This window comes from Leuciscus leuciscus, assembly GCF_965113295.1.
Source record: "Leuciscus leuciscus genome assembly, chromosome: 3".
NCBI lineage: Eukaryota > Metazoa > Chordata > Actinopteri > Cypriniformes > Leuciscidae > Leuciscus > Leuciscus leuciscus.
The window spans coordinates 7,914,062-7,986,150 of NC_138727.1; the positions used below are offsets into that span (position 1 = coordinate 7,914,062).

Here is a 72,089-nt window from a genome sequence, read left to right on the forward strand (position 1 = left end):
AAGCGCCAGGGGCCCCGGCCGAAGCTCACGCTCGACCATGAGCCCAAAAAGCCGTCCTAGCCGACAGAAAGAGGGGTCTATGTCCCGCCGCGGCCGGACCTGCCCCGAAGACCGCTCGAGTGCTGCTCACAGCCCCCTCTTCAGCTCAGGCGGCTGGAGCAGTTTTAAATGCAGAACATGGGCCCGTCATCTGTCACGCACCCCTGCACCCAAACGCTGTTTTAACAGCGACCCACAAAGAGCACAAATCGAGCAAAATTTCTCTCTTAAGTTCATGTCAGGTCGAACCCCCGACTCTGGGCCTTCCGTCATCAGATATGATCATACCGCTGGCTCATCGGGCTCTGGCTTGGCAGGCCATCCCCGGAGTTTCAGAATGGGTGATGAACATTATAAAGCGCGGTTACTCGCTTCAGTTCGCCCGCAGACCTCCGCGCTTTCGCGCTGTTATCCAAACCTCGGTAAAGAGCACGTTGACTCACGTCCTCCGCACCGAAGTGTTATGTCTGCTGGCGAAAGGGGCTATCGAGACAGTCCCCGCGTCACAAAGCGAGTCAGGGTTTTACAGCCATTATTTTCTCGTTCCAAAGAAAGACGGCGGCCTGAGACCCATTCTAGATCTCAGACATCTTAACAAGGCCCTCATGTCACGGCCATTCAGAATGCTTACGACCAGACACATCCTGGCGCAGATTCGCCCAGGGGACTGGTTCTTTTCAGTAGATCTAAAAGACGCGTATTTTCACATCCAAGTGAACCCCCACCACAGGCCATTATTGAGATTCGCCTTCGAGGGGCAGACATACCAGTACACAATTCTACCATTTGGACTGGCACTGGCGCCTTGTACATTCACGAAGTGCATGGATGCAGCTCTCTCCCCCCTAAGACAGCGGGGAATGCGCATTCTGAACTACCTCGACGACTGGCTCATACTGACTCAGTCAGAGGCGGAGTCCCATACTCACAAAGCCTGGCTCCTCAGCCATCTGGAATGCCTAGGGCTCAGGGTGAATTTTTCCAAGAGTATTCTGTTGCCCAGCCAACGTATCACGTTCCTGGGAACAGTTCTCGACTCCGTACTTATGAGAGCATGGCCCACCTCGGCCCGTGCTCTATCGATTCAGCAGTTCGCCGCGTCGTTCGTAGAGGGCTCCTATGTACCCCTCCGAACATTTCAGAGGATCTTGGGCCTGATGGCCTCAGCATCATCAGTACTCCAACTAGGCCTACTGCGTATGCGTCCTCTTCAGCTGTGGCTAGCACCTCAGGTACCACCCCACGCCTGGCGCTCAGGCCTCTTGAATATCAGGGTGGACCAGCGCTGTATTCGAGCTCTGGCCCCCTGGAAAGATGCCAGCTGGTACCAGCAGGGCGTAAGCATGGGGGTGGTCTCAGAGAGGAGGGTCATTTCGACAGATGCTTCCAACTCCGGTTGGGGAGCCCTGTACGAGGGCAGGCCTGCCTCCGGCCTCTGGTCGAGCTCGGAGAAACGCCTACACATCAACTGCCTCGAGATGAGAGCGGTTTTTCTAGCCCTAAAAACCTTCCTTCCATACCTGGCAGGACACCACGTCTTGGTCCGGACGGACAATATGTCAGTGGTCTCTTACATAAATCGCCAGGGCGGCCTCAGGTCCCGCAACCTGTTTGCCATAGCCACACAACTTCTGCTATGGGCTCACACCAACCTGCGCTCGCTCAGGGCAGCTCACGTGCCGGGCACGATGAACACAGGAGCAGACATGCTTTCTCGGGGCAACGTTCCCCCAGAAGAATGGTCACTCCACCCCCAGACGGTTCTCCTACTATGGGAGGTCTTCGGGAAGGCAGAGGTAGACCTCTTCGCCTCAGAAGACAACTGTCACTGCCCATTCTTCTTTTCAAAGAACAGGGATGCGTTGGCCCACGAGTGGCCCAACCTTCCCCTTTATGCGTTTCCTCCGGTCTCGATGCTCCCTCAGGTCATCGAACGGATCAGGAACACGAAGTGCGCAGTCCTCTTGGTAGCCCCCCTCTGGCGAACCCAGACTTGGTTCCCAGAGCTGATGCAACTGTCTGTAATAGACCCGTGGCCTATTCCACTGAGGAGCGACCTCCTGGCTCAGGCGAACAGGACTATCTGGCACCCCCGTCCCGACTTGTGGGCCCTACATGTGTGGCCGCTCAACGGGTACCCCAGGACCTCCCAGAGGGTGTCCTAAATACTATTATGGAGGCTAGAGCTCCGTCTACTAGACATCTCTACCACCTTAAATGGTCAGTGTTCTCCAGCTGGTGTCTAGCTCGGAACCTCGACCCACACACTTGTGAAGTACCTATGGTACTATCCTTTCTCCAGGAGATGCTGGACGCGGGACGCTCCCCCGCCACGCTCAAGGTGTACGTGGCAGCCATTGCGGCATTTCACGTACTGGTAGCCGGATCTTCTTTAGGTAAAAGCGACCTTATAGTTCGCTTCCTTAAAGGTGCTAGAAGGCTTAACCCGCCTCGGCCACCTTCAGTGCCGGCCTGGGACCTTTCCCTGGTTCTACGGGCTCTTAAGGGACCCCCCTTTGAACCACTTCAGTCGGCTGATCTAAAACCCCTCTCCCTGAAAACCGCTCTGCTGTTGGCACTGGCGTCAGTTAAAAGAGTAGGGGACTTACAAGCGCTTTCCACGAGCGCTTCCTGTCTTGAGTTTGGCCCTAACGACTCTAAAGTCTTCCTTAGACCAAGACATGGATATGTACCTAAGGTGCTCTCAACTCCGTTAAGAGCCCAGGTTATTTCTCTGTCAGCTCTCCCAGTCTCGGGAGAAGACAGTGATGCTCACACGCTCTGCGCCGTCAGAGCTCTGAGAATATATCTGGAGCGTTCTGCCTCTTTCAGACAGTCTGAACAGCTTTTTATCTGTTTCGGGGGCCGGACCAAGGGTCTTCCGGTCATGAAACTCACGCTATCCAGATGGATAGTCGACGCCATTACTCTGGCATACACCTCACTGGGCCTCCCTTGTCCCATAGGTGTTAGAGCTCACTCCACAAGAGGCATGGCCTCCTCGTGGGCTTGGTCCAGTGGCATCCCTATCAAAGACATTTGTGCGGCGGCCGGCTGGTCCTCTCCGTCCACATTTGCAAGGTTTTATAACTTAGAGGTCCCTGCTCTGCAAGCACGAGTTATCTCCATCTAGGCCCTGGCTCTGTGGACCCAGGCTAGTGTTGACTCAGACACATGGTTGTTACCTCGAGTTATGTGGGTTTTATACTTAGGTGACTGGCCCTTTCAGTCCAGCTCTATGTACACATTATGAATATCTCTTTAGGCCCGACGTTCTGGTCTGTGGTATTCGGGCCACTCTGTCATAGTCCCGGGGCTCCCTGGACTCTCAGAGTAGCCACAAGACTAATAGCACAGCGTTTTAAAAAGGGTTCCCACAGTGTTTGCAACGCAGTACGAGAGAACGTTCTCGTAAGGGAACGTACTTGGTTACTTACGTAACCTTGGTTCCCTTAGAGATAAGGGAATGAGTACTGCATTGCCTTGCCGTGCTATTTCTCTCACATCAGGTGTTTTCGCTTCAGTCGATTAGACCTGTCATATGGTGAGTTTTCTCTGTATTTATACTCTTCTGTCACGCCCTGTTTGGCGCGCTCGAGTCTGGCAGGGCGCCAAGCGCTCTGATTGGTTCGCGCGCCTCTGCCTTCTCGCCATTGGTTCGTGCAGTTGCCTCAGCACAGCCTATTTCCCACAGCGTTTGCAACGCAGTACTCGTTCCCTTATCTCTAAGGCAGGGCTCTACAGTGCGCCCATTTCACTCGCACATGCGAGTAAATATTTCGGTGTGTGAACGTGAAAAAATATTTGGGCGCACTTGTGCGAGTGACACAGCATTTTTCTATAGAAACAGCTGCAAATACATCATCATGAGGAGGGGCAGAGTAGGACACTATATTACCGGGAGATCAGTTATTTAGGCCTAAATCTTAGAGCATATGAGCGGAGTGGAGCGGTGAGAATCTCCGCTCATCGCTCAGGGAACTGTTCACCCCTCCGCTCCCCTGCTCAAAGCTACATCAGGCCGCTCCGCTCATTTTCGCTCAGCACTCAATGCAGTTTGCTTCGCGCTCCACTCAAATCGCCCCCCGCTCGCTCCAAAAAAGGAAAAAAATCTACATGTATATCACTTGTAGCGGTCCCCAACCTTTTTTGCCTCACGGACCGGTTTAATATCAGACAATATTTTCACGGACCGGCCAAGGTGTGGCGGATAAATACAACAAAATAAAATGATACGAACGGCATAAAAAATGGGGTATTTAAAAAAAATAGCCTATAATAATAAACGTGAATCCAATATGTGTAGGCCATACTAGCAACTTTATTAGCAGCGTCCTCTAACATCGCGCCTAAAGACAACTGAGAAAGTCTGAACACAAACAAAATGCCCCCAAAAGAAAAAAATCTCCATGTTTTCGGTGCTGATGCGTTCATGTAACATGTAGGCCTAAAGGCCCGTAAACACCGGGACGAATTTCGCTCGCGATATTCGCCGACGTTTAACGCCTCGTGACTAAACAAAGGGCGCCAATGTGAGTGTGCACACCGACGCGAAAAATGCCACGCGTAAAAGCGTAATTTTTTTTTAAACGCCTAGGGTTCGTTGTTTTGGTTTGACGCGCCGCGTCAAAAACTATCCGACCAATGAGATTGGCGCTTTTGCTCACGTGTCTGGAGCTTCTGAAGTTACAGTAAAACACAACTTGGGGGCGCTCAAACACAAAACGGTCTTGCCGAGCACACATACGTAACAGCGAAGAAGATATACGCCAAGTAGCGTCTACACTGCCCATAGACAGACACTGCCAGGAAGAAATGACGAGGAAGATGCAAGGCAAGATGAATGTAGAGCTGCTGGTCTCGTTGGTGTCGGAATAAAGAACTATTATGACAAACGCGACAGCGACTACAAAAATCTTGTTAAAAGAGAACTGTTATGGAGTGGTATTGCAGAGTATAGACTGTTATGGAGTGCTATTGTATTTCTGTTTTACATTAAGCGCTATCTAATGTCAGGGAATGAATTTGCATGTTCACTCGGCTCATCGTCAGCGAAAAACGCTTGGGTGTGAACACAAAAAACGCGTTGAAAAACGCTGGCGAATAACGCGCGCCGATATTCGTCCCGGTGTGTACGGGCCTTAAGGGTGGCGCTGCCAATAACGCACCTAAAAGCTGTCATAACGAACCGGCAAAATTAATGATTATGAATATGTAAAATATAGCAGGAGACATTTTAATTGTTTACTAATAAACAATTTTTTTTTATGTCTGTGTCGGCTGGAAAGATGCTGACTCGCGATCTTCGCAGTATTGAACGCCCCAGAGAGAAATGCACATTTCACGGATTACATAAGAGAGCAGTCTGTTTTCTTTAGTTTTGAATTGTTCTGTTTAAAAGTAGACATTTCAAGCTTTATATATATGTCTCAGGTCTGTCAGGCAAGTAGGCTATACGCTGAATTTCGGTTCATTTATGAGACAAACTCCAGGTTCACCCGCCGGCGCCTTCGTGTCGTGATTATCTATTTTCTAATATATTTACTTATTTATTAAATCCAGACAATTGGTTGATGAAACACTGATCAAAATTAAGATACAATTAATACAAAACGAAATTAAATTTAAAGACAGGCTTTGTGCTTTCTGTTTGAGGTCTCAGTTAAAGTTTTAAAGCAGTCTTTTAGTGCCGCTGTCAGAGCGCTCACGTCCGTAACGGAGAACTGTCCCATCTGTAACATTGTTTGTTTTGTTTTTTTGTGAAATACATTTCTAAATAAATGCGACTTATAGTCCAGTGCGACTTAGGCTATGCCTATATATGTTTTTTCTTCTTCATGGCGCATTTTTTGACTGATGCGTGGCGTGAGCGGAGCGGAATTGGAGCGGGAAATAGGGCGACGCTCCGTCCTTTTGAAATTGGCGCTCTGCGCTCTGTCCAAGATCCGCCCACTCGCGCTCCCCGCTCGCTCCCGCTCCACTCCGCTCACATGCTCTATAATGATAAACTTCTACAACAAAAATGACTGTGCCCCCAAATATTTGTCTGTGCTCCTAATTTTTTTTATTTAGGTGCACCAGTGCTCCTTGTTCAAAAAGTAAGTGTAGAGCCCTGCTCTAAGGGAACCGAGGTTACGTAAGTAACCAAGTACGTTCACTCAAGTCAGCACAGCTTCAGCTCAGTTAGCAAACAATTACCCAAGTGGAAACTCTAAGAGTCAAAATTGAACATGCATCAATCAGATCCTTCAGAAGGGCCGAAATCAGTTTACTGAGTTTTGGAACAATGGATCCAGAAAGACATGAAGAAGAGGGATAAGAAGGAGGAGGAGGAAGGGCAAGGGCAAGAAGACAAGCAGTCGCAAAAAAAATAAAATAAATAAATAAATAGAGGAGAGAGTAAAAAAATTAATTAAAAAAAGTAGGTTTTTTTGTACATGAATGAATAAAAATGTGCCAATGTATCCATTGGTTGTGTCTTTTGTGTTCATCATGTGAAAAGGTTTGTGAGGGGAGGAACCACAAGCAACATAACTTACCAGTTTTGGAAATGTTGTTTTGAATTTATTGCACCAGTGTGTTAGACTATGTTGTAGTGTGTGTGATTTTGAGGGCTTGTGTGCTGTCTGAGGGCAAAGTTTGGTTTTTCAGCAAGAGTAAATGGTTTTGAGTGTAGACCTTCATTTTGACATGAAAATAGGGTGTTTGGGGAATTGGGTGAGACATTATGGATTTGTGTTCAGTTTTGAGAATACGAGGCATAGTTTCAAAAAATGTGTTTAAGCAATCGAGAAAAACGTCTCGGGTTACGACTGTAACCCTTGTTCCCCGAGAAGGGAACGAGACACTGCGTCGTCGTCGTGACGACACTTTGGGGAACGCCCTCAGCGTAACGCATCTGAAGCATGAATGAAATCTGTCCAATCCTGATTGGTGCTGCGTCATGACGTAGTAGATGACGGCATAACCGGAAGATACAAAGGGACGCTGGCACAAACACACGTTAGCTCCTTTGCGATGAAGCAAGCGCTCTGCCCGTGATAGGTGTGGCGACGAGACGCAGTGTCTCCTTCCCTTCTCGGGGAACAAGGGTTACAGTCGTAACCCGAGACGTTCCCCTTCGAGGGAACTCGCACTGCGTCGTCGTCGTGACGACACTTTGGGGAACGTAATGCCCACTATGCCACACCGCAATCACGCCCGCCCTAGTGTGAAGCTGGGAACCAGGCACACTTAGGACGCGAGCACTCTGGCGCCAGGCGTCGCAGACTGTAGAAACGTATGAAGCTGTGCGGGGTGGCCCACCCGGCCGCCTCGCAGATCTCCTGAAGCGAGACGCCAGAAAGGAGGGCCACCGAGGAGGCCATACCCCAGGTGGAATGTGCCCTCACGGCCATAGGTGAAGGCAAATTGCGCACCTGATAAGCCGTGGCTATAGCCTGGACAATCCAATTGCTGATTGTCTGTTTAGATGCAGGCAGCCCTTTCTTGGGTGAACCAAAGCACACCAACAACTGGTCTGACTTCCTCCATTGAGAAGACTTCTCCAAATAAACCCTAAGGGCTCTGACTGGGCAGAGCAGGTGAAGTCGTCTCCCCTCTTCCGCCGTCACGTGAGGTGGAGGATGGAAGGCCTGAAGAACCACTGACCGTGCCACATTAGATGGCACCTTGGGCACATAGCCCGGTCTAGGATGTAAGATGGCCTTAACTCCGCCAGGGGCAAACTCCAGGCAAGTTGGCGATATCGCCATGGCCTGGAGATCCCCCACTCTCCTCAGAGAAGTGATAGCAAGGAGAAAGGCCACCTTAAGGGTCAGGTTCTTTGCCTCAGCCGACTCCAGTGGCTCGAAGGGGGCCTCAGCCAACCCCTCAAGTACCACCGCCAGGTCCCAGGTTGGGACTCTGGAGCGAGCCGCAGGCCTCATCCTCCGAGCCCCACGGAGGAAACGTACAACCAGATGGTGCCTCCCCAAGGGCCCATCACCTATAGGCGAGTGGAAAGCCGCAATGGCAGCCACATACACCTTAAGTGTGGACGGGGTAAGACCGGTGGAGAAGCGATCTTGGAGGAACTCCAGCACTGAAGCCACTGGGCAGTTAACTGGGTCCACCTCACGCTCTCTACACCAGGTGGAAAACACATTCCACTTCAGGCTGTACAGTCTCCTGGTAGAAGGAGCCCTGGAGCTGAGTAGGGTCTCGACAACATCTGCTGACAGGCCAGCCTCTAGGTACCGAGCCCCCTCAGGGGCCAGACCCAGAGGTTCCACAGCTCTGGCCGGGGGTGAAATATTGTGCCCCCTGCCTGCGACAGCAGATCCCTCCTCAGAGGGACCTGCCACGGAAGGCCGTCCAGCAGTGCTACAATGTCCGAGAACCATACTCGGGTCGGCCAGCGGGGTGCTACTAAAAGTAGACTGATCCCCTCCCGGCGGACCCGCTCCAGGACTCCCGGGAGCAGAGCGATCGGGGGAAATGAGTACAGACGCAGCCTCGGCCACGTCTGCATCATGGCGTCCAGCCCCAGCGGAGCTGGATGCCTGAGAGAGAACCACAGGGGGACGTCTCTTGAGACGCGAACAGATCCACTTCCACTGGGCCGAATCTCACGCACATGGCTTCCACCACCTCTGGGTGGAGTCGCCACTCCCCGGGCCTCAGCCCCTGCCTCGACAGGACGTCTGCTCCCTGATTTTGGTCCCCGGGGACGTACATCGCTCTGAGAGACGACAGTTTCCCCTGGGACCACAGAAGGATCTGGTGTGCCAGTCTGCATAGAGGGCGCGACCTCAGACCCCCCTGATGATTCAGATACGCGACTACAGAAGTGTTGTCCGAGCGTATCAGGACATGGTGGCCGCGGAGATCTGGGAAAAAGCTCCTCAGAGCTTTGTAGACCGCCAGCATTTCCAGGCAGTTGATGTGCCAGGAAGAATGCCGGGTCTCCCACAGACCTCTCGCAAAGCGGCCGTCTATGACCGCGCCCCAACCAGTGAGGGAGGCATCTGTTGAAACGGTTTTCCGGCAACATGATGCTCCCAGCACCGGTCCCTGGCACAGGAACCAAGGTTTCCTCCATATGACGAGAGAACGAAGGCATTTGCGCGTTACCCTGATCATACGGAACGGATTTCCCCTCAGGGAAAACCCCTTGGCTCTCAACCACCACTGTAGGGGTCTCATGTGTAGCAGGCCAAAAGGAATAACGTTGGACGCTGCTGCCATGAGCCCCAGCAGTCTCTGAAACTGCTTCACAGTGAGGTTGTGGCCTAGCTTTGCTCTGGAGACCATCGCCCGTATGGATTCCACGCGTGCGGGAGACATTTGTGCCCGCATCGTCGTGGAGTCCCATACAATTCCCAGGAACGTAGTCCTCTGGGAGGGCGTCAACACACTCTTTTTTGTGTTGAGTCTCAACCCCAGGCACCTGATATGGGCCAGAACGACATCTCGATGTCGAACTGCCATCTCGCACGACCTGGCTAATATTAGCCAGTCGTCGATGTAATTTAGTACACGGATGCCCTGGAGTCTCAGCGGAGCCAGCACTGCATCCATGCACTTGGTGAAGGTGCGAGGGGAGAGAGCTAGGCCAAAGGGAAGAACCCGATATTGGTACGCTTCGCCCCCGAAAGTGAACCTCAGGAACTTCCTGTGACATGGAAGGATGGAAATATGGAAGTATGCGTCCTTCAGATCTATCGTGACGAACCAGTCCTCGAACTGGATCTGACTCACGATGGCTGGAATTGTCAGCATCTTGAACCTGAATCTCCTCAGAGAACGATTCAAGTGCCTGAGATCTATTATTGGACGCAACCCCCCCATCCTTCTTGGGAACTATGAAGTACCGGCTGTAGAACCCGGACTCCCTGTCTGGCAGAGGAACACGTTCTATGGCCTCTTTGACCAACAGAGGCCATAGAACGGATGCCAAGATGGCGCCAGTGTGTGTGGCTCGCCGTCTGTTTCTGCTTGCGCTCTGTGTGTTTGTGCTGTATGTATCACTTGTCGCTCTGAATGTCAACTCCCTGCTGGTGTATAACCACCAAACATTGTTGGATCTACGACTTTACGCTGAAGTTTTAGTAAAGTCGGATCATTCTGGACGTGGGAATTTACCCCCGTTCCTGGCGAGGATCCCTGCTCACCTATGCCGCCTCCCGCACCCACTTCCTCGGCGTAAGCGCACACGTCGTCGGGGTAGACGTAGCGGTCGGCTGGTGAGGCTGAAGGCTTCTGTGGTGGACCTTTCTTCTGCTCCTTGGACCGAGTTTGGAGGTGTGCGTGGCGGCCTTATTTCCCGGCGCTTACTGGAACCTGACGACCCCTGGCTGGTACCTGTTGTTGGCCCGGATGATGGGTTTCAGGCCCGCGGTCCCTGCTCTCCTCGCCCCCGCTGGCGCGGGGTCAATCACTGCAATCTGCGGCCTCTGTGTCGGACTCCCCGGACAGCTGATACCGCAGATCCACCGGTTCCTGCCAGACTCGATCTGGTGAACGCTAGATCACTAGCGAACAAGACTTTTATCCTAAAGGATCTCTTCACTTCCAGAGAATTGGATTTCCTCTTCGTGACTGAGACGTGGATGACTGTTGGTGAGTCCAGCGCCTTCACTGAACTATTACCACATGATTGCTGTTATTTAAACTCACCTCGGATGTCTGGTCGAGGAGGAGGAACAGCCACTGTTTTTAAGAGTTTTTATAAGTGTAAGCTGCAATCTCCGTCATCCTCTTTTACCAGCTTTGAACTCACTTTATTTTTGCTGGGTCACCCTCACATCGTACTGTGTGCCGTGGTCTATCGACCTCAGAAGTACAACAAGGACTTCATAAATGAATTTTCTGTTTTTCTGGCTGAAATCATGCCTAAGCATGACCGTGTCCTTATTGTCGGTGATTTTAATATTCATGTATGTTGTCCTGATAAGCCAATGGCAACGGACTTTCTAAACCTTATTGATTCTTTTAATCTTGTGCAGTCTGTGTCTGGACCTACACAAGAACGCGGACACACACTTGATCTTGTTTTATCTTATGGTCTGCCTGTTCTTAATCTTGAGATATGTGATGCAACTTTCTCTGATCATATGCCCGTTCTGTTTGAGGTTGCTCTTGCCTGTAATACTACAGTTAGATCTGCTGCTGCTGTTCGGCGCTGTCGTATTATTAACCCTTCCACTGCCGCTCAGTTCTCCACTGTCTTCAATCTTAGCTGCGTCTTTCCTGAGACTGTGTCCTCTACTGAGGAGCTCAGTTCATGGTTTCACTCCACCTGTAAGGATGTAATAGACACTGTGGCTCCATTAAAAACCAGGCAGCCTAAAATCAGATCTGAGCCCTGGTTGAATGACGCAACTCGGGCTATTAGACGTGAGTGTCGCAGAGCTGAGCGCAGGTGGAAGAGGGATAAACTGCAGGTGTTTTTTGAAATGCTTAGGGACTGTTGGCGACGCTATCAAACAACTGTGAAAGCTGCTAAAAGAAAATATTTGTCGGACATCATCGTGTCAAACTGCCACAAGCCTCGCATCTTGTTCAAGACTATTGACTCTGTCCTGAATGACCCTCAATCTGTCAGTATGGAGACCTCCCCTGTTGTTTGTGAAATTTTTCTTCATTTTTTTATCAACAAGGTTTGTTCTACTAGGGCTTTAATTTCCCCCTCTGCGTATGACCCTTCAATCTCTGTCACCTGCTCTGCTATTTTTAACCAGTTTGAGCCTGTGACGCTGTCGTTTGTACAGGAGATTGTTGGTCATATGAGGCCCTCAGGTTCTCCTAATGATGCTGTCCCTGCGCGATTTTTTAAGGAGATCTTCCCTACTGTAGGTCCTTATGTTACTTCAGTTATTAACAGTAGTCTGTTCTCAGGTGTGGTCCCTTTGAATTTTAAACATGCAGTGGTGCAGCCACTGATTAAAAAACCAGGGCTAGATCCTGCTGTTCTTGCCAATTATAGGCCCATTTCTAAACTCCCTTTTTTTTCAAAAATCATTGAGAAAGTAGTTTATGGTCAATTAATGGCCTTTTTGGAACACCAAAATATTCTCGAGATTTTCCAATCCGGTTTTAAATCCCTGCATAGCACTGAATCAGCACTTTTAAGAGTTTTTAATGATATCTTGTTAGCTACAGACTCTGGTGATTCTGTGATTCTGGTGCTTTTAGATTTAACTGCTGCCTTCGACACAGTGGACCACAAGATCCTAATTTCTCGCCTGGACCAGTGGGTGGGCATTAGAGGCGTGGCATTGGATTGGTTCAGGTCGTACTTGGCTGATAGAACGTTTTGTGTTAGCCTCGGCGACTCTGTGTCATCCTCTGCTCCCCTCTCATGTGGGGTCCCACAGGGCTCAGTGCTTGGCCCTCTCCTCTTCTCTCTTTACCTACTCCCGCTTGGCTCCATAATTAGGAAGCATGGGATTCTATTCCACTGTTATGCGGACGACAGCCAAATTTATGTACCTCTTAAGAAAAATGATACCAGCTCTGTTATTGCATTAATGAAATGTCTGGATGACATCAAGGCCTGGATGTCTTTAAACTTTTTAAATTTTAATCATGACAAAACAGAGGTGATGGTTTTTAGTGGATCCACTGGAACCCCCCTGTCAGATCTTGGTTCCCTAACCCAGTACATGAAACCCACCATTACAAACCTGGGGGTGAAGATGGACCCCGATTTTAAACTTGAGAGCCAGATTAGGTCTGTCGTGAAATCAAGTTTCTTTCACCTGAGGCAGCTGGCCAAAATAAAACCGATTCTTTCCAGACAGCATTTTGAGACAGTAGTCCACGCTTTCATAACCACTCGGCTGGATTACTGCAACGCACTGTATGTGGGGGTCAGTGCGTCGACCATCTCTCGGCTCCAGATGGTACAGAACGCTGCAGCTCGACTTTTAACTGGTACAAGAAAGCATGAGCATATTACCCCCATTTTAGCCTCACTCCACTGGTTGCCCATTCATTTTAGAATTAATTTCAAAATTCTTCTATTTGTTTTTAAATCCTGCAATGGTCTTGCCCCGCTATACCTCTCTGAGCTTGTACAATTTTATACTCCTTCCCGGTCTCTCCGGTCAGCAGATCAGCTGCTCCTGAGAGAGCCTAAAACAAAGCGGAAGCTCAGAGGGGATCGTGCCTTCGCAGTGGCAGCTCCAAAACTTTGGAATAGTCTGCCTCTGCACATCAGACAGGCCTCCTCTCTGTCTGTTTTTAAATCCCACCTAAAGACCCACCTCTTTTCCTTGGCTTTTAACACCTAGTAGGAAGTTGACTTCATTTATTTTATTTTAAGGATTTTATATTGATTTGTTGTAAAATTTAAAATTTTGTTACTTTATCTATTTGAGTCTATTGTACTATTAAGCTTCTGTTTGTTATTTATTATTATTGTATTATTATTTTTGTGTGCAGCACTTTGGAAACCGTGTGTTTATTTAAATTGTGCTATATAAATACAATTGGATTGGATTGGATTGAACAGGGATTGAACTTCCTGTTCCATAACCCGAACCTGCTCTGGGCCGACCACAGTCCAGACCACCCCGTTGAACTTCGGAGGAGGGGAGCTGAACTGCAGTCTGTAACCCAGCTCTACAGTACGCAGGGCCCATGCAGATATATTCGGAAGGCATGACCATGCGCCGAGATAATCTACTAAGGGAACCAGCCTCTCGAGGCTGGCCTCGGGTGTCAACCGAGCCTCGTTCCCGACCCCCTGAAGCGGCTGACCGGCAGGGAGCAGTCGAGAATGATTTTCGGTGGGCGGACGCGTTCGCTGCCCAGCCACAGGTCTTTCTAGAGGTGGCTGGAGCGGCGTGCGTACGCGGGAAATCAGTGTGGCCCGAAGCGTGCTGGACGGCGGGAACACAGCATTGATTTCCCGAGAGCTCCGAGAAGGAGGCGACCTCAATCGCTCCACCCCGGGGGGGACAGCTCTCAGCGGTCCGGCCGCAACTAGGACCGCTTAGAGGAAGCCTTCTTTGTCTGAAGGACGGTCCTCAGATCGACCTTAGGCTCAGAAGGCTTGCCTCGAGAGCGCCGCCTCCTTTGCCAGGCTCCCTCAGGAGGGGCGCGGGAAGCAACACTCTCTTTTTGCACCTGTCGGTGCGAGGAGCTGGTAGACGGCCGAGGCTGCCCCTTTGAGGCAACCTTCCCCGAGGAGCCAGAGCGGCGAGGGAGGTACTGTTGGAAAGCCGCCGACTGCTTTTTCACCTCCTGAAACCTCTCAACGACGGTACTAACCGCGCCGCCGAAGAGGCCAGAAGGTGAAATCGGGGAGTCTACGAGAAAGTGTTTCTCTCTCTCCTTCATCCCCGATAAATTCAACCAGAGATGTCTCTCCACACACACCAGACCAGCCATGGAGCGGCTGATGGCACGGGCCGTCTCCTTGGTGATGCGGAGAGACAAGTCGGTGGCTTTCCTCAACTCCAAGATGTCACTGGGAGAGGGACCCTCACCCTCATCAAGCTCCTTGAGGAGGTCGGCCTGATAGGCCTGCAATACCGCCATAGTATGCAGGCAGCTACCAGCCCGCCCAGCCGCCATATAAGCTCTGCCCACCAGCGAAGATGTATCGCGGCATGGCTTGGTGGGCAGTACCGGGGCCTTAAGGGACGATGCGGCCTCGGGAGAAAGATAGCTCGCGAGAGCTTCCTCCACCCGAGGCATTTTCCCATAGCCACGCTCAGCCGCCCCCAGCACATTAGAAAATTCAAGCACTGGGGGGTTGGAGAGCCTGGCTGAATATGGTTTTTCCCACGACTTGCACAACTCATTGTGCAAGTCAGGGAAAAACGGAAGGCCCCGGCGTGGAGGTTGAGACCGGCGCTTATAAAATCTTTCATCCAGCCTACTGGGCGGCTGGATTTCTGGTTCTTCTTGTGGCCAATCAATTCTTAATTTGGCCACAGCGCGGGTCAAAACCTCCACCAGCTCCTCTTGAGCGGGTGCGTGAAGAGGTTGAACAAGCTCCACATCACCCGCCTCGATGCTTAAAGTATCTGACTCCTCAGAGCCAGATAACTGAAGCATCGGTTCCACCTCGCGGGAAGAAGCCGCATCGTGGGCTTCCGCGCGAGGCGGGAGAGCATCCGAATCTTCAGACGAGGACCGGGAAGATGCCGAAGCAGTCCCGTGTCCCGCTGAAAGATCCATCTGTGAGCCCCACGATCTGCGGCGCCGCGCTGCCTCGGCAACGGCGGGCCCAGAACCGCGGGGCTCGCGAGCTTGGCTGGCTTCATCGAACACGGCCAGCCGCGAGCGCAACACACTCCCTCGAGAGCCGCCCTAGCGTGCTGCACACCCAGGCAATGCACACACAGCTGGTGTGTGTCCGTGCCCGAAATATAGCACGGACACGGGTGCACACACCGTCTAAACTGCTCACTAGACATATTGTGCTTTGTAACTGATATATAGCAGACAAACAACACTAAATAGGACGTACAATTCACACAGAGCGCTTTAGCTGAAGAGCAAAAAGCTAACGTGTGTTTGTGCCAGCGTCCCTTTGTATCTTCCGGTTATGCCGTCATCTACTACGTCATGACGCAGCACCAATCAGGATTGGACAGATTTCATTCATGCTTCAGATGCGTTACGCTGAGGGCGTTCCCCAAAGTGTCGTCACGACGACGACGCAGTGCGAGTTCCCTCGAAGGGGAACTGTAATAGAAGTACACGGTCAATGGAATTGCAAAATGTAACAAAAATACTATAGCAAAACAAAAATAATTATCTAATAATTTGAAATGTTTGAGTTTTCCTATTGTTGTTCCTCTAAAATCTAACTTGATTTTGCACTTTCCTGCAGTTCATGAGATTATCTCTCAAAACACCAAAGAAAAATACATTAACATTAGTTATCAAATGAGTATTTATTTATTCAAAGTGATGCAGTAATGGCTTAATGAGATAATGTAAATGAAGCTAGCGCAAGTTCTGCCAGGAAGACTCAATCGTTCGCGTCATTAATTACCTCCTCATCTATCCAATTATATCACTTACTGTAGCTTAAAAGGGCAGCGCTTACACATGTCTGAGTTCGCAGATGCTGTCACTCCAGTACCTCCATCCTCCCCGCCTCCACCAAGATGGGATCTTTCCTCCAACTCCTCTACTCAACCAAGCTGGGTCCTCCCTCTATCAACCCCAACACCATCAGTCAGGCTATCCCTTCCATCCTGAAGACTTCAGATGTCTTTTCCTCCATCCACCCCACCACCACCAGATGGCCCCTTTCCTTACTCCGCCGGGGGGTGAGCGGCGCCCCCGCCTTCGTCTTCAGGCGGGACTCGCAGATTCAGTACCCTCTGAATGCGAGTTATGAACGGGGCCTACGCCAAAGAACCTGATTGCTTGCTGAGCTCCTAAATAAATGTTATTGTTACAGTATTAATTCTCCCGAGTCTTTCTGGTAGAAATGTATTCATCCTCACCTAAATTAAAGTTTTGGGTCATCTACCCCTTTAATTTAATCTGTTTGGGTGTACCGGTGGTGAAGGTGTAAAATCAGTAAAAAAATTAAATAAAATAAAAAGAATATACTCATAGTATATGCAGTGATGTGCATGCAGATAATACATTTCAACATGAATTTAAAGAAAGGTAGCCTATATGCTTTCTCTCAGTCTGATTGCTCCAGATCCCCAAATTCACTGTTTTGGGACAGGTTGAATGCATGTATTGTCAAGAAAAATTAACAATTCAAGATTAAATAGGATTTATTCAACAGATCTCAATAAGCAAAGTTATTTTTTTCATAAATGTTTTGCAGAATCTAAAATACGAGAGTGTCACTGCATTACTTATTTGTGTCATTTAATAGTTTTAATGTTGTTAAATGTAGAAAGATTTTACATTGTAACTTTTCTTTTTCTTTTCTTTTAAAAAAAAATCTAATTTTTCTATTATTTTTCAGGTTTACATTAGATTTAGAGTCCCAGATTTTCATTGACTTTGAACCCTGCTGTACATATTTTTGGAAAACTAAACACAAAACACAATCCCCTCTATACTAGTTTTAACCCACAATCTTCTTAAAATTATGTTCCTGTGAAAATTAAAATGTATCACAATCAAAGAATGACCCACTCCAAATGCATTATACTGTATGTGATTTCTATCAGTAGCTTTGAATGTCCATCAATCTATCATCAGCAATCTGAACAATCTTTTCAAGTGCCTTTAGTATCAGAGCATCAATATCTCCCTTCAAGTACATCTCATCATGGTAGTTCTTCACTGGGAAGATGTTTGTCAATGGCACACCCGTTTTGGCACTGCACAACTCCATCTGGACAGGAACAGAATGTTGGGTCAGAAAATTAGATGTGATTGATAAATTGAAACACGTGTATGTCTTTGGATTATATCACTTACCCTCTCTTTGATCTTCTTGCTGGTGTAGATCTTCCTTAGATCCTTGTTGACCAGAGGACATGTTTCATCCACTTTGGTCATGACAACCACTTGAGGAATCCCTACAGCAAATGCAGAGGCAATGTAAAGGTTCTTTACATTGTTTTTCCACATTTTTTTTTTACATTTAAGGCAGTTTGTTGTACATATCTACATAACTGACCCACATACATTGTCTGGGTCATATAATTAATTAAGCAGAAAAGATGAGCCTTGTAACATGCCCTGTTTGCACTTGGCATTATTGTATCTGGATTTTTTTCCACCTACACACTGAAAAACACACACACAAACTCAACCCACTATATGCCCACTTCTCTCTCATGTAATATAATGTGAACTCATGAATGAAAATCATAATCAAATATTCAGGGGTCAGATTTACCCTCAGCACTGATTCTCTTGCGGATGATCTTCAGCTTATCAATAAGTTTATCATCATCTTTTAATTGTAATAGATTTGCGGCTATGACGTACACCAGGCAGAAAGCCTGATCGGAGAGGGTAGGGTCACTGATGTAATCTTGATCCTTATGACTGAGTGCCTGCTTCTCATTGAACTAAGATTGGAAATAAGCAATATATGTTGAACGTCAAACCTGTTGCACACACACAAACTTTATGTCAAAATGTTATTATCACAATATAGGGGTTTATTACTTTAAAGCCATTCTTCACATGGCCAAACACAATGTTGATGATGTCCTCTGGTTGTGACCCAGCCATTGCTTGAGCTTCTAAGCCCATTATGTCCTTGAAGACGAAGGGCAAAGATTTTTTCCCACTTCTGATGGTATATGCTCTGAGCTAGTGAAGACCAAAAATATAGAGGCATAAATATTTGTAAACAATTTCCAAGAAATCATTATATGATTAACTAAAATGCTCAATGCCATAGAGTAGGTAAATTGGACATCTCTAGTTCTTTTAGAAAACATGCAACTGTATAGTTGACAAATACCTACATCTTGTGTGAAACTGCCACCAGCAGTATTTGTTTCAGCTAGCGCTCTAGAGGTGATCCGTCCTTGAAAGGCACTATCGACAGAATTAATAAAGCTGGACTTTCCTGCTCCAACTTCTCCAGCAACCAGAATCTTGATGTCCTTTACATCTGAAGAACTCGGTGAGAAGTTTTTCAGCTTTTCTTTTAGGGCTTCTTTTTGTCTGTCAAATCAAAAAAACATTTTACAGAACTTCACATAAAGCTTCTGTCACCCCACGTGATTTTGCCATAGTTATGGACGCCGTTCCCAGTGGAGCTATTGCAGTTTATTTCCTTGACTAATCCCTGTAAAACAGCAATAGGAATAATGTGCTTTGCATTCAGACCTTTTCACAGGAATAGAAAGATGCAACACTTCTCTACATACAGTATGCATCTGTCATCTGGATGCTTTACAACCAATGCCAGCCCATAATTCAATGTGCAGTGCCCCAATCTTAGTCTAGTAATAACCACAATATCCCTCCTTCCTAAACCTATATTTATTGAATTTTTTCACTATTGGCTGAAAAAAAAAAGAAAAAGTCTGCCTTTATTTCCCTCTTCCCATTCTTTTTGCCATCATTTTATTAATCCTTGCTGAATAATTTACACTCAGCTCTTCCATACATTACTTCCAATACTACTCAAAATCTATATACAGGTTTGTTTGTTTATTTATTTATTTGTTTGTTTGTTTGTTTGTTTTTTGCCATTTTATCAGCCTATTCGTTTCCCTGCACTCCTGTGTGAGCTGTAACCCAAATGAATCCCACTGTATTCCCCATATTCATTATTCGATTCAATGTTACTAGTATTTCTACTAAATCTGATCCAGCCCTACTCTTCCCAGTACCTCTTTTACCAGTACCATTTTCCTCAACCCATCCAAGGGCCCATTGTAATGACACATTATCTGAAACTCGTTTTCCATTCTTTATATTTAAGTTTTTCTATAAATTGAGTTCATTGATTCATATATATATATTTGCATACTCTGTCCAATTACTTTTTAAATAATTGTTAACTGTGCGTCATGTATTAATGGACTGTGTTTTTCATTGTACAGAAATAAAACTTATGTGATCAGAGCTGTTGGAAGCTGGAGTTTCAAATTATTCATTAAAATCAATTATTAAGGACTATGAGACAACAAAAGTTGTTGTCAAATGTTTGCATCGGAATGGACAATATATAAGGACATAATTAATTAAGTGGAGTTCTTCAAGTGGTCTGTGGAGGGCAGCAATACGCCTTAGATTTGTGAAGTCTGCCGCAAATAACAAAAGAAACTATAATAAAAGAATAACAAAATAATAAAAGAAAATAATAAAAGAAACTATGAATAACTCCACCCACCTCTATCTTGAATGAAGTGTTACAAGCAGTTCGGAGCATCTCTGCTGATTTAAGGGTAAATAAAGAACTGCTTCTTTAAATAAGTAACGTTACAGAGTTTTATTTACTTAGTTCAACTTCAAGTTCATTTATATAGCACATTTACAACTGCCACTATGCTGACCAAAGTGCTTTACAGAACAACAGGAATAAAAGAAGATATAACATGCATAACAAATAATATAAAAAACGAGAGCAACAGAGTAACCTTAAAACAGGAATAGCAGTATCAGAATCAAATATAAATTAGTAAAACCAACTGAAGAAAATAATCAATAGCCTATACTAAAGAAAATGCACGAACAGCCATTTCTAGAGTTTTCGGAATGAGAAAGCCTTTGATTTTAGACAATAAACGAAGTTGATAGAAGCTGGATCCAATTACGGAGGAAATATGTTTGTCAAATGTTAAAGTCTGGTCAACAAGAACGCAGTTTAAATTTAAAAACGGAGAGTAGTCTACTCTAATCAGAAGAGTTGTCCAAGAGCCAACACCAAGTTGTATGGTGTTTTTAGGGTAATGTGCACTGCCATTTCTCCTCCAAATATGGTGTGTATTATGGCATCCAAACAGTTCAATTTTGCTCTCATGTGACCACACTATATTCTCCCAGTATTTCACTGGCTTTTCCAAATGTTGTGCAGCAAACTTTAAATGAGCTTCAACATGCTTTTTTTTCAGTAATGGAGTCTTGCGTGGTGAGCGTGCATACAGGCCATAGCGGTGGAGTGCATTACTTACTGTTTTCTTTGAGACAACAGTACCTGCTATCTGCAGGTCTTTTTGAAGCTCTCCACAAGTGATCCTTGGCTCTTGGACAACTCTTCTGATTATTCTTTTCACTCCTCTATCAGAAATCTTGCGAGGAGCACTGGTCGAGGCAAATTTATGGTGAAATTATTGTCTTTCCACTTCCGTATTATGGCCCCAAAAGTGCTCACTGGACCATTCAGAAGCTTAGAATGGCGCCTATAACCAATGCCATCATTATGTTTTGCAACAATTAGGTTGCGAAGGTCTTGAGACAGCTCTTTGCTTTTACCCATCATGAGATGTGTCTTGTGTGACACCTTGGCAATGAGACCTTTTTGTAGGCCATCATTTGGGACTGAACCAGCTGTTATTAACTTCCACTGACAGGGGGCTGGATTGCTTTTTAATTAACTACAGTTTTCAGCAGTTGTCTTGGCTTTCCATGCCTTTTTGCGCCTCCCTTTCTTCATGTGTTCAATACTTTTTCCCTGTGTCATTTCACATTATTACACATAACTTAAAGGTATAGCGGAGGATGTTTTACTTCCTGGTGGGTAGTCTAAACTATTGGTCCTCCTAATTGTCAATCATTCTGGTGAATCAATCAAACTTTTCAAAAAGTGGAGAGGGCGGGTCTTATCTAAAATTTGGAAAGATCCTCCGCTATACCTTTAATTTCTGAACTTATTTTTGTTTGTTTCTTTGTATGTATGGCTTACTTGGGTTGTTACCTGGTGAAAATGTATTGTCAATAGCACCTTTGGTAATTTATTTATTGAGAAAAATGATGACGTGTTCAATACTTATTTCCCCTGCTGTATATATATATATATATATATATATATATATATAAAGGGTAATGTCTTATGTAGCCTATTTGAGGAGCGGAGAAGAGCGTCTGTAGTTGTCAAAATAGCATTGTGTTGTGCTTGTTATGGAAAAATTTATATTTTCTTTGTATTTTATTTTCAATGATTTAACAAATGAAATGCCATACATTTATTTGGCTGTATTTTGAGTTTCTTTTATGATATTGGTACAGCTGCAAGGGTGTGTGTGTGATTTCAGAGGTGAGAAGATTAGGGGGTTAGGGGAGCCACAGGGGTTCCTCTGTGCCTTTTGTTTAGTGGGGGCTGTAAGAGATAGCTTTTGAAAAAGAACACTATAAAGAAGCTGGCCCACCTCTGCTCTGAGTCTCACTCCGCCTGCAGCTGGACTGTGGATGGATTGGGAACATTTCTTGCAAGAAATAAATATCTTTTAAGGACAATTTGATCCTAATGTCTCTTATGCTGTGATGCTGTTATTGTTAATTATTGTTTTGCTTTTACATGCTTCATTATAATGTTAGATTTTGGCCAAATGACAACAACAACAAAAAAAAATAGAGAAAAACGAGCGCCAACATGGCTACAGCTACAATATTCTAAATTACCGGCTTTAAGATTATGAAAACATGTTGTGATGGACTGACTGCCTCAGATGCAGCCGTTCTTATGACGAAAAATGACATTCACTGGACAAAACATTTCCTAACTTCATTTGAGCTTTATTTTTGGTAAAGTGTTAATAATATAATACGTAGGCCTATATAATCACGTAGACCTATAAGGCCACAATATCAAATTTGATGCTCTGCATTAACTTTTTCATTTTTAGCTATGTGGTCGGTCAACTTTGACTGCGAGCATCCAAGAAGTGACTGTTTTTAATGACCACTTATAGACTCATCAAATGAAATCCAGTTTTTTTGTGTGTTTTTTTTTTCAGATTGCATATCTAAAAAAAAAAATTGAATCACTCAAAATGAGGAAACCATTTTATAAGCATATTCATAATTCATTAGTATTATCGAGTATTACCCTGTAAAAAAAAAAAAAAAAATCAATATTGCCATTAATGATATCAACTTCTGAGGATAAAATGGATAATTTTCTACTTTTTGTCATTTTCAGAATGTTGGATACATTTCCATGCTAAAATTATTAATACAATTATTAATGTTATAATATCATGTTAAAAAGTTACATCACACATTATCATGGCCAATCATAATTTTCCACTTCCGAGTCCCATATAAAAAAGAAAACATGAGCAGAATTAGACTACTTCAGATATGTTATGCACAAGATTGTGGTTCTTCTTACAACACAATTCTAGTTGGTAAATTGTTTGGGGAGAGATACCAATAATATTTTACAGGGAAATAAATTGTCACCTCACACAGAGTATTTGCAGTTTTATCTGAACAGATCAGTGTTTTTACTGCTGTGCACAAAGACATAGCCTGCACATAAAAACGAAATAAAGTACTGGTCTGCATACAGAATAGATTATGTCCATGAATGGCTTACCCCCAGTCAAATTCCCTCCATGGTTTATCCAGTTCTATGGAAACACATTTAGCAATTAAGTTTATCAATAATTTGTTAGTATCTGTCTGAGAATATGGTAGAAAGACCCTCTCACCTGGATTTGGTTGCACTGGTTGTGAGTCTGATGATCCCATTTTGTTTTGTTTTTTTTGCTTTTTTTCACCCCCTTCAATATATTTATATCAGCTCTCTCCTGGAGTACAGTTGACTTGTATTAAGCAAGGGAAATCAGAGCCGTTATATAGGCTACTGTTTGCTATATTTCAATTTCACTTTCATTTTTGCAAGCACACATGCAATTAAAAATGCCCACACCCATTCTTGTTCTTTTTAGTTATCTATGCTGTTGATCACACATTGACACGCAGGGCCGTTTCTAGGCATAGGCAAACAGCTGGGGAGCGCCAGTGAGAGCCCCCACCACACCAAGATTTTCTTTCTCGCCCAAGCGAGTGGAAGAAAAATCCTTTTTTTTTCTATAACGGAGCGTATATTTGCACTAAGTGACTGTCTGTTAGGCAAAAAGACGCCCACTGCTAAATATAGTTGCATAGGTCGCTGGGCGTGAGGTGATCGACCCGAGTTCGAATCCGCCTTTTGCCGAACTTGCTCTTCTCCCTTTTCCCAACACATGAGATGTAAAATGTATAGCCTAACATAAAGGTCTCTAGCGTTATATTTTACCAACAAACTAAAATCAAAACTGTGATATGGCTTTGTGCCTTTATTAAACAGCACAAGACTTTAAGTAGCCTATAGCTAGGGTGGCAAAAAGGCTAGAAATGGCCCTGTTGACATGTATATTATTTCAAACAGATACCACACATACATTAGTTTGTAGGGTCTTGAAGTTCTATCACACCACATGTAGCCACTTAGCCTATGCTTGGCATATTTTTCTCTTCAGGTATTTACAACACCACTGGTAACTTTATGATACAAGTGTGAAAATTAATAATAATATAAAGTTTATATTAGTTCAAGTTTGCTCTGTGTGGATGTATTGTTCTGTTCTAGTGACGCTCTGTGACTAAACTTTGAAGGGAAAATATATCGCCTATATGGGGTCAAAGCCTGTTCCACAATGGTATCTGCTGAAGCTTTTGCAAGAGGCATATGTAGGCTACCCCTCGGGTCCCAAGCAAGTTCTCACCAAGGTGGTAGGACCCAGCGATCCATTTCGCCACTTTGCATACCTTGTTTATTCGTGTAGCCTGCCCTCCAGATAATCAATATTCACTTGTTTTTCAATCCATCCATTGGGTTATTATGAGTTAAATGATGCACTGTGCACATTATGTTGTTGCAGCCTTATACTTAAATTATTAAGGCATTAAATTGCTTGCATTTCTTACAGATTAAACAAACCAAGACACTATTTGGCTAATAATAAGTGAATAAGTTTGTAATAAGAATATGACTTAACATTCAGAAATGCTCCTTACTTGAAATCTGGCTCATGTCTCGACACAGACAAAATGAAGTCCCGAAAAGACGCCTAAAAGAGTTCTCTGTGAGTGATCTACATTTACAGTTCATAAAGATCCTGGTAGCTGGAGAATTTGGAGCAGGAAAATCCAGCCATAACTGGAGCCATCTAGCTACAATCTGTATGAATTGGAACGATTACAGTCATCATTACTCAAAGCTATAATATAAATGATAATTATATCTGTATATTAATGATATTTCGATACATATACATGTATAAAGTGCAACATCAAAAGCAGTGCTGCATTGACCTAGGTAAAAGAAGGACAAAATTCAACAAATTTGTAAATGAGCATAAAAAGCTTCCAAATTACAGTGTAATGTCTATTTATTCAAATAATGTTTTACTATGGCATGCATTAAATACATATACCGTTAAATACTGTATCACAGGACTGTCAGACCCTGTCACACAGGAATATGATAGGGCCTGACGGTCAGCCATTTTAAACTGCCATTACTCAGCCTGCTAGCATGCTAGCATAAAAACTGTTAACATGCAAGCAAGGAATGTCAGTTAGAGTTCTCAACGGGCCTGAAAATTACAACCCGAACCGACCCGGCCCATGGCTTTTAAAGCCCGGACCCGATGTAACCCGACACATCAACATGAATTATCTGGCCGAACCCGGCCCGCGGCCCGACGCCACGTCGGATTTTTTTTTTTCATACACGTATTATCATGACCAGCAGACGCGAATTCAAATCAACATTTAATGTTCACGCCTTTTAACAATACAAACAACTGAAACAATAAACTTTAAATATATAAATAGGCTGTAGTAGCGACGGTGAATTCACCTGCGGCAAGTTTACTTTCCACCAACTCCATCTTCTTCTCCAGGCTAAAGGCGTGCACGCAGCGGCGTCAGGTCTGCCCCCGCCCCTCTCCATGATGCACGTTGCACGCAGCCAGGGCCGGCCCGAGGCATAAGCGAACTAAGCGGCTGCTTGGGGCCCCCTCGCCACCAGGGGGCCCCCAATCGAGTTTTTTTTTTTTTTTTTTACATATTAATTAACTTAAACAAGTGACATAAATGAATGAAAGGATTAATAATTCAAGACAAGAAAATTCTGATTTCATGATCAATATACCGGCCTACAACTGCTGCTGTATCTGCCAGTGTTTGAGTCATGCGCATAACCTCGCGTGCATAGACAATTTGTGCGCAAAGTCACGATAATGTTAAGCCATGTCACAAAAATTTGATTTGATCAATGATTTATCCTTTAAATGTAATGATATTCAGAACAGAACAAGAATAAAAAAATCTATAAACTATAGAAATGACTATAAACAAGCCAAAACGAAATAATTTAGAGCGAAAGCGAAAGTAAGCGGCGTTGGGCTCACGTATCTCTCTCATTAGAATCAAAATGTTTCAACATTCGCGATGGATTTGGATGGTAAACTATTCTTTATCATAGGCTTTGTACTTCACTCACGATCCAATATCGACGGGAAAAAATCATCCTCTTCACACGCGCAAAAATGTGCTTGGAAACATCACAGTGGAAGATTACAAAGCTGGAATATGTTGTGTGTGTGTGTGTGTGTGTGTGTGTGTGTGTGTGTGTGTGTGTGTGTGTGTGTGTGTGTGTGTGTGTGTGTGTTGTGTGTGTGTGTGTGTGTGTGTGTGTGTGTATGTGTGTGTGAGTCGCGGGCGCGATCGAACAGTGGAAACATAAAAACATACTCCGTCATGTTCATACAAGACATCATTCAAACTGCAAAGTGTTGCAAAACGTTGGAGGATATTTTGCAAATAATTGTTTTAATATGTTTTGTGACAGTTTGTTTTCAGAAGTTTCCAAGAGTTAGTAAAAGAGTAAAGAAAAAGTTAAAACTTTTTTAAGTAGCTATTTTTTTATTAAGTATTTATTTTGTATTAATACATAACCTCATTGTATTGATTGATTGATTGAAAACTTTATTGAACAACAACAATCAACACGAAGTGTTGAAAAGGATAAAAACACAAAAAAAGCCCAAAGGCTTGTTTCCATTGTGGTCCTTAAGATGGAAGATGAGTAACAGTACATGGACTAACAACATTGAGGACAATGAAGAAAGGGGGCATACAAAAAAATACAAATAAAATAAAACAGATAAAAACACAAATAAAAAGAACGAAACAAGGACTAAATTCCCAGATAGACAAGGTATTAATTTATAATGTAACATTATAGCGTGACATTGTGTCAATAATCGTCAAGCACAGGTGACTCTGCGTGGTGGGAGGGGGCCCCCAAATCAAATTCTGCTTAGGGCCCCCAAAAGGCTCGGGCCGGCACTGCACGCAGCAGCCAGACTTTATTTACGGTGAACAGCAGCGATGATTAATAAATGTTTCGTTTTTTTTACTGAGCGGAAAAGATTAAGCCCAAGGTCCGACCCGACCCGAGTCATTTGCTCATATTTTCGACCCGAACCCGGCCCGAACCCGCGGGTCCCGTCGGGTTTGTCGGGCCGACCCGACCCGTTGAGAACTCTAATGTCAGTAACCTTTGTAGACATGTTTTGGATTTAAAACATTTTCATTATTTTCTGGGATGTTTTACTGTGACAGGGCCTGACCCTTTAGCTCGTCCTCCTCAAAAGAAAACATACAAAAACAAGCTTAAAATTGTAAAGACCACCCATTGGCCCAAAGATGGAAGTCCAACGGTATGGGCGAAGGGATAATGCGTGTATGTCTTTTCAGCGCTCCAGTGTACGAAGTTCACTTAATTTATTGGAATTTAGTTTCAATATTATTTTAGCTTTACGCTTAATCTGACTCCAATTTCAAATGATAATCAAATTTAGATTTCTTATTAGAAAATAATCAAAAATATTGATTATGAAGTCATTTAGATCTTTGATTATTCTGGGTATCCCATATTTTCAATTATTAATTCATTAAGGGACCTGATGCCCCGGGTTTACGTGGATCTCATGGACACAGCCTCACCAGTCTGATCTTGGTCAGAGGGTGGAGGGTTTGCTAATACCTCTTAAGTCGGTTGCCTACTGCTCACTCATACAAAAAAAGTGTAGTTTATTTAGCCACTTCTGTTCAACTTGCCAGTGATAGACAGAAATCAAAAGGTCTTCAGATGACGTGCCTACTGCTCCGTTCATATGCACGTTTAGTTTGATCTATCCTGGACACAGAACTGCGGTAGCACCAGCCTCCTCATAATCTAAATAATGATTTCAGAAAACTTCAGAATAAATCAAGATGTAACATTTATTTGTCAGGTAAAAATGTATCATGCCAATTACACAAGTAAATGATTAAAAGCCAATTCAGAAATAATAAATACATGACATCAATTACTCAAAGATGACTCTACAAGTAAGCAATGCATTCCTGACAGAGACACGCAGTGGTGTGTGAGTGTTTTCCAATGGGAAAACACTGAAACAGCACTGTATGGGGGATGATCCTGGTTACTGCTCTGTCACCTACCCTTAAAAACCCAGACCAGAACAAAAGGGTTGTACCAATATTTTTTAGGGTTGTTTTGGGTCAATTCATGTATCCCAGGGGGTAGCACCTGGTTTTGGGGGAGAGGGGAGATGTCTTGAAGAGACATCACACAAAGAGGAGAACAGGTCTCCTAAGTTCTCAATCTTTTTCATAATACCAATGACTGCAATGAAATTAAGATCATTTTACCAATAGACATTTAAAATGATACCAAACATAAAAAGGAAAAACAAAGCTTTGTGGGTTCGATCCCAGGGGATTGCACATACCTATGTATAAATGTATAGGATAATGCAATGTAAGTCGCTTTGGATAAAAGCGTCTGTCAAATGCATAAATGTAAATAGATTCACAAGATACATCATATGTGATATATAGACATTCTTAGTGAACTTTTGGTGACTTGACTGGTATTTATTTGTAGAATTTATGTATAATTTCAAAAAATGTTTTATCAATTGATGTGAATGATAAGAACTTAAACTTTGTTATTGATTGAGTTTTTTTTTTTTTTTTTTAAACAACAGTTTTTAGCATAACAAAAATATGAAAGCTGTAACTCCAATTTGGCTGAGGACAAGGACTCAATTTTCAAAAGTGGTTTTAATAAAGAAAAAAAATATTTGAGAACCTAATGAATGACATATTCCTTTACAGAACAACTCACAGAAATCAATCAGTCAGTTTTAGACATTTTTGGATAAAAATACTTTTTTATTCACTGTAACAATTCAAGGACAGATAATGTACATTTCTGGTAGAATATATCCCTTAATGTCTCACAGCAAACAAACTGTTTAAATATTACAAAATGTTTAAGAAATGTTATTTGTTTTAAGGTTTTAAAGTGTAGTCATGTTTAGCATCATGTAATAATCCTCCGAAACGAATTTGCAGCAGAAGTCACAAACAGAAATGTTATTAGCTCTTATTAAGTAAATGAGTAAACTGCATTTAATAAAAGCGACCGAAAAGGTAATTGATAAGACAATTAAATACAATGGAGTCAAAACATTAATGCCACGATTTTAATATGCATAAACAGGAATACGTACAAATTAGTACATCGGTAAAGGGGTTCATACGTACATAATTAAAGTTTTAGTGCTGTCAATACGTAAATATTTTAAGTTTTAGTGCTGTAAATATGCCAATATTATACGTTTCTGTGTGTATAAAAACGTAAGTAAATGTATGTGTGGTAGAACTACACTTTAGGTAAAATATACACGTATTCTCATGAGATCATGTTATAGAAAATGTATCACATTCAAAGAATCTAAATGCATCAATAACTGTATGCGATTTTTGTCAGTAGCTTTAATTTTCCTCCAATCTATCATTGGCAACTTGAACAATCTGTTCAATTGCCTTTAGTATCAGAGCATCAATGTCATCCTCTGTGTCAATCTCATCATGGTAGTTCTTCACTGGGAAGATGTTTGCACACCAATTTTGTGACTGCACAACTCCATCTGGACAGGAACATAATGTTAGGTCAGAAAATTTGATGTGGCTATTAGACAAAATCAGATCAATATGGGCAATATGTACTAACAATATGTAAAATTGAAACGATATCACATACCCTCTCTTTGATCTTCTTGCTGGTGTAGATCTTCCTTAGATCTTTGTTGACCAGCGGACATGCGTCATCCACTTTGGTCAGGACAATCACTTGAGGAATCCCTACAGCAAATGCAGAGGCAATGTAAAGGTTCTAAAACAAGTTTTTTCACTCAATAAAATTAAGCACAATTGTGGCAGTTTGTTGTACATATCTACATAACTGGCCCACATACATTATCTGGGTCTATAAATAATTAAGCTAAGTCAACATGCCTTGTAACATGCCCTGTTTGCAGTTGGCATTAAAATGCAGCATGTGTCTGGATTTTGTCTATCTACGCATTGAAAAAACTGACAAACCCAATTCGCTTTATGTCCACTTCACTCTCATGTAATGTAAATGTATGTGAACTCATGAACAAAAATCATAATCAAACATTCAGAGGTCAGATTTACCCTTGATTCTCTTGTGGATGAACATCAACTTGTCATTTAGTTTATCATCTGTTAATTGGACTGTATCTGCGGCTATGACGTACACCAGACAGAAAACCTGGTCGGAGAGGTTAGGGTCACTGACGTAATGTTGATCCTTGAGTGAGTGCCTGCTCCTCATTGAACTAAGATTGTAAATTCAGCAAAATATGTTAAACGTCAAACCTATTGCACACATACAAACTGTTGAAATATTATTATAACAATATAGGGGTTTATTACTTTATAGTCATCCTTCACGTGTCCAAACACAGCATTGATGATGTCCTTTGTTTGTGTCCCAACAAATGCATCAGCTTCTAAGCCCATTATGTCCTTGAAGACGAAGGGCAAAGATTTTTTCCCACTTTTGATGGTGAATCCTTTGAGCTATGAATACCAAATATATAGAAGCACAAATATGTTTGAGCAATTTCCAAGAAATCCTCATACAATTAGCTCAAATAAAATTAAATAAACATGCGACTACTGTATAGGTGACAAATACCTACATTTTGTGTGTAACTACGACTGTCTCCACCAGATGAATTCACTAGTGCTCTAGCGGAGATCCGTCCTTGAAAGGCATTATTGATGGAGTTAATAAAGCTGGACTTTCCTGCTCCAACTTGTCCAGCTACAAGGATTTTGATGTCCTTAACATCTGTATTATCCAGAGTTAAGTTTTCTAGCTTCTCTTTCAGGGCTTCTTTCTTACTATCAAAACAAAATACAATTCGGTGCACAATGGAAACTGAGCATAAAAGGCCCTGATTTGTGTTTCTGCTGGTGGGTGCCCAGTGCCCACACTCCCCTACCACAGAAGCGGCCTCAAACAAACTATAAAAATGGTGAAGATAATCGTATCTGAAAGCTGCAATTGATTTTTTTATTGGTTAAAATTAATGGAGAATATCTCATATTTTTCTGTGGGTGTTCGGGGGCAAAATATTTCTATAGTAGGTATAGCCTATCGCATTTGGTGCTTTATAAAACTTAAAAAAAAAACTTTTACAAATATTTTCTGTTGGATTTTTATTTACATTATGTTTGCCTTTTTATTTGAATGAGTCGATATTTTTTGCTGAAAATAATATCCATGATGTAATATTCTTAGAAAATAATCAACATAATGAATGACATATAGTCTAGGATACTTAACAACCAACTTACTCCCAATCAAATTTTCTCCATGGTTTGTCAAGTTCTAGGAGAAAAAACATAGATCATATCAGTTACTTTGGTGTATGTTAGCTCCCCATCAAATATCAATACAGGCAGCTCATGTAAATGTTGTACTGTATATCTGTAATTATTACTGATCCTCTTACCTGGATTTGGCGCTGGTGCTGGAAAGTTTTGCACAGCTGCAAATCTTGTACGCACAGGTTCAGGTTTCACAGCTGTAAAACTTGTACGCACAGGTTCAGGTGCAGACCTTGGTTCTGTTGATTCTGATGATCCCATCTTTGTTTTTATGTTGTTTACCTCCTAAAGCATGAATATCTATATCATCAATATCTCCTTAAAATTAAGGGCAAAGACAAAGCAACTTGTTTCTCACTCACCACAGCTCGGAAGACCAGTGTCGAGGCTCCTACCAAAATTCCAGTTTTATACTTTTTTTGTTGTTGTTGTTTCAGTTTGAAGTTCATCTTTGTCACACATGCATATGCAAATGAGTTGTCACACATCACAATGTACACCTACAGTACACAAATTTGGCATTTTTGGATGACATTTTATAATAACTTTAATTAATAACATTAGCAAACATGCATTTTATTATGCATAGATATTATCAATAGTGCAATATATATACTGTATATGGAGAAACCATTGAGAAAATATATATAGGCTATATATGTCACATTCACCGTCTGTCTTCGTCCTGTTCACTACAGTTCCCAGAATCCTCCTTGCCTCCACACCTGAACTCACTCCCTTAATTACCCACCTGTTCATCATTATCATCATCTGCATCACCTGTCTTGTGTTCATCTGTGTGTGTGTATATAAGTTCCTGGTCTTCACTTGTCTTTTGTCGGTTATTGTTTGTGCACCAGCACACTGTTTTTTGTTTGTTTTGAGTTACTGGCTGTTGATAAACCTTTGTTATTTTGGTACTTCGCTTGGCTTGTCTCCTTCCTCAACCCGGACCTTACAGAATAACCGACCACATCATGAGCTGGGAGCTCGCTGGACAGATCGTGGTTTTGGCTCGGTGCCTGAGCCTGAGCCAGTTGTTGGCCCAGAGCAGCCAGATGCAGTTCCGAGTCCAGCCGAGCCCGCACTTCACGCCAGATCTGCCGAAGCCAAGGCAGTCCGCGTCATGCCCGCCGCGCCTGAGATTGAGAGCATCATGCCTGCCGAGCCTGAGCCAGTTGTTGGCCCAGAGCAGCCAGATCCAGTTCCGAGTCCAGCCGAGCCCGCACTTCACGCCAGATCTGCCGAAGCCAAGGCAGTTTGCGTCATGCCCGCCGAGCCTGAGACAGTTGTTGGCCCAGAGAAGCCAGTTCCGAGTCCAGTTCCGAGTCCAGTTCCGAGTCCAGTTCCGAGTCCAGTTCCGAGTCCAGTTCCGCTGAAGCCAAGGCAGTTCGCGTCATGCCCGCCGCGCCTGAGCCAGTTGTTGTCCTCTCCGCCATGGCCGTCCGAAGGCCACATTATGAAATGTTTTTCTCCAAAACACGTTGGGAAAAATTGTTTGCCCCCCTTTTATTAAATACTTTTTGCAACCTCTTTTTTCCAAGAGATGAAACAAAAACATTAGCTTTTTTTGGCAGCAAACACTTAAGATGGGTTTGGTGCACACAGGGATAAAAAAAGTACCCCATGTGCAAAATGAAATACTCTGCTGTATCTTTAATGCTGTGGGCCTAATTTTCTGCCAGAGGTCCTGAACATCTTGTTCAGATACATGGCATCACGGATTTGATCAAATACCAACAGATAAAAAATCTAAACCTGACAGCCTGTGCTAGAAATCTTATAACGGAGAACAGGATGGAGAGATTCTGTATGGAGGAATGGTCTCTGATCTCTTGTCAGGTGTTCTCCAAACTCATCAGGCATTATAGGAGAAAATTTTGGAAAAAAGAGGTTGCAAAAAGTATTTAATAAAAGGGGGCAAACAATTTTTCTCAACGTGTTTTGGAGAAAAACATTTATTTCATAATGTGATTTTTTTTCCCCCACTTTCAATTATTTGACTAATTATTTACCAATGAAATTAAGGTTAGATTTTTGCACATTTTTAAAATAAAATATCAAAAGGATTGAAAATGCATATTTATTTTTTACAGCCATATTTGATCATATTTACCAAGGGAGCTAATCTCATGAACTGCAGGAAAGTGCAAAATCAAGTTAGATTTAGCAACAATAGGAAAAATTTGTAACATTTAAAACTGTTAGAAAATTATTTTTGTTTTGCTAAGGTATTTTTTTTACTGTGTAGTTCTATTTGCATAAAGGTGGTAGAACCCCCAAAAATATACATTTCAGTTTTACACTTACTTTCATAATAGCCTTTCCAAATGACTTTCAGTTTCTATTTCTAGGAAATGCAGCCTGTTATATGAACATGTTATGAACAGTTTTTGTTTTTCTATTTCTGAATTATCTAATGTTTGAAAAGATATCATGTCAGTAAGTGACTGATAGCTTGGACTAAAGGGGTGTGTGTGGTTCACATGAAGAACCTTTAACCTCCATGCAACCATTCCACTGCATAAAAGTTTCTGAAAATTTCTATTTTCATAGTATTTTGCAATAATATGCATGTCAGTAAGGGCTTGTATGTGTGTGGTCTCATTTTTTCTATTATGCATGCGAGTATCTGACAAATATAGCTTGCAAAACTGTAAATTAATGTATATAACTGTTGTGGTGCGGACTTGATTTCATTTGCTTTAAGCGAGATACAAGTCATGTTCCAGGAGAGCTGATATACATTTTTTTTATTTATATATAAATATTTAAATATATTTAAAATGGGAGGAACACAAAACCAGAGCAAAAACAATCAAATCCAGGTATAGAGGGTCCTTGTATATATGATTTCCCCCCTGTATTTATGCCGATCACACAATTATGCATTATATATTCTCAGAGAGAGAGAGATACAACCAGTTTATTGTTAGACTGAATTGTTTATATGATCTATATATGTTTTCCATATAATTCGATAGGCCATGGAGGCAATTTGACTGTAAGCTATACAAATATGCAGACTTTCATGTGTATTCTATGTATCATCTTTGTTCATAGTTGATCTGTAGTTAATAGTAGTAGTTGTTGAACCCTGTTCTGTTCAGATAAGAGTGCAAATATAAGCTAAAATAATATTTCCCTTAAAAATTGATCTCTCCACATGCATTGTTACTCTTCACTTTTTTTTTTTTTTTAAGAAGGACCACAATCACGTGGATTATATTTAATGCAATATATCTGAAGGAGCAATTTTCCTCAAGTTGCAGCAAGTCCACTTTGTTGGATTGTCTCAGAAATAATTATATTAATTAAATAACATTGTACTTTTAAAACCTTTTCATGCCATTGATAATAATTTAATAGTATAATACAAGTAAACCCTTTCAAGTAACAATTAATTTTTAATGTGTTAACAAATCCCTCGTTTTAAGGCCCAGCTTGATCGACCCAATGGCGGCATTCGATCAGCGGTGAAGGTCTCTGCGTGTTACTGTCTCTCCTCATCGCAAAGTAATTTGATTAAATGAAATACATTTTCTCATGTATTATCTCGTTATTTCATCTGACTCCATAAATGAAAGGGTTTTAAATTATATCTGTGCATCATTAAATGTGAGCGAATGTTTAACTATTCTTTTTTACTCTTTACTGAAAATAATGTCAAAGCCAGTTAGAATAAAATCAAATGTTTACAATTTATTATGTCAGGTAAATGTACAGTATCATGCCAATTTCATAATCAATTTAGAGATAATCAATACAATAGCATCAAATGAGTAAAAGATGTAGGTTAAACCCGACATTCCGACATCCACTCAGCCTCCCTGGGAAAGTCTATGCCAGGGTACTGGAGAGGAGAATCCGGCCGATAGTAGAACCTCGGATTCAGGAGGAACAGTGTGGTTTTCGTCCCGGTCGTGGAACACTGGACCAGCTCTATACCCTCTACAGGGTGCTGGAAGGGCTCATGGGAGTTTGCCCAACCAATCTACATGTGCTTTGTGGATTTGGAGAAGGCATTCGACTGTGTCCCTCGCGGCGGCCTGTGGAGGGTGCTCCGGGAGTATGGGGTCCGGGGCCCTTTGCTAAGGGCTATCCGGTCCCTGTACGACCGGAGCAGGAGCTTGGTTCGTATTGCCAGCAGTAAGTCAGACTTGTTCCCGGTGCGTGTTGGACTCCGGCAGGGCTGCCCTTTGTCGCCGGTTCTGTTCATAATTTTTATGGACAGAATTTCTAGGCGCAGCCAGGGGCCGGAGGGGGTCGGGTTTGGGGACCACACGATTTCATCTCTGCTCTTTGCGGATGATGTTGTCGTGTTGGCCTCATCAGACCAGGACCTCCAGCATGCACTGGGACGGTTTGCAGCCGAGTGTGAAGCGGCTGGGATGAAAATCAGCACCTCCAAGTCCGAGGCCATGGTTCTCAGTCGGAAAAGGGTGGCTTGCTCGCTTCAGGTTGGTGGAGAGTTCCTGCCTCAAGTGGAGGAGTTCAAGTATCTTGGGGTCTTGTTCACGAGTGAGGGAAGGATGGAACGGGAGATTGACAGGCGGATCGGTGCAGCTTCTGCAGTAATGCGGTCCCTGTACCGGTCTGTCGTGGTAAAGAAGGAGCTGAGCCGCAAGGCGAAGCTCTCGATTTACCAGTCAATCTACGTTCCTACTCTCACCTATGGTCATGAGCTGTGGGTCATGACCGAAAGGACAAGATCCCGGATACAAGCGGCCGAAATGAGCTTTCTCCGTAGGGTGGCTGGGCGATCCCTTAGAGATAGGGTGAGAAGCTCGGTCACTCGGGAGGAGCTCAGAGTAGAGCCGCTGCTCCTCCACATCGAGAGGGGTCAGTTGAGGTGGCTCGGGCATCTTTTCCGGATGCCTCCTGGACGCCTTCCCGGGAAGGTGTTCCGGGCATGTCCCACCGGGAGGAGACCCCGGGGAAGACCTAGGACACGCTGGAGAGACTATGTCTCCCGGCTGGCCTGGGAACGCCTCGGTGTCCCCCCGGAAGAGCTGGAGGAAGTGTCTAGGGAGAGGGAAGTCTGGGCATCCCTGCTTAGACTGCTGCCCCCGCGACCCGGCCCCGGATAAGCGGTAGAAGATGGATGGATGGATGGAGGTATCTCAGGAGACAGGAAGTGAAACTAACATTGCATTCGGACGTTCCCTTGGGCATGCGCTGTGGTTGTGGGTCAAAGCATTCTCCATATAAATACGCAGCTAATGCATGTAGGTGATTTTGAAGTAATACTCATGTTGATATATACAATGGTTACATACTGTTAAAACTAATCGTGGTATTGATACCTTTGTAAGACTGCCGACTCTACAGAAGAGTGGCAAGGAAAACTAACTTTTTTTAATTTTGTTGTGTTGTGCACTACTCTGCCACCGTAGTTTAAAGGGATAGTTCACTTTGAAATTAATTTTTGGTGTGTTTTAGCTTACCTCAAAGGCATCCAAGATGTAGGTGTCTTTTTTTCCGCAGTAGTTTCAATTTTTATATTTTTAGGTCAAACCGTTCTTGTCTGTCAGTCATATAATGCAGGTCTATGAGAAAACGAACAGTATTTATTTCGTTTTTACCTCTTATACACAGCCATGTCGAAGTGATCTGATCTGACGTGTACGCAGACTGGTGCATAGATATATACACACTAGATGTCGCCTTGTCTACGGCAGTTCATTGGAACGAATGTCTTTAAGGCGACATCTAGTGTATATATCTATGCACCAGTCTGCGCACACGTCAGATCAGATCACTCGGACATGGCTGTGTATAAGTGGTAAAAACGATATAAATACTGTTCGTTTTCTCACACAAACCGCTCGTTTCGTGTCTTAGGCCATCAATGTGTACTTACGATGGGGAATTGTTTAATTTGGACGACGGGGAATTGTTTTAATTTGGACTCTGTGCTTGTGTTTTGAGATAATGACCATAGACCTGCATTATATGACTGACAGACAAGAACGGTTTGACCTAAAAATATCAAAATTGAAACTACTGCGGAAAAAAAAGACACCTACATCTTGGATGCCCTTGAGGTAAGCTAAAACATACCAAAAATTAATTTCAAAGTGAACTATCCCTTTAATGGCCTGCAACCATAAATGTCTGCATTTAGCTTTGAAGGGCGTCCTCGAAGATGGTATTCTATAAAAGGGAAGACCATCTTTTTTGCATTCTGATTCTGACATCCAAAGGCACAAGACAATTTTAGTAACTTATTCTGCGGATCTCCGTTTCCTCCACTTGTTACGACTGTTTTTCTGTCATCACAATGAACGCAGCTGCAAGTGACGTAACTGTGATGTCTGCTCAAAAATGATCTGTATATGCTGTGCACCTGATCTGCCTTAGGAGAGTTTTTTTGTTTTTGTTTATAATAATTAATAATTAATAATAAAGTACATCAAGTAGGCCTAAATAGAAAGTGAAACAAGAATTGAAGTTTATGTGCTGTCCTAATGTTTCTGAGTTCATTTGACAGTTTACTTATGCACCCTGTAATGATAGCTTAATAATCTGTTATAGCCTATACTGTAATATACCTGGATTCCACTTCATTTCGAGTCCACTCCATACATTTTACTAACTATAAGTAACTTTGCAATTACATGTAAACTAACTCTCATTTTATGTATTAGTAAGCTGTAGACTGTCAGTAGACTGTTATGGTTATGGTTAGGTGTTATGGTTTGGGTTGGTTTAGTAGAAAAAGATGACTTGTAGTTGCCAAGTTACTTATTGTCAGTAGAATATCTGTTGGGGAACATCAAAATAAAGAGTTAACAGATATTAAAGGGATAGTTCACTTTGAAATTAAATTTTGGTATGTTTTAGCTTACCTCAAGGGCATCCAAGATGTAGGTGTCTTTTTTTCCGCAGTAGTTTCAATTTTGATATTTTTAGGTCAAACCGTTCTTGTCTGTCAGTCATATAATGCAGGTCTATGGTCACTATCTCAAAGAGCATGCACAGTGAAGTCCAAATTAAACAATTCCCCATCGCAAGTACACATTGATGGCCTAAGACACGAAACGAGCGGTTTGTGTGAGAAAACGAACAGTATTTATATTGTTTTTACCTCTACACAACCACGTCCAAGTGATCTGAGGGCGCGCGCGCTTCCTTGTGTGTGACGTGTGCGCGCATTTCTGGCTTAATCTGTGCAAGCGCCGGAAAGCGCCGGATGCACTGTAAAAAATCCAACTTACGTTTTGTATGACAAATTCAGTTTTTAAAGTTTATTCAACTATTTAACATGAAAAAAGTTGAGAAAAGTTGAGATAACTCAAACACGTAAGTTGAGAAAACTCAAAAATGTCCTGCAGCTGGTTGCCTTAAACTTTTAAGTTTTCTCAACTTTTTTTTTTTTTACATGTGTGTACAAGAGCTAAAAACGATATAAATACTGTTCGTTTTCTCACACAAACCGCTCGTTTCGTGTCTTAGGCCATCAATGTGTACTTACGATGGGGAATTGTTTAATTTGGACTCTGTGCATGCTCTTTGAGATAGTGACCATAGACCTGCATTATATGACTGACAGACAAGAACGGTTTGACCTAAAAATATCAAAATTGAAACTACTGCGGAAAAAAAGACACCTACATCTTGGATGCCCTTGAGGTAAGCTAAAACATACCAAAATTTAATTTTAAAGTGAACTATCCCTTTAAGCAGACAGTCTACTAATACTCTAATGGTAGTTAGTTGACATGTACTGTAGTAAAGTTAGTAGAATATCTAAAGTGGACTATCGAAATAAAGTGTTATCTATAGCTGTTTGTGACATGTGTAGCTGATAAGGGAAATACGTTAGACAGAGTTCATAGACACAGAATGCATTTATAGTGTTACATGTTGCACAGTTGTTAATAAAATGAACAGAAACTGAGCAACCCTTGAATCGCCTCATCTTTACACGCCATATAACATTAGTTATTAACGAATTTAAATGAAAATGAGATAAGCAGTATTCATTAAGCCTATTTGAAAGAAAAGGAAAGTGAAGGTTCTTAAATGGTGTAAAGATAAGGACTGTAAGTTAATAATCAAATTACTGAGAAACACAAAACAAGTCCAAAGTCTCAAGCACTTTCAACCAACCAACCAATCACTGGCTTTCATTCTGCAATCAGTCAACTGTCAAATGAAACACTAAAGAGATATTTGTCCTGTTGAAAGGTAAACATTCAGCCCTGTTTGAGCGTAATTAAAAAAGCAAAGGTGATGTGACACTGTGATAATCATGCCTCTGCCCCAACTTTTTTATGTGTTGCTTGCAGCCATCACAATTTGTTTATATTTACTAAGTTGGTCAGTGAAAACATTGGAAATCTTTTCTTTGTATTTTTGTCAGTTAAATAAAGGTTCAAGAGAATTAACAAATCACAGGTTATTGATTTTATTGCATTTAGCAAAATGTCCTAACTTTACTGGAAATGTATATGATCATAGGGAGGCATTATCTGAAAAAACTGAAACTGTTCATAACAAGTTTACAAGATCAGGCAGCATTTACCCTAAATGGAAACTGGAAGTGATTTGGAAGTAAAGCTTAAATTGGACATGACTTGACATATTCCTGTCCCCTGCAGTTCATAAAATGTATTGGGCTCATAAAATACAAAATAACAGTTAAAATGAGTTATACAGTAGTAGCAAATGAGTATTAAATTTGATGCATACAACGGGATGATGGTTCTACCCCTTAAAGAGGTCATATAATGCCATTTTTGTACAAGCTAATATGATTCTTTAGGGTCTAAATTAAAAGTTTGTAATATACTTTAATTAAAAATTCGCATTAGTATTGTAAGAAAACACTCATTTTACCTGGTCAAAAACAGCTCTGTTTTCAGCACGCCGTTTAAGTGCATGTGTCTTTAAATGTCTGAAGTTTAAAATCATTGGTTACCCGTAAGCCAATCACATAATGTTTGGTTATGGCGTGTGTTATGCGCATGCTCAGCCGCATCTAACTTCCACTGTAAACACATGTATGATGTGAAAACAAAACCAATCGAGCGAAATACCGGAGTGAACATGGCTGTGAACGACTTTTGCAGATTATGTGAAGTAAATCTACGCATCCACGGTACAATCAGCGTCTACGTCACGGCTCTCTGTTCGTTGATTGGCCGGCTGATTTGAGGTCGCTATCTCAGACTGAGTACAGAAGCGAACTGAAATTGAGCAGAAGTACGAAGTCTGATGTAGTCAGGCTAGGAAAACATGTAAGAAGATTAAAAGAAAAGAAACACTGGATGGATTTTTATCATTTTATGACGGTTGTGTACAGGCACTGCCAACACACATTTCAGTACAATCAACTTGTAAAAGTGCATGTACTATTATATGACCCCTTTAATGTATTTTTGTGTTTCAAAGATGAAATTAAGGTGAGTAAATGACAAACACACTAATAAAGAAGAAACAACACTTTAAAGTGAATTATTCCTGTGAAATTACTTTAAAGCCATTTAAAGGTGAATTATTCCTGTGGCAAACCAACTTTATTGTATTTTGTAAATATAAACAAATTTTGATTTTGATGGCTGCAACACAGACTAAAAAAGTTGGGGCAGAGGCATGATCATCACAGTGTCACATCACCTTTCCTTTTTTAATTATGCTCAGAAAGGGCTGAATGTTTACCTTTCAACAGGACAAAGATCTCTTTAGTGTTTCATTTGACAGTTGACTGATTGGTTGGATTGCAGAATGATATCCAGTGCTGGTTGGTTGGTTAAAAGTGTTTGAGACTTTGGACTTGCTTTGTGTTTCTCAGTAATTAGATTTAGAAGATCCGTTAAATAGACTGGAGCTAAGCCGTTTAGGGCTTTATAAGTCAGTAGCAATATCTTATAATTAATACGGAGCTTTATAGGTAACCAATGCAGTAGTAACTTACTGTCCTTACCTTTACACCATTTAAGAACCTTCACTTTCCCTTTCTTTCAAATAGGCTTAATGAATTCTGCTTATCTCATTTTCATTTACATTCGTTAATAACTAATGTTAGGATGGCATAGATGAGGCGATACAAGGCTTGCTCAGTTTCTGTTCATTTTATTAACAACAACAGCTAACACTATAAATTTCATTAATTTGCAGTTTTGCAAGCTATATTTGTCAGATACTCACATGCATAATGAAAAATGAGAAATGAGGTTAAATGTGAACCACACACACACTTTTAGTCCAAGCTTAATGTCACTTACTGACATGCATGTCTTTTCAAACATTAGATACTTCAGAAATACAAACAGAAACTGTTCATAGCATGTTCATATAACAGGCTGCATTTCCTAGAAATAGAAACTGAAAGTCATTTGGAAGTAAAGGCTAAATTTAACTTGACTTCAGTGACACAGTCTTGCTGTCTGCAGTTCATCAAGAGGGCTCACAAAATAACATTTGAGTCAAGTCAAGTCAAGTCAAGTTTATTTGTATAGCGCTTTTCACAATACAGATTGTATCAAAGCAGCTTCACAGTATTAAATTAAAATAATACAACAAAGTTTGTTTCAAGAGGAATCCATTGATTGATAAAATCAAACTAAACATCCCCAAAATATCCCCAACTGAGCAAGCCAAAGGCAACAGTGGCAAGGAACCGAAAAACTCCATCAAGTGACCTAATGGTGTCCTAAAACTCCATCAGGTGACCTAATGGAGAAAAAAAAAACCTTGGGAGAACCCAGGCTCAGTCGGGGGCCAGTTCTCCTCTGGCATTTATGAGCTAGAGGCCGGATTGTAGTTTGAACTGTAAGATTATATGAATGCCTGGCTGAAGAGATGCGACTTTAATCTAGTTTTAAACTGGGAGAGTGAGTCTGAGCAACGAACAGTATCAGGAAGACTATGACTATAGACTAAGACTATAGACTAAGACCAGAGTTTTGGAGCCAAATGAGAAAATGCTCTCCCTCCTTTGGTGGTTCTGGATATCCTAGGTATGGCCTTGAATTTAGTGATCTTAAAGAGCGCGATGGATTATAGGGCGATAGAAGATCCGTTAAATAGACTGGAGCTAAGCCGTTTAGGGCTTTATAAGTCAGTAGCAATATCTTATAATTAATACGGAGCTTTATAGGTAACCAATGCAGTGATGATAAAATCGGTGTTATATGATCATATTTTCTTGATCTCGTAAGAACTCTAGCGGCGGCATTTTGGACTAACTGTAGCTTGTTTATTGAGGATGCAGGACAACCAGCTAATAAAGCATTACAGTAATCCAGTCTCGAGGTCATGAATGCATGAACTAACTTTTCTGCATCAGAAACTGATAGCATATTGCGTAGCTTAGCAATGTTTCTAAGGTGGAAAAAGGCTGTTTTTTGTAACATATGAAATATGATTTTCAAAAGACAGGTTGCAATCGAGTATAACACCCAGGTCTTTTACTGTAGAGGATAAAGTAACAGGACATCCTATGATGTTAAAGTTGTATTGTGCGAGGTTTTGTGGGCGGTTTTTTGAACCGATAAGTATTACCTCTGTCTTGTCTGGATTTAATAAAAGAAAATTACGCGTCATCCAATCTTTTATATCTTTAACACACTCTGTCAATTTGGAAAATTTAGCGTTTTCATCCGGCCGTGATGAAATATATATTTGAGTGTCATCAGCATAACAATGGAAACTAATTCCATGTTTCCTTATAATATTTCCAAGTGGCATCATATATATTGAGAATAACAGAGGGCCTAACACAGATCCCTGCGTTATGGTTATAGTTATGATCGATTTTTTTCCATTTAAATAGACAAAATGGTAGCGGTCAGATAGGTATGATTTGAACCAGCTTAGTGCTTGTCCTTGAACACCAGTATAATTTTGTAGTCGATCTAAGAGTAATGTGTGATCTATAGTATCGAACGCAGCACTAAGATCAAGTAAAACTAGTATTGAGATACAGCCTTGGTCAAGCTAAAAGTAAATCATTTGTGATTTTAACAAGCGCAGTTTCAGTGCTATGATGCGGTCTGAATCCATTTGAGCTCAATATAGCTCAATCCATTTGAGCTATAATACAATTGAGTTACATTAGCAAATGAGTATTTTATTTAATTCATATAAGATGTCCTTTCCTATTTCATAGCCTAGATGAAATTAGGTTAAGTAAGTGTCAGAACTCAGAAGGAAAAAGTCAAAAGGATTCAGTTGCGAGTGAATAGTAGAATTTATTAAATTCAGAGTCAGTAGGTAGTAGTGCTGGTCAGAGAGAGGGACGCAATGGGCAGACGTAGATGCAGGAACAGGGCAACAGGCTGTAAATCCACAGGGAAAACTCGGGAAGTCCACTCCACTGCATAGGAACATGGACTGGAATGCAGGAGAAACACGGTGAGGTGAACCAGGAGTGCCTCAACAATCATTTGACAAAGAAAGGAAGAAGTAACAAACAATATATAGGACATCACATTCAAAACAGCTGGCGCTCATCAGCCGCACTAACGAGGGCGATCAGTGAAACCATGAACCTTGACAGTAAGTGTAAAACTGAAATGTATATTTTCTTTGCAAATAGAAGTACACGTGTACACAGTACACAAAATGCAACCAAAATACTATAGCAAAATAAAAACAAAATTCTGACAGTTTTAAATGTTACAAATTGTTCCTATTGTTGTTCCTCTAAATGAGCTGATTTTGCACTTTCCTGCAGTTCATGAGATTAGCTCTCAAAATATCAAAGAATAATACATTAAATTAGTTATCAAATGAGTATTTATTCAAAGTGATGCATGAACGGCTACACTCAAACAAATCAAACATTTATGCCATACAAAGTCCCTGTTCCTTTATTATTGTCTTTATTGTACTGAGTTTCCTAGTTCTACCAGAAAGACTCAGGAGATAAAATGATATAACAAAAGCATATATTTATTAACAGCCCAGCAAGCAAATATTTATAAAGTTATTTGGCGTAGACCCCATCCGTAGCGTGCAATGTAAGGAATAATTGACGACAGGCCGTTGAATTATTAGAAAAATAATGCACACCCGAGGTGGTAATGCGGTCACGACGCGAAGCGGAGTATAGCGCACAATATAGCGACTGCAGCAGATTTTAAACACCGACTTTGAACACAGGCTGAACGCGCTGAACACGCGTTTGGGCATGATCAGTCATAAGTATCAAATTACATTCATAACCGGCCTTAAAGTGTGTTCCCGGCTTTATGCAGTTATTAATGCAGTTATTAGAGAGAGATGTTGCAATAATGAGACAGAAAAGCATGTGCGTCAATATTATTATTTATTAATTAATTCAATTCGTTTTAATTAATTCGTTAATTCTTTATTTTTTATTTTTATTATTGACAGATGACAGTAGACTAGCCAAATAAATGAAACCCAAAGCCCTTTTAACAAGTAGGCCTATCAATAATTATTTATTTGTTAAATTATCTGCAATAAAAATCCGTGCTGCAGGACTATCCATTTATTTAGCCTATTCAGTTTAATTTTCTATTGATTATAGATAGGACTTTATAGTTTATTTATTCAAATTAAACTGCATGTTTCTATTGATTGTGAAGCTAGACATTGAAAATTGCAGATCAAGCGCATGGGGCGAAATGCTTTTTCTTGTTATGAATTGTATCCTATTTTCCGTTATTACAGTTGACTATACGCGAAGTGATATGGAACTGTAATGCGGTCAAGACCTGCCTGGAACTACTTTAGCCGTGCGTTTCCCTGAAAATAATGCACACCTTAGAACGTTCGTCAACCAATCAGATTCAAGCATTCAACGGCCCTGTAGTATAAATGTGCATAATAAAAAGCAATACTGTTTGCTAATGTTATTAATTAAAGTTATTATAAAGTGTCATCCAAAAATGCCAAATTTGTGTTCTGTAGGTGTACATTTTGGTCTGTGATGCCTCATTTGCATATGATGCAAGTAGGAGCCTCCCCACTGGTCTTCAGAGCAGCGGTGAGTGAGAAACAAGTTACTTTGTCTTTGCCCTTAATTTTAAGGAGATATTGCTGATATAGATATTCATGCTTTAGGAGAAAAACAACAAAAAAACAAAGATGGGATCATCAGAATCATCAGAATCTGAACCTGAACCTGTGCAAAACTTTCCAGCACCAGCGCCAAACCCAGGTAAGAGGATCATTTAATTGCAGATATACAGTACAACATGAGCTGTATTAATATTTAATGGGGAGAACATACACCAAAGTAACAGATTTTTTATATGATCTATTTTTTTCTTCTTCTAGAACTGGACAAACCATGGAGAAAATTTGATTGGATGTAAGTTGGTTGTTTAGTATCCTAGACTATATGTCTTTCATGATGTTGATTATCTTCTAAGAATATTACATCCTGGATATTTGTTCATCAAAAATATTGACTCATTCAAAATAAGAAAGAAAAAAAAAGTGCAAATTTAATGTAAATTAAATTCCAATCGAAAATATTTGTCAAAGTTTTTAAACGTTGATATATATATATATATGTGTGTGTGTGTGTGTGTGTGTGTGTGTGTGTGTACTGTATATATATACAGTGAGGAAAATAAGTATTTGAACACCCTGCTATTTTGCAAGTTCTCCCACTTGGAAATCATGGAGGGGTCTGAAATTGTCATCGTAGGTGCATGTCCACTGTGAGAGACATAATCAAAAAAAAGAAATTCCAGAAATCACAATATAGGATTTTTTAAACTATTTATTTGTATGATACAGCTGCAAATAAGTATTTGAACACCGGTCTATCAGCTAGAATTCTGACCCTCAAAGACCTGTTAGTCTGCCTTTAAAATGTCCACCTCCACTCCATTTATTATCCTAAATTAGATGCACCTGTTTGAGGTCGTTAGCTGCATAAAGACACCTGTCCACCCCATACAATCAGTAAGAATCCAACTACTAACATGGGGTGTTTCTCAATATGCGTTCTTCAGCGATCTTGCGTCCTTGTGTTCTCGTTTTACGTCATCATTAACCGTCGAAGTTCAGACCCAATTCTCAAGAACGCAAGTACAGAGGATGCATGAAAGAACCAGGATGTGTTCTTGACACCGAGGATGCATCGAATGCAGACTTGAGCTAGTACTCGCCTGGTGTCCCAGAAGTCATTGCGGCCGGTTCGGAGTTCGTTCTTCCAAGGAAGCTTGGCAAGACCGGTCTCCACGAGAACACAAGTCCGTTCTCTGCGTTCTTGGAATTGAGAAACAGCCATGGCCAAGACCAAAGAGCTGTCCAAAGACACTAGAGACAAAATTGTACACCTCCACAAGGCTGGAAAGGGCTACGGGGAAATTGCCAAGCAGCTTGGTGAAAAAAGGTCCACTGTTGGAGCAATCATTAGAAAATGGAAGAAGCTAAACATGACTGTCAATCTCCCTCGGACTGGGGCTCCATGCAAGATCTCACCTCGTGGGGTCTCAATGATCCTAGGAAAGGTGAGAAATCAGCCCAGAACTACACGGGAGGAGCTGGTCAATGGCCTGAAAAGAGCTGGGACCACCGTTTCCAATGTTACTGTTGGTAATATTCAATTCAATTAAATTCAAATGTATTTGTATAGCGCTTTTCACAATACATATTGTCTCAAAGCAGCTTTACAGAAAGTGCATTTCAAAAATGTACATAGAAAAATACAGTTAGTTAATCATGCATTAATTTAGGGCATAACATATCGCCGGCGTCGAGTCGTCTCCTCACGGGCGTGGAGTCGTCTCCTCACGGGCTTCGAGTCGTCTCTGCATGGGTGTTGGGGCATCTGAAGTTTCCATGAGAGGCTGGATACAAACTGGAGCTGACGTACTCTATTTACCTCGGGACTAGCGTCCCGAGATAACAACAGAAAAGCAGATGGGAAATAATTAGCGTAGCTGCTGTTCCTAATATTAATGCATTCAATCTGATTCAACTGTAGTATAAAAGGTAAGTATTATGTGAATGCTTGGCTAAAGAGATGCGTCTTTAATCTAGTTTTAAACTGGGACAGCGAATCTGAGCCTCGAACAATATCCGGAAGGCCATTCCAGAGTTTAGGAGCTAAATGTGAAAATGCCCTCCCTCCTTTAGTGGTCTTAGATATCCTAGGAATGACCAGAAGCCTCGAATTTAGTGATCTTAAAGAGCGCGATGGATTGTAGGGCGATAGAAGTTCCGTTAAATACCCAGGAGCTAAACCATTGAGGGCTTTATAGGTCATTAGTAATACTTTGTAATTGATACGGAACTTAATAGGTAACCAGTGTAGAGATGATAGAATTGGTGTTATATGATCATATTTTCTTGACCTAGTAAGAACTCTAGCAGCTGCATTTTGGACTAACTGTAGCTTGTTTATTGAGGATGCAGGACAACCAGCTAATAAAGCATTACAGTAATCTAGTCTCGAGGTCATGAATGCATGAACTAACTTTTCAGCATCAGAGACAGATAGCATATTACGTAGCTTAGTAATGTTTCTAAGGTGGAAAAAGGCTGTTCAGAATCAGAATCAGAATCAGAATCAGAAAGAGCTTTATTGCCAAGTGTGCTTGCACCCACAAGGAATTTTTCTTGGTACTGAAGCTTCCAGTGCACATATACAAATACAAATACAACAAGAAACATAGTAATACAAATTCTAAGAATAAAATATATTTAAAAAAAATAAAATAAAAATAGTATAAAAAGTAAAAAAAAAAAAAAAAAAAAAAGGGGTCACAGTTGGGTTTAGTCTGAATAAACATTTACAGATTATGAACATATTTACAGTATTTTGAGAAGTATGAATAATATAAATATAAATATCACCTGAGTTAAAGAATATTACACTAGACAGTGGGAGTCTAGTGCATGTTACAGATTATGAACATATTTACAGTATTTTGAGTAGTATGAATAATATAAATATAAATATCACCTGAGTTAAGAGAATATTGCACTAGACAGTGGGAGTATTGCACTTACAGGCATATGCCTTGGGGGGCATGTTAAGTGTTCAGAAGGGAAATGGCCTGTGGAAAGAAACTGTTCCTGTGCCTGGATGTTCTTGTGGCCAGTGATCTGTGTCGCCGTCCTGACGGTAACAGTTCAAACAGGGGGTGTCCAGGGTGAGTGGAGTCTGTGATGATTTTACCTGCTCTCTTCCTCACTCTGGAAGAGTACAGGTCCTGGGGGGTTGGCAGGGGGGCACCAATAATCCTCTCTGCTGTCCGGACTGTCCGTTGTAGTCTCCTGATGTCCGATTTGGTAGCTGAACCAAACCAGACAGTGATGGAAGTGCTTAAAACAGACTCAATGACGGCTGAGTAGAACTGGATCAGCAGCTCCTGTGGCAGATTGAACTTCTTCAGCTGGCGAAGGAAGTACAGTCTCTGCTGGGCCTTTTTCACAATGGAGTCAATGTGATTTGCCCACTTCAGGTCCTGAGAGATGGTAGAGCCCAGGAACCTGAATGACTCCACTGCTTCCACAGTGCTGTTCATGATGGTGAGAGGGGGGAGTGCTGGGGATTTTCTCCTGAAATCCACAATCATCTCCACTGTTTTGAGCGTGTTCAGCTCAAGGTTGTTATAGCTGCACCAGACAGCCAGCTGTTCAACCCCCAGTCTGTAAGCAGACTCGTCACCATTTTGGATGAGACCGATGACGGTGGTGTCGTCTGCAAATTTCAGGAGCTTGACAGAGGGGTCTTTAGAAGTGCAGTCATTAGTGTACAGGGAGAAGAGCAGTGGGGAGAGAACGCACCCTTGGGGGGCGCCAGTGCTGATGGTGAGGGTCCTGGATGTGAGCTTCCCCAGTCTCACTCGCTGCTGCCGGTCGGTCAGGAAGCTGGAGATCCACTGACAGATTGAGGATGGCATGGAGAGCTGAGTCAGTTTGGCTGTGAGAAGATCAGGGATGATGGTATTGAAGGCCGAACTGAAGTCCACAAATAAGATCCGTGCATAAGTCCCAGGTCTGTCAAGATGTTGCAGGATATAGTGCAGTCCCATGTTGACTGCATCATCCACAGACCTGTTTGCTCTGTAAGCAAACTGAAAGGGATCCAGAAGGGGTCCAGTGATGTCCTTCAGATAGGCCAACACCAGTCTTTCAAACGACTTCATGACCACAGACGTGAGAGCGACAGGTCTGTAGTCATTAAGTCCAGTGATTTTAGGTTTTTTGGGAACCGGAATGATAGTGGAGCGTTTGAAGCAGCAGGGAACTTCACACTGCTCCAATGATCTGTTGAAGATCTGCGTGAAGACTGGGGCCAGTTGGTCAGCGCAGGCTTTTAGACAAGCAGATGAGATGCCGTCTGGGCCTGAAGCTTTCCTAGTCTTCTGTTTTTTGAAGACTCGGCTCACGTCCTCCACACAGACCTTAAGCTCAGGTTGGATGGCAGAAGGGGGGAGGAGAGGGGTTGCAGGAGGTGATGGTGGATGTGTGAAGTGCACATCAGAGCGGGTGTGAGGTGTGAGTCTGGGCTCCTCAAACCTGCAATAGAATGCATTGAGAGTGTCAGCCAGTTGTTGATTCTCCACAGATCGGGGGGATGGTGATTTGTAGTTGGTGATGTTCCTCAGGCCTCTCCAGACTGATGCCGGGTCGTTGGCTGAAAACTGGGTTTTCAGCTTTTCAGAGTAGCTTCTTTTAGCAACTCTGATCTCCTTTGTCAGTCTGTTTCTGGCCTGGTTATACAAGATTTTATCCCCACTTCTGTAAGCATCCTCTTTGGCATGACGAAGCTGTTTGAGTTTCCCAGTAAACCATGGTTTATCATTAGTGAATGATAAGAATGTCCTGGTAGGAATGCATGTATCCTCACAGAAACTGATATATGATGTTACAGTATCTGTGAGCTCATCCAGATCGGTGGCTGCAGCTTCAAAAACAGTCCAATCAGTGCAATCGAAGCAGGCCTGTAGATCCTGCTCTGCTTCGTTGGTCCATCTTTTTACAGTCCTTATTACAGGTTTAGCTGATTTCAGTTTCTGCCTGTAGGTCGGTATAAGATGAACCAAACAATGATCAGAGAGCCCCAAAGCTGCCCGTGGGACGGAGTGATACGCATTCTTTATCGTGGTGTAACAGTGGTCCAATATATTACTGTCTCTGGTAGGACATGTAACATGCTGTCTGTATTTTGGCAGTTCACGGGAGAGATTTGCTTTGTTAAAATCCCCAAGAATGATTAAAAGAGAGTCTGGGTACCTTTGTTCCATTTCAGCTATATGTTCAGCCAGCTGTTGTATCGCCGCGCTCACACACGCGTCTGGAGGAATGTAAACATTCGCGAGAATGAATGAGGAAAACTCCCGCGGCGAGTAGAAAGGTTTACAGTTTATGAAATGTGCCTCTAAATTAGGAGAGCACATCTTCTTCAGTGTTGTTACATCTGAACACCAACTTTCGTTAATGTAGAAACACAATCCACCACCTCTCGTTTTCCCCGTTAGTTCCGCGATGCGATCCGCTCGGAACAGCTGAAAGCCCGGCAGATGTAGTGCGTTGTCCGGTATGGCTTCACTCAGCCAGGTTTCAGTGAAGCACAGAGCAGCGGAGTTTAAAAAATCCTTGTTAGTGCGGGTGAGGAGAAGAAGTTCGTCCATTTTGTTAGGAAGAGATCGGAGATTCGCAAGATGAATACTAGGGAGTGCAGTGCGGAGGCCGCGCTCGCGGAGTTTAACCAGCGCGCCAGCGCGCTTCCCGCGTTTGCGTCTGACCGCGCGTTTGAACAACACCGCTGCCCCTCCGACGAGAATGTCCAGTAAAACGTCTGAGTAATCAAAATCTGTGAAAAAGTTGTCTGGTGTGTGTTTCCTAATGTCCAGTAGTTCGTCTTTGGTGAAACTGATAGGAAAAGAATGACTAAACGCAGAACAAACCAACAAAAACAACACAATAACTGGAGAGCTCCACACCGAGGCAGCCATCCGCGGCGCCATCTTGGATAAATATCCAAGATGGATATTTAATATTTAATATTTAATATTTAATAGGAAAATTATATTTCTTGTAACATATGAAATATGAATTTCGAAAGACAAGTTGCGATCTAGTATAACCCCCAGGTCTTTTACTGTAGTGGATAAAGTAACAGGACATCCTTCTAAATTGAAGTTGCATTGTAAGAGGTTTTGTGGGCAGTTTTTTGGACCCATAAGTAATACCTCCGTTTTATTTGAGTTTAATAGCAGAAAATTACACGTCATCCAGTATTTTATATCTTTAACACACTCTGTCAATTTAGATAATTTATTGTTTTCATCCGGTCGTGATGAAATATATAATTGAGTGTCATCAGCATAACAGTGGAAATTAATTCCATGTTTTCTTATAATATTACCAAGCGGCAGCATGTATATTGAGAATAGCAGAGGGCCTAATACAGATCCCTGCGGCACTCCATAGTTTACTGACGTTATCTTCGATTTTTCCCCATTTAAACAGACAAAATGGTAGCGGTCTGATAAGTACGATCTAAACCAGCTTAATGCCTGTCCATGAACACCAGTGTAGTTTTGTAGTCGATCTAAGAGTATTTTTTAATCTATAGTATCGAACGCAGCACTAAGATCAAGTAAAACTAGTATTGAGATACAGCCTTGGTCAGAAGCTAAAAGTAAATCATTTGTAATTTTAACGAGCGCAGTTTCAGTGCTATGATGCGGTCTGAATCCTGACTGAAATTTTTCATAGATATCATTTTCTTGCAAGAAAGAGCACAATTGAGCGGACACAACTTTTTCTAGTATTTTAGACATAAATGGTAGGTTTGAAATGGGTCTATAATTTGCTAGATTATTATGATCTAATTGTGGTTTCTTAATGAGAGGTTTTATAACTGCCAGTTTAAATGTTCTTGGAACATGACCTAAAGATAAAGACGAGTTAATAATATTGAGAAGAGGCTCTTCCACTACAGGTAACACTTCTTTCAGTAGTTTAGTGGGTATTGGGTCTAATAAACATGTTGTTGGTTTAGATGCAATGATAAGTTTATTTAGCTCTTCCTGTCCTATAGTTGTAAAGCGGCGTAGTTGAGGGGCGATAATTGAGGCTGAATCATAAGACACCATTAAAGATTGTACATTTACAATTGTGTTTCTGATGCTTTCTATTTTCTCAGTGAAGAAGTTCATGAAATCATTACTACTGAACTGTAACGGTAAATTTTGCTCAGGTGACGTCTGTTTATTTGTTAGTCTAGCCACGGTGTTAAATAAAAACCTTGGATTACTTTGGTTATTTTCTATTAGTTTGTGGAGATGCTCAGCCCTGGCTGCTTTTAGGGCCTTTTTATAATGTGACATACTGTCTTTCCACGCGATTCTAAAGACCTCTAAATTAGTTTGTTTCCATTTACGCTCTAAATTTCGAGTTTCTCTCTTGATAACATGCGTAGCACTGTTATACCATGGCGCTTTAGTTTTCTCTCGAACCTTTTTTAATCTAATTGGTGCAACGATGTCTAATGTACTAGAGAAAATGGTGCTCATAGTGCTAGTCATTTCCTCTAGTTCATCCGTTTGTTTGGGTTCACTGAGCAGCTGAGATAGATCAGGTAAGCTATTTGAGAATCTATCTATAGTGGTTGGAAGGATAGTTCTGCCTGGTCGATAACGTGGCGCAACATGACAAATTTCAGCAGTACGTATTATGCAAGTTACCATGTAATGATCAGTGACATCATCACTTTGCGGTATAATATCTATATCGCTTGGATTGGTTCCATGTGATATAATTAAATCTAGCGTATGATTAAGACGATGAGTGGGACCAGTAACGTTTTGCTTGACCCCAAAGGAGTTTAATAAATCTGTAAACGCAGCCCCTAACGCATCATTTGGATTGTCTACGTGTATGTTAAAATCTCCAACAATTAATGCTTTATCGACATTGACTAATAGGTCTGATAGAAAATCTGCAAACTCTTTTAGGAAATCAGCGTAAGGCCCAGGCGGTCTATATACGGTAGCCAAGGCTAGAGATAATAGGGATTTATTTCTTACATCTAAGAGTATAACATTTAGTACAAGTACTTCAAACGAATTAAACCTGTGACCTGTTTTTTGAGTAACATTAAGAATGTCTTTATAGATTGTTGCAACACCGCCACCACGACCAATCAGACGGGGCTCATGTTTATAACAGTATCCAGGAGGAGTAGACTCATTAATACACTAAGACGTCATGGTTTGAAATCATGCATGGCACAGAAGGCTCCCCTGCTTAAACCAGCACATGTCAAGGCCCGTCTTAAGTTTGCCAATGACCATTTGGATGATCCAGAGGAGTCATGGGAGAAAGTCATGTGGTCAGATGAGACCAAAATAGAACTGTTTGGAGGAAGAAGAATGATGAGTACCATCCCAAGAACACCATCCCTACTGTGAAGCATGGGGGTGGTAGCATCATGCTTTGGGGGTGTTTTTCTGCACATGGGACAGGGCGACTGCACTGTATTAAGGAGAGGATGACCGGGGCCATGTATTTGCGAGATTTTGGGGAACAACCTCCTTCCCTCAGTTAGAGCATTGAAGATGGGTCGAGGCTGGGTCTTCCAACATGACAATGACCCGAAGCACACAGCCAGGATAACCAAGGAGTGGCTCTGTAAGAAGCATATCAAGGTTCTGGCGTGGCCTAGCCAGTCTCCAGACCTAAACCCAATAGAGAATCTTTGGAGGGAGCTCAAACTCCGTGTTTCTCAGCGACAGCCCAGAAACCTGACTGATCTAGAGAAGATCTGTGTGGAGGAGTGGGCCAAAATCCCTCCTGCAGTGTGTGCAAACCTGGTGAAAAACTACAGGAAACGTTTGACCTCTGTAATTGCAAACAAAGGCTACTGTACCAAATATTAACATTGATTTTCTCAGGTGTTCAAATACTTTTGCAGCTGTATCATACAAATAAATAGTTAAAAAATCATACATTGTGATTTCTGGATTTTTTATTTTTTTTTAGATTATGTCTCTCACAGTGGACATGCACCTACGATGACAATTTCAGACCCCTCCATGATTTCTGAGTGGGAGAACTTGCAAAATAGCAGGGTGTTCAAATACTTATTTTCCTCACTGTATATATAAAGCTGTTTTGAAGTGCAATTGGTATTTCAGTAAGTTTTGAGTATAATCAAGACACTATATTTTTTTCTTTTTCTTTTTTTACTTTTATATTATTTGGGGAAATTAATTTAAAATGTATACTCAGATCGACATTTTTAATGTTACATAATCAATTTACATCACAGCAGCGTGAATGAAAGTACCCAGTTTGAGTCAAGAAATAAATGGATTGTCAGAATAGAATCATCACTTCCCTCTCAGAAATGACGTACCTTTGGGTGGGTACTCGGGTTCGAACTTTGCAGTCTCTCGACTAATTATAAGGGAACTCTCTTAACACCCTTTTGCACAATACACAATTTCCTCTGTTTAGCTATAACCATGCCTTTTATGTGAATGTGAATTAACACAATAAAAATATTCAGTTTAATCTTCAACCAAACCAATTAGTAAACTTGATGAAATCAATTCAAGTAAACGATTACAGAGTTTATTAAAACAAATATGAATTTAAATGAAAAAAAAGAAGAAATTAGAAGGATGATAAATAAACAGTAAACCACAATTAACTGTTTATTTTAGAATGTCACAGAGGGGCAGTTAGGATGTTTTAGTAATACACAATATCTGTGTTTAATAGAGGTCGACCGATAGTGGATTTTAACGATAACGATAGCTAGGTTGGGCCATACTTGCCGATAACCGATTAATCAACCGATAGTTTTTAAAATTGATACTGGATAAAAACAAACATAACACTCCAAGTAAAACAGTGCTGAACTTTATTATAAAAATAATAAAACTGTATTGAACCATGAAAACATGCTAAATGAAATAAATATATAATATGAATAAATATTGAAGTCAATAAAAGACATTCATTCAAACTGAAACAAAAAGTAATACTCTAAATAACAAATAAAACCAGTTACATTCAAAATGTAACTATTAAACTGTTATTTTTCAAGCCAACTTAATGAATAAAAAAGTAACAATTTGATCGGTATAATATTTGAGCAATACAATTGCACCTCATCATTCAAACTAACATTCATAATCATTCATGTTAGTTTGATAGTGCATTAACTATGGTTAACAAATAAAAACCTTAATTTAAAAATGTATTAGTACATGTTAATTAACAAATAATGAACAATCCTTATACAGAAGTTATTAACCTTAGTTAATGTTACATATGGAATTTTATTGTAAGTGTTATCATTTCATATAAATCCAAACAGTCATGCTTAAATATCTACAATGCCAGAGCATTGACATGACATAAATATTAAATGTATAGTCTCACACTTTTGCTTCTATTTTATAAACACTTGATGATTATCTAATCAAAATAACAAAACATGTATTGAAGTGATGACGAAAAAATAACCGAAATCTAATGCTTTTCTGATTTGTTTCTGTCGGCTGTATGAACATATCAGTTTGCTATCTTACGTCTCTAGCTTTAAATATGCAACTTCTCTGCATATTAAATGCATAAAAGTGACCAGCTGGATATAAACTAATGCAAATAGAGGTAACAATTGTGACATTAAACATTCGGGTCGGACTTACGTTTATTTTTGTCAGTGTTTTAACCGCTTGAGGTACTACTAATGTTAGCGTCCTCTCAGCCTCGAAGGCAAACAAACATAGGCTACTGTTGTGCTGTTCTTTCTCTACTAATGCAGCATTTAGTCAACAAATTAATCACTTTATAATGATATGACAAAATGTACTGTATACATAGGCTACCTTTTAGCTGTCGGTGCTTTAAACGCGCATCTGATGTCAGCGCTCTCCATGCAGCGTGTGCTCTCAGTGCAGCACGCAGCATCACGTGTCGAAATAAACAACACGAGGCATCAGTGATAGTTTTTATTACACCTCTAGAGGCCGCTCTTGTACTGAATGATGCCAGCAGACCCTTCTCAGCTCTCTCTTACTGTGTAATGAATGACAGCGCGCGCTCCTCAGCCGCTCCAGCAACGGACGCAACCAGGAAAAACTATCGGTATGTATTTTTGCTGATAACGATAGTTCCACCAATCAACTATCGGTGCCGATTAATCGGCAAAACCGATGAATCGGTCGACCTCTAGTGTTTAATATACTTTTTAGAATTGTATGACAACCCACAGATGAATATGAATATGAATATAACATGAGTATAACTTTTTCAACCAATAATAGATCAAATGCCTCTCAATATGGTTTTAACACTTGTTTTAAATGCACCATGAAATCAATTTACATGTATATGCACTGCCCTTTACAGAAAAGGAATAACAATAAATCAGACCCTTCTTAGGAAAATACTACGGCAGTTATAAATTGACAAGTAAACATTTATCACTTGGGCCCTCGGGCCCTCTCTCTCTCTCTCTCTCTCTCTCTCTCTCTCTCTCACACACACACACACACACACAACCGCGCTCACCTCGTTGCAGAGTCCTGTACCGTTGCTCGCGTGCGCTGTTGCCACAAAAATAAATAGATAATTGGACGTTTCACTCCGAAGAGCCAAATAAACATTAAATTGTATACCTTAATGTAGTGTGGTTAAAGGGATACTCCACTTTTTTCGGAAATATGCTCATTTTACAACTCCCCCAGAGTTAAACAGTTGAGTTTTACCGTTTTAGAATCCATTCAGCCGAACTCCGGGTCTGACGGTACCACTTTTAGCATAGCTTAGCATAGATCATTGATTCTGATGAGTCCAGTAGCATTTCTTTCAAAATGACCAAAGAGTATCAATATTTTTCCTATTTAAAACTTGACTCTTCTGTAGTTAAACCGTGTACTAAGATCGACGGAAAATGAAAAGTTGCGATTTTCTAAGCCTATATGGCTAGGAACTATACTCTCATTCCGGCGTAATAATCAAGGAACTGTGCGGCCGTACCATGAGTGCAGCAGGTGTAATGATACGACGCAGCGCCTGAAAATAGGTCTAATAGGTTAGACAAACTTAGTCCCGGTCACGTTGGAAGTTACTGAGCTGGAGACTATTTTCAGGCGCTGCGTCATATCATTACGCCTGCTGGACTCATGGTACGGCAGCAAAGTTTCTTGATTATTACGCAGGAATGAGAGTATAGTTCCTAGCCATATCAGCCTAGAAAATTGCAACTTTACATTTTCCGTCGGTCTTAGTACACGGTTTAACGACAGAAGAGTCAAGTTTTAAATAGGAAAAATATTGAAACTCTTTGGTCATTTTGAAAGAAATGCTACTGGACTCATCAGAATCAATGATCTATGCTAAGCTATGCTAAAAGTGGTACCGTCAGACCCGGAGTTCGGCTGAATGGATTCTAAAACGGTAAAACTCAACTGTTTAACTCTGGGGGAGTTGTAAAATGAGCATATTTCCAAAAAAAGTGGAGTATCCCTTTAAAATCAATATGATTTATACTGGAGAAAAATAAAGTGTAATTGAGGAAATGTCCACTTGGGGGTAACCAAAGGCTGCAGGCAGTAGCTGACACGCTCTATGTTTTGCGTCACAGTGTAGGCCTACACAGTCAATACAGCTGGCGCACAGACAACAAGGAGTTCGTGTCGTCTAATTTTATTTATGTCTATTTTCCCCTGTTCCAGGTATAGACTATTTATAAATTCATTTCTGTTGTGAGTTAAACAACGGGGGGCTGTCTATGGGTCTGGGGTCTGGGGTCTGGGGTGACGGGATGTGGGGCTTCTATGATATTAGACTGCGTAGCCTATAATAAAAGATAATGAATTTCAAACCTGAACCAAACATATTTTTATTCAAAGATCAACAGTCTGTCATTATTCTTTAGTCTGCCACAAAACAATGACTGTTGTAAGTAACAGTGCGTAAATCAGACCTTTCAGTATAGCCTAACGCTAATAAGCTTAAACGAAAATAACGAGATAATTGTGTAGTGAAGTATTTTGTCCTCGCGGCTGCAGCAACTTGCGCTCTAATAATAGGCAAAATAGGCTACAGAATATTTCGTTCTGTATTGACAGACAATATTTGAAAATCGATCATATATATTTTTTTATTACATTTATATCTGCATTTATGTAAAAACTTAAACTTTCAAACATCAAAATGTCATTTATTAATATGTTTTCATGTCAAAATGACATACAAACATCTTTTCCTATTCTATTTTGCCTGGAAACGCTTCCAACACGCTTGCGTGTCGCGTGAAAAATAGGCGTCGGTTCTATTTATAGCATGCACGCGTTTTCCGCGCGGCTTGAGGCGCGCCTGAGACGCGCGTGTCACGCAGGCAGTGTGCAAGCTCTAACCTGTTAACAGGGGAGCCGAAATAAAAACGTACTCGGTTACTAACGTAACCTCGGTTCTCTCTAGAAGAGGGAACGAGTACTGCGTAAGATATCTTACGCTAGGGGAAAATCCTTTTTCCGCGAGATATTGAAGCCAAAAATTATCCTTAATTTTGTAATAATGCAAAACGCGTTGCAGCAGCAATGCAGACATAGGCGAGACAGCTCGCGCGCCTATTGGCTGCTCTGCGGCAACTGCAGCAGCCTATCGAGCGAGGCCTGGCGTGACGTCAGACCCAATCAGGGCACTTCGCGCCCGCTGCGTCACGTCCCGCCGAAATGGGCGTGGTCTAGGCCTATAAATATCGCTCGCAGGCAGCTATTATCTGGTTTTTCATCATCGAAGCAACCAGAGCGTGTGCATGCACGGCAAGATACGCAGTACTCGTTCCCTCTTCTAGAGAGAACCGAGGTTACGTTAGTAACCGAGTACGTTCTCTTACGAGAGGTCTCTCGTACTGCGTAAGATATCTTACGCTAGGGGACCCAGTGTAAAACGCCGTGCGTGCTGAGATCTGACACCAAAGACCCAAGGGCGAAAGCCCGGGGTACATATAGTGCACAAACACTCAGTGAACTCATAGAGAGTCCGGGAAGAAGGAGGGGTGCAGCCTCACTTTTCCACATAAAGTAGCGTCGAAGGGACGCAAATTTCATCATACAGACAGGGCGGGGTACGGCCTGAACAGATGGGGAAAAAATGTGGGTCTTACACAGTTTGCCCAGCTTTAAACTGTCGAAAATTGAGCTGTGCTCAGTAAACGCAGCATTCTGAGCTGAACGCATCAGGTCAGATAATACTGGTAGTCTAGACCGACAGCAGCCTGGCCTGCAGGGCGGGAACCTCTAGGTTATAAAACCTTATAAATGTAGACGGGGAGGCCCAGCCTGCCGCCATACAAATATCTTGCAAGGCAATCCCACTCGACCAAGCCCACGAAGAGGCCATGCCTCTTGTGGAATGCGCTCTGACACCCAAAGGGCACTGCATGCCCTTGGAGGCGTATGCCAGCGCTATAGCATCAACTATCCATCTGGATAGGCTCTGTTTCGACGCGGCTAGTCCCTTAGAACGTCCGCTAAACGAAACAAAGAGCTGTTCCGTCTGTCTGAAAACAGACGAGCGAGACACATAAGCTCGTAATGCCCTGACTGGGCAAAGGAGGCTCGCGTCTCTTTCCTCATCAGGGACCGGTAGGGCTGACAGAGAGATAATCTGCGCCCTAAACGGTGTGTTGAGGGATTTTGGAACATAACCGTGCTTAGGTTTGAGTATAACTTTTGAGTCATTGGGCCCAAACTCCATGCACGCCGCGCTCACAGAGAGCGCGTGCAGATCCCCTATGCGCTTCACCGAAGCGAGAGCCAGCAAAAACACCGTTTTGAAAGACAGGTGTTTCAAATCGATTGACTGTAAAGGCTCAAATGGCGCACCTTTCATGGCTTCCAGAACCGTAGAAAGGTCCCATACGGGGACTGAGGGAGGTCTGGGAGGATTCAGTCTCTTAGCTCCTTTAAGGAAGCGGATGACTAAATCGTTCCTTCCTATTGACTGACCAAGCGTTGTTTCTGAGAACGCTGCTATAGCCGCCACATAAACTTTGAGCGTGGAGGGGGCCCTGCCCCCATCCAACAGCTCTTGTAGGAAGGAAAGCACCTCCGTCACATCACAATTTGTGGGTGACACACCACGGGCTGTGCACCAGCCCGAAAACACTGACCATTTCGAAGAATAGAGTCGTCTTGTAGACGGAGCTCTAGCCTGCGTGATCGTGTTTAATACTCCTTTAGGGAGTCCAACATGTACCCGTTGATGGCCCAGACATGAAGGGACCATAGATCCGGGTGAGGATGCCAGATCGAGCCGCGGGCCTGTGAGAGGAGATCTCTCCTCACTGGTACTGGCCACGGGGCAGTACTTGCTAACTGCATCACGGCTGGGAACCAAGGTTGGTTTTTCCAGAACGGTGCTACCAGCAGTACTGAGCATCCTTCTTCCCTGATCCGTTCTATCACCTGAGGCAGGAGAGAGACGGGGGGAAAAGCATAGAGCGGGCGGCGGGGCCACACATGGGCCAGCGCGCTCCTGCTCTTGGAGAAAAATTCTTGACAGTGAGCGTTTTCTTGAGACGCAAACAGGTCCACTTCCGCTCTGCCGAATTTCTTCCACAGCAGTTGGACTGTCTGTGGGTGTAGGGACCATTCGCCTGCCGGAACATTGTTCCTGGACAGTCTGTCTGGTCCTATATTCATGATCCCTGGCACGTGCGCTGCTCTGAGCGAGCGCAGGTTGCACTGAGCCCATACCAGGAGGCGTTCTGCCAGCCTGTACAGTTTCTCGGATCTGATGCCGCCCTGGCGATTTATGTAGGATACCACAGACATGTTGTCCGAGCGGACCAAGACGTGGTGACCTTTTATTTGGGGACAAAAACGCGTCAGCGCGTTGTCTACTGCCAGCATTTCGAGGCAGTTTATGTGCAGGAGCTTCTCCCGTTCTGACCACTGGCCGAAGAACGGTCTGCCCTCGAGCAGCGCTCCCCATCCCGAGGTGGACGCGTCCGTGGACACCACTTTCACCCTCGAGGAAGTCCCCAGGCTTACACCTGATTGGTACCAGTCGTTCGCTTTCCAGGGTTTCAGAGCTGTAACGCATTTCTGATTGACCCTGAGGCGAAGCAAACCGGGTGCCCACGCTTTGCGTGGGACTCGCGCTTTCAGCCAAAACTGCAGCGGGCGCATGCGGAGCAGACCCAGCTGGAGTACTGACGATGCTGAGGCCATGAGACCTAGCATCTTCTGAAATCTTTTGAGCGGGACAGACGCGCCGCAGCGAAAAGAGTTCGCTGTGCGTCGAATGTCTACCGCGCGCTGTTGTGATAGTCGCGCTATCATGGATAGTGAGTCCAGTTCTGTGCCCAGGAAAGATATTTTCTGACTGGGTGACAGGGAGCTCTTCGCCCAATTGACACTCAGACCCAAATCCTCGAGGTGATCGAGTAAAATGGTCGTGTGTTCTATGAGCACTGCGCGAGATTGCGCTAGAATCAGCCAATCGTCCAAATAATTCAGCACTCGCATGCCTCTCATTCTGAGGGGTGCGAGCGCCGCGTCCATGCACTTCGTAAATGTACGGGGTGCTAGGGACAAACCGAACGGCAGGACTGTGTACTGATATGCCTGGCCCTCGAAGGCGAATCTCAAAAATCGCCTGTGACGTGACGCTATCTGTATTTGAAAATACGCGTCTTTCAGATCTATTGACACAAACCAATCTCCTTGGCGAATCTGCACAAGGATTTGCCTGGTCGTGAGCATCCTGAACTGTCGCTTCACAAGCACTTTGTTCAGTTGCCTTAGATCTAGTATGGGTCTGAGACCCCCGTCTTTTTTCGGTACCAGGAAGTATCTGCTGTATAGCCCTCCTTCGCTCTGATCTTGAGAGAGGGGTTCTATGGCCCCTTTTCTCAATAGTTTCGTCACTTCGGCTCGAAGTAGATGTGCTACTTCTGTTTTTACCGTGGTCTCGACGCGCGCCACATAGCGACGAGGGCGTCGGCGAAACTGCAGCGAATAGCCTCTTTTTATAATGTTCAGCACCCACTTCGAAACCCCGGGCAGCTTTGCCCATGCGTCTGCATGGATAGCTAGGGGTCGAATACGAAGCGCGCTCCGCTCGCTCAGCGATGGAGAAGCTTCTGTGTGCTGTAACACAAGCGTGTCGCTCGTGACATTTGAGGCATGGGGCGCGCTGATGACAGCGGGCAGATTGCCCGCGCTCGACTCCTCTACGGTGGTTAACCGCGAGGGGGAGGGCTGGGCGGTTCCCGTGGGAACTGTCATGTCTATGTGTGGATGTGGGCGCGGGACAGCGGGCACATTTATCACACCGAAAACATCGTTCGCTTGCGTGAAGCGAGTGCACGTTGGTTTCGTTTTTACAGAAACCGTGAGACATGCATAACGTGGTGTTAGTGGGCACTGGGTAGTGGGCACATTCACCATGTTTGAAGCGCAACCGACCTGAGTCGGTTTTATGTGCGCGAGCCCTGTGTGACAGGCTGTGCTTATGTGTAGGGATGGGCACTGGGCATTCTTACTACACACGAAACACCATCGGCCGTGGCCGGGACACCAGAAAATACGCTCTTTTGGGGATTTATCTGGGTAGCCGTGAAAACGGCATTTGTGTGCAGGCAAGCGGGTGACAGAACCGACTTGTTGGCTGCAGAAAACACTGGAACAGTCACATTTTCTGGAACTGGACGAGCGAATAGCTTTGGTGTGAGTCCGGCCGCAGCGGGACTGGAACACCGTCGTTTTCCTAGCTGTGCTAGGACGACTTCGGGGCCTCGGGCTTCACCGTAACCTTAGGTCGCGGGCCGCGTCCTGCGGGGCGGCGACCGGATGAGCGGGAGCGCGGTCTCGCGCTTCTGGCCTGGCGGCGCTGTGAAGTGGAGGCGGTGGACGGTGGCTGTGGCTGTGAGCTCTGAGCAGACGGTTTCGCACGGCCTGCTGCAGAGCTGGAGCGCTTCGGGAGGAAGTGCTTCATAGCCTGAGACGCTTTCTGTACCTCTGCGAATCTCTCTGCGAAATCTTTGACGGAGGATCCGAAGAGGCCTGCGGCGGAAAGCGGGGCGTCGAGGAACGCGGTGCGCTCAGACTCGGCCATTTCCGAGAGCGTCAGCCATAGATGTCTCTCAGACACGGTGAGAGAAGCCATAGTCCGTCCAATGGCTTGCGCTGCGGACTTAGTAGCACGAAGGGCGAGGTCCGTGGCACTCCTTAAGTCCGGCACGCAGATCGCGTCAGGTCCTTCCTCATCCAGCTTACGGAGGAGATCGGCCTGGAAGATCTGGAGCGTTGCCATGGTATGCAACGCTGACGCAGCTTGCCCGGCGGCGGAGAAAGCGCGGTGGAGCAAGCTCGACGTCGTGCGGCAAGCTTTAGAGGGTAGGGCCGGCTTAGCGCGCCGTCCAGCGGAGGGAGGGCATAAGTGGGCCGCTATCGCCTCTTCAACCGGCGGCAGCGAGAGGTATCCTTTGTTCTTGGCATCGTCAACGGCGGAGAATGCCAAAGAAACAGCAGGACGCACTCTAGCAGAATAGGGGGCGCTCCAGGACTTGGCGACTTCTTCGTGTAACTCAGGAAGAAAAGGCGCCGGTCTGGACACAGGTGAAGCGCGCTCCCCAGGCAGGAAAAATCCATCCAGCCGGTTGTGAGCGGGCTGCTCAGGCGAAGACCACTCGAGGCCGAGGCTCGCCGCGGCCTGTGCGAGTACTCGCATGAGTTCCGTCTCGATGGAAGCTCTCTTGCCTGACGAAGTGCGGGCAGGGGGCGCGGGGTCCTCAGAGCCCGCCCAATCCTCACTGCCTGACGCCAGGATAGAGCAGGAATCATCCTCTCCCAGCAGGGCTTCCTCATCCGCGATATCAACGGAAGCGGCGGCAGACGGCGGCCGCTGTCCGTCAGGAAGCGAAACAGAAGAAGCCGGGGAAGCAAGCGGGCGAACCGGCGAGCTTTGGCGGCTGAGGGAGGGTTCCGGGGCCCGCTGGGCACGGCGCTTTTTACGGCGCGACGCCGCGGCGGGCGGGGGAGCAGTCTCGGTGAAGACGGCTAGGCGAGTCCTCAGAGTCGCCATTGCCATCAGCTCGCAGTGAGGGCATCCGCCGTCAGCGAGCGCGAGAGCTGCATGTTCCTCACCCAGGCAGGAAACGCAGATCACGTGGCGGTCCCCGTCGCTGAGTGTGGCTCTGCACGAGCCGCAGGAAGGCATCTTTAAAAAGACGCTAGCTCTTTTAGAAATGTGTGTCGCGGCGGCGACACACACACACAGAAATACAGTGTAATAAAGAGAAGGATATAAGCGCCGGAAAGCGCAGCAGGAAGGCAGGAAGGCGGCGCGGCCAGCGACTTCAGTGACTCGTCCCGCTGAAGGTGCTCTCTCTCGACGGCGCGGCTCCTAATCCAGCTCCAGCGATGCGTGTGCTTCGCTTGAAGGATGAAAAATCAGATAATAGCTGCCTGCGAGCGATATTTATAGGCCTAGACCACGCCCATTTCGGCGGGACGTGACGCAGCGGGCGCGAAGTGCCCTGATTGGGTCTGACGTCACGCCAGGCCTCGCTCGATAGGCTGCTGCAGTTGCCGCAGAGCAGCCAATAGGCGCGCGAGCTGTCTCGCCTATGTCTGCATTGCTGCTGCAACGCGTTTTGCATTATTACAAAATTAAGGATAATTTTTGGCTTCAATATCTCGCGGAAAAAGGATTTTCCCCTAGCGTAAGATATCTTACGCAGTACGAGAGACCTCTCGTAAGAGAACGGACACGCCACGCAGCCAGTGTGTCGCCGGCCTCAACCTCCGCAGACAGTTTTTAATGTTTATCAGACAATAACTACTCAAGATTTTGCTTTAGTATAATTTTCGGGACAATTAGGGCCAGATTCGGGATTCGGGACAACAGTTTAGATTTCGGGACTGTCCCGAATTTTTCGGGACGTCTGGTCACCCTACTCGACTGTGAACACAGGAAATCTCGTGAGACTTCAGAATAAGCATGGAGGATTGTCGGAAGGGGGGAAATCGGCCCAAAATCAGCCCCATTATCTTTTGGTGTGTACCCAGCATTAGCAATTAGGAAACTTTAATCACTACAGTTTGTCCCTGATATGTGCGTCCTGGCCTCCTTGTGATCCCTCGTTACCAGGGGAACCCTGAGGAGAACAGGTCTCCTAAGTTCTCAATCTTTTTCATAATACCAATGACTGCAATGAAATTAAGATCATTTTACCAATCGCACTGAGACATTTAAAATGATACCAAACATGAAAAGAAAAATAATAGATTCACAAGATAGATCCTATGTGATATATAAATATTCTTAGTGAACTTTTGGTGACTTGACTCAGCGGGAGAGGAAGGTAGGAGGGAGAGGGGGATGCAGAGATAAGGAAGGAGAAAAGTTTGGACAGGACAATGTCCTGTGCGATCTTCTTTGCGATCTTGTGTCCAGGGTGCGTTTTATTGCTTTATTGCAGGGTGTGTTTTGTCTTAGCAGGAAAATCAGTTTTTACAAAATCATACAGTTCAACGACCAAACTCACCCTTGATCAGTGTCAGCTTCACCTCGGTCAAATGATGTCACTTCCTCTGAGTCACACCCTTAAAGGTTTATTGCATACATTTTATGTAGAGTTTTAAGTAAAAGCGACAGGACTGACTGAAAACATGAGGACAGTTGTAAAATAGTAGAATTGATGTATAATTTCATGTTTTTAATCAATTGATGTGAATGATAAGAACTTAAACTTGTTATTGATGGAGGTTTTTTTTTTTTTGCTGTAGCTCCAATTTGGCTGAGGACAAGGACTCAATTTTCAAAAGTGGTTTTAATATTTGAGAACCTAATGAATGACATATTCCTTTACAGAACAACTCACAGAAATCAATCAGTCAGTTTTAGACATTTTTGGATAAAAATACTTTTTTATTCACTGTAACAATTCAAGGACAGATAATGTACGTTTCTGGTAGAATATATCCCTTAATGTCTCACAGCAAACAAACTAAATATTACAAAATGGTTTAAGGATTAAGAAATGTTATTTGTTTTAAGGTTTTAATAGTCATGTTTAGCATCATGTAATAATCCTCCGAAACGAATTTGCAGCAGAAGTCACAAACAGAAATGTTATTAGTTCTTATTAAGTAAATGAGTAAACTGCATTTAATAAAAGCAACCGAAAAGGTAATTGATAAGACAATTAAATACATTGGAGTCAAAACATTAATGCCACGATTTTAATATGCATAAACAGGAATACGTACAAATTAGTACATCGGTAAAGGGGTTTATACGTACATAATTAAAGTTTTAGTGCTGTCAATACGTAAATATTTTACGTTTTAGTGCTGTAAATATGCCAATATTATACGTTTCTGTGTGTATAAAAACGTAAGTAAATGTACGTGTGGTAGAACTACACTTTTGGTAAAATATACATGTATTCTCATGAGATCATGTTATAGAAAATGTATCACATTCAAAGAATCTAAATGCATCAATAACTGTATGTGATTTTTGTCAGTAACTTTAATTTTCCTCCAATCTATCATTGGCAACTTGAACAATCTGTTCAATTGCCTTTAGTATCAGAGCATCAATGTCATCCTCTGTGTCAGTCTCCTCATGGTAGTTCTTCACTGGGAAGATGTTTGACAATGGCACACCAATTTTGTGACTGCACATCTCCATCTAGACAGGAACAGAATGTTAGGTCAGAAAATTTGATGTGGCTATTAGACAAAATCAGACCAACATGGGCAATATGTACTTGCAATATGTAAAACTGAAACGATATCACATACCTTCACTTTGATCATCTTGCTTGTGAAGATCTTCCTTAGATCCTTTTTGACCAGCGGACATGCTTCATCCACTTTGGTCAGGACAATCACTTGAGGAATCCCTACAGCAAATGCAGAGGCAATGTAAAGGTTCTAAAACAAGTTTTTCCCCTCAATAAAACTGAACACAATTGTGGCAGTTTGTTGTACATATCTACATATCTACAACTGGCCCACATACATTATCTGGGTCTATAAATAATTAAGCTAAGTTAAGCCTTGCAACATGCCCTGTTTGCAGTTGGCATTAAAATACAGCCTGTGTCTGGACTTTGTCTATCTACGCATTGAAAAAACAGACAAACCCAAACCACTTTATGCCCACTTCACTCTCATGTAATGTAATGTATGTGAACTCATGAATTTAAATCATAATCAAACATTCAGGGGTCAGATTTACCCTCATCACTGATTCTCTTGCGGATGATCTTCATCTTGTCATTAAGTTTATCATCTGTTAATTGGACTGTATTTGCATCTATGACGTACACCAGACAGGAAGCCTTATCGGAGAGGGTAGGTTCACTGACGTAATGTTGATCCTTATGAGTGAGTGCCTTCTTCTCATTGAACTAAGATTGGAAATTCAGCAAAAGATGTTAAACGTCGAACCTATTGCACACACAACTGTATGTCGAAATGTAATTTTCACAATATAGGGGTTTATTACTTCATAGCCATCCTTCACATGGCCAAACACAGCATTGATGATGTCCTCTGTTTGTGACCCAGCAAATACATCAGCTTCTAAGCCCATTATGTCCTTGAAGACGAAGGGCAAAGATTTTTTCCCACTTTTGATGGTGAATCCTTTGAGCTATGAATACCAAATATATAGAAGCACAAATATGTGTGAGCAATTTCCAAGAAATCCTCATACAATTAGCTAAAATAAAATAAAATAAACATGCAACTGTACAGTTGACAAATACCTACATTTTGTGTGAAACTACGACTGTCACCACCAGATGAATTCACTAGTGCTCTAGCGGTGATCCGTCCGTTAAAGGCATTATTGATGGAGTTAATAAAGCTGGACTTTCCTGCTCCAACTTGTCCAGCAACCAGAATTTTGATGTTCTTTACATCTGGATTATCCAGAGTGAAGTTTTCTATCTTCTTTTTCAGGGCTTCTTTCTGACTATCAAAACAAAATACAATTCAGTGCACAATGGAAACTGGGCATCATAGGCCCCAATTTATGTTTCTGCCGGTGGGTGCCCAGTGCCCACACTCCATATACCCCTACCACAGAAGCGGCCTCAAATAAACTATAAAAAAGGTGAATATAATCGTGTCTGAAAGCTGCAATTGAAAAAACAAAACAAAAAAAACCAATGGAGAAAATCTCGTATTTTTCCGTGGGTGCTCGGGGGCATATTATTACTATAGTAGGTATAGCCTATCACATTTGGTGCTTTATAAAACGTTTTAAAAAACTTTTCTAAATATTTTCTGTTGGAATTTTATTTACATTATGTTTGCCTTTTTACTATCCATGATGTAATATTCTTAGAAAATAATCACCATCATGAATGACATATAGTCTAGGATACTAAACAACCAGCTTACTCCCAATCAAATTTTCTCCATGGTCTGTCAAGTTCTAGGAGAAAAAACATACAACATCAGTTACTTTGATGTATGTTCTCCCCATCAAATATCAATACAGGCAGCTCATGTAAATGTTGTACTGTATATCTGTAATTAAATGATCCTCTTACCTGGGTTTGGCACTGGTGATGGAATGTTTTGCACAGCTGCAAATCTTGTACGCACAGGTTCAGGTTTCACATCTGTAAAACTTGTACGCACAGGTTCAGGTGCAGACCTTGATTCTGTTGATTCTGATGATCCCATCTTTGTTTTTATGTTGTTTTTCTCCTAAAGCATGAATATCTATATCAACAATATCTCCTTAAAATTAAGGGCAAAGACAGAGCAAATTGTTTCTCACTCACCGCAGCTCTGAAGACCAGTGTCGAGGCTCCTACCAAAATTCCAGTTTTATACTTTTTTTTGGTTTTTGTTTCAGTTTGAAGTTCATCTTTGTCACACCTGCATATGCAAATGAGGTATCACACACCACAATGTACACCTACAGTACACACACAGTAGTAGAAACAAGGAACTTCAGAAACTCAGTACAATAAAAAGGACAGGGGCTTTGTATGGCATAAATGTTTGATTTGTTTGAGTGTAGCCATTCCTGCATCTCTTTGAATAAATACTCATTTGATAACTAATTTGAATGTATTATTCCTGCAGTATTACAGCAGGAAAGTGCAAAATCAAGTTAGATTTAGCAACAATAGGAAACAATTGTAAAATTTAAAACTGTTAGAAAATTCTTTTTGTTTTGCTAAGGTATTTTTGTTGCATTTTGCAATTCCATTGACTGTGTACTTCTATTTGCATAAAGGTGGTAGAACCCCCAAAAATATACATTTCAGTTTTACACTTACTTAACCTAATTTCATCTATTTTTCTATTTATTGTTTGAAAAAATATGCATGTCAGTAAGTGACTGATAGCTTGGACTAAAACGGTGTGTGTGGTTCACATGAAGAACCTTTAACCTCCATGCAACCATGCACTGCATAAAAGTTTCAAAAAATTTCTATTTTCATAGTATTTTGCAATAATATGCATGTCAATAAGGGCTTGTATGTGTGTGGTCTCATTTTTCATTATGCATGTGAGTATCTGACAAATATAGCTTGCAAAACTCCAAATTAATGTATATAACTGTTGTGGCGCAGACTTGATTTAATTTGCTTTAAGCGAGATACTGTGTTCCATGACAGAGCTGATATAAATTTTATTTTATTTAAATATAAATATTTAAATATATTTAAAATGGGAGGAGCAAACACTTACTATATATACACAATGGTTACATACTGTTAAAACTAATCGTGGTATTGATATCTTTATAAGACGTCTCGGTTACTAACGTAACCTCGGTTCCCTGAGATGAGTGAACGAGTGTTGCGTAAGCCTTAGCTTACGCTACGGGAAAGCCCCTTTTCTCGAGAAGATTGAAGCCAAAATTATCCTATAATTTGTAATAATTTAAAACGCACTTGCTGCAACAGCAGACCTAAGCGAGGTGGCTTAGCACGCTTATTGGCTGCTCTGCGGCAACTGCTGCAACCTATGGAGAGGCAGCGGTGACGTGCTGACCAATGAGGGCACTTCGCGCTCTTTGCATGTCACAGCCCGCCAAAACGGGTGTGGCCGAGGCTATATAAACCGCGCCCTGCCATAGGTGCTTTGTTTTCATCGACTGAAGTGATAACGTATCAGAGCACAAGCACGGCAATGTTACGCAACACTCGTTCCCTCATCTCAGGGAACCGAGGTTACGTTAGTAACCGAGACGTTCCCTTTCGAGAGTACTCTCGTGTTGCGTAAGCCTTAGCTTACGCTACGGGAACCCCATGTAAAACGCCGTGCGTGCTCAAAAAAACGTCCTCATTCAGCGTCCCAAGGCAAGTGCCTGGGGCTCATAAGACGATTAAGCTAATGTGAATAATGATGCTTAATACATAACAGTACAGGCATGCCAGATCTAATTCGGGCAGGTAATTGTAGCAACATGGTTAAACTGATAAAAGTCTAGCCTGTAAGGCGGGGACTTCTAGGTTGTAAAACCTGATAAATGTAGACGGGGAGCCACAGCCTGCCGCCATACACATATCATGAAGTGAAATCCCACTGGACCAAACCCACGACGAGGCCATGGCCTCTAGTAGAATGAGCTCTGATGCCCAGGGGGCAAGAGAGACCTTTGGACGCGTAAGCCAATGAAATAGCATCGACTATCCAACGTGAAAGGCTCTGTTTAGTGGTAGCCAAACCTTTAGTGCGGCCACCAAAGGATACAAAGAGCTGTTCTGATTGTCTGAAACCAGCAGAACGCTCCACATAAATCCTAACGGGGCAGAGAACGTTTGCGTCCCTTTCATCATCAGATGTGGGGAGAGCAGACAGGGAAATAACTTGCGCTCTGAAGGGAGTGGCAAGTATTTTAGGAACATAACCATGTCTCGGTTTGAGGATGACTTTGGAGTCATTAGGTCCAAATTCAAGACAGGTAGCGCTTTTGAGTGAAAGATATTTCAGATCTATGGTCTGCATTGGTTCGAATGGGTCACCTTTCGTGGCCTACAGAACCGTGGAAAGGTCCCAAACAGGAACCGAAGGGGGTCGAGGGGGGTTTAACCTCCTAGCTCCCCTGAGGAAACGGACGACTAGATCGTTTCTCCCCAGTGACTGGCCAGACGCCAGTGTCACAAATGCCGCTATGGCTGACACATTTGGTCTCCCTGATCCGTTTGATCACCTGTGGTAACAACGAGATCTGTGGGAACGCATAAAGCGGACGCCTGGGCAAGTCGTGGGCCAGCGCGTCGTTGTTCTTCGTAAAGTAAATTGGGCAATGAGCGTTTTCTTCTGAGATGAAGAGGTCGACCTCTGCCCTGCCAAAGATGCTCCATAACAACTGGATCACCTTGGGGTGAAGGGACCATTCCCCTGGGGGAACATTGCCCCTGGATAGCATGTCTGGACCCAGGTTCAGGATGCCTGGTACGTGCGCCGCTCTCAACGAGCACAGATTGTGCTGAGCCCACACAAGGAGGCCTTTGGCCCTGGTGTACAGGCTCCGAGATCTGATGCCGCCTTGGCGGTTTATGTAGGACACCACTGTCATGTTGTCCGTACGGACTAAGACATGGTGACCTCGCAAGTATGGGAGAAAAACCTCCAGAGCTAACTCGACAGCTCTCATCTCTAGACAGTTTGTGTGTAGGCATTTCTCCAGGCCTGACCAGAGGCCGGAAGTGGGCCTGCCCTCGAACAGGGCGCACCAACCGAGGTTGGAAGCATCTGTCGAGACTACTTTTAGCTTCGAGCTCGCCCCATGTCGACGCCTGACTGGTACCAGCTGGCTGTCTTCCAAGGTTCCAGGGCTTTGATACAGCCCTGGGTCACCCTGAGGCGAAATCGACCCGATGCCCAAGCGTGAAATGGGACTCGGGGTTTTAGCCAGTACTGGAGGGGGCGCATATGTAGCAGACCCAGCTGAAGTACTGCTGAAGC

General features: G+C 42.8%; 3 protein-coding genes and 1 long non-coding RNA gene across 4 annotated transcripts; 1 reads left to right on the plus strand and 3 right to left on the minus strand.

Moving 5' to 3' along the window:
• The first annotated feature begins 845 nt into the window (after positions 1-845).
• LOC309495294 (uncharacterized protein) lies at positions 846-2,705 on the plus strand. Its single transcript, XM_082164965.1, has 2 exons — positions 846-1,447; positions 1,484-2,705. Exons 1-2 carry the CDS (start codon positions 864-866, stop codon positions 2,202-2,204), a joined length of 1,305 nt encoding a protein of 434 aa, XP_082021091.1. The 5' UTR covers positions 846-863; the 3' UTR covers positions 2,205-2,705.
• Positions 2,706-16,763: 14,058 nt separating this feature from the next.
• Positions 16,764-23,165, minus strand: LOC309494510 (interferon-induced protein 44-like). The gene is made up of 7 exons (XM_082163932.1): positions 23,085-23,165; positions 22,970-23,003; positions 18,444-18,645; positions 18,139-18,285; positions 17,864-18,038; positions 17,440-17,540; positions 16,764-17,353 (listed from the first exon to the last, which is right to left on the minus strand). Exons 1-7 carry the CDS (start codon positions 23,122-23,124, stop codon positions 17,183-17,185), a joined length of 870 nt encoding a protein of 289 aa, XP_082020058.1. The 5' UTR covers positions 23,125-23,165; the 3' UTR covers positions 16,764-17,182.
• Positions 23,166-29,991: 6,826 nt separating this feature from the next.
• LOC309493574 lies at positions 29,992-31,215 on the minus strand. Its single transcript, XR_014204001.1, has 4 exons — positions 31,174-31,215; positions 30,513-30,717; positions 30,244-30,390; positions 29,992-30,146 (listed from the first exon to the last, which is right to left on the minus strand). It is a non-coding gene; the product is annotated as an uncharacterized lncRNA (long non-coding RNA).
• Positions 31,216-66,363: 35,148 nt separating this feature from the next.
• Positions 66,364-68,858, minus strand: LOC309494503 (interferon-induced protein 44-like). Its single transcript, XM_082163916.1, has 7 exons — positions 68,708-68,858; positions 68,556-68,589; positions 67,920-68,124; positions 67,654-67,800; positions 67,384-67,555; positions 66,945-67,045; positions 66,364-66,831 (listed from the first exon to the last, which is right to left on the minus strand). The coding sequence occupies exons 1-7, from the start codon at positions 68,841-68,843 to the stop codon at positions 66,670-66,672; spliced, it is 957 nt and encodes a 318-aa protein (XP_082020042.1). The 5' UTR covers positions 68,844-68,858; the 3' UTR covers positions 66,364-66,669.
• Positions 68,859-72,089: the final 3,231 nt, after the last annotated feature.

Bases quoted from the DNA above. Each gene is read 5' to 3' on its own strand.
- LOC309495294 (XM_082164965.1), top strand. From the start codon at position 864: ATGGATGCAGCTCTCTCCCCCCTAAGACAGCGGGGAATGCGCATTCTG. The intron at 1,448-1,483 runs GTACGAGGGCAG...CCTCTGGTCGAG, and splicing joins AACTCCGGTTGGGGAGCCCT to CTCGGAGAAACGCCTACACA.
- LOC309494510 (XM_082163932.1), bottom strand. From the start codon at position 23,124: ATGGGATCATCAGACTCACAACCAGTGCAACCAAATCCAG. The intron at 18,646-22,969 runs GTAAGCCATTCA...TTGATTTGACAG, and splicing joins TGGAGGGAATTTGACTGGGG to ACAAAAAGAAGCCCTAAAAG. The intron at 18,039-18,138 runs GTAATAAACCCC...TTCCAATCTTAG, and splicing joins ATGTGAAGAATGGCTTTAAA to TTCAATGAGAAGCAGGCACT.
- LOC309494503 (XM_082163916.1), bottom strand. From the start codon at position 68,843: ATGGGATCATCAGAATCAACAGAATCAAGGTCTGCACCTGAACCTGTG. The intron at 67,801-67,919 runs GTAGGTATTTGT...TGGTATTCATAG, and splicing joins GTCGTAGTTTCACACAAAAT to CTCAAAGGATTCACCATCAA. The intron at 66,832-66,944 runs GTATGTGATATC...GTTCCTGTCTAG, and splicing joins GCAAGATGATCAAAGTGAAG to ATGGAGATGTGCAGTCACAA.